The sequence below is a fragment of the Pleurodeles waltl genome, chromosome 12 (genome assembly GCF_031143425.1).
Source record: "Pleurodeles waltl isolate 20211129_DDA chromosome 12, aPleWal1.hap1.20221129, whole genome shotgun sequence".
In the NCBI taxonomy this organism is placed as follows: Eukaryota; Metazoa; Chordata; class Amphibia; order Caudata; family Salamandridae; genus Pleurodeles; species Pleurodeles waltl.
The window spans coordinates 66,721,491-66,792,726 of record NC_090451.1 but is presented as its reverse complement, the minus strand read 5'-3'; the positions used below and the strand labels follow the sequence as shown (position 1 = coordinate 66,792,726).

General features: G+C 47.8%; 1 protein-coding gene and 2 non-coding genes across 3 annotated transcripts; all 3 read right to left on the bottom strand.

The window, feature by feature from the left end:
• Positions 1-31,192: 31,192 nt before the first annotated feature.
• EEF2 (eukaryotic translation elongation factor 2) lies at positions 31,193-50,676 on the bottom strand. Its single transcript, XM_069216469.1, has 15 exons — positions 50,531-50,676; positions 49,431-49,645; positions 48,913-49,094; positions 48,622-48,833; positions 45,804-45,982; positions 45,191-45,296; positions 44,855-44,968; positions 44,597-44,735; positions 44,283-44,478; positions 43,392-43,650; positions 42,629-42,736; positions 42,198-42,551; positions 41,137-41,319; positions 40,923-41,055; positions 31,193-31,923 (listed from the first exon to the last, which is right to left on the bottom strand). Exons 1-15 carry the CDS (start codon positions 50,531-50,533, stop codon positions 31,730-31,732), a joined length of 2,577 nt encoding a protein of 858 aa, XP_069072570.1. The 5' UTR covers positions 50,534-50,676; the 3' UTR covers positions 31,193-31,729.
• Positions 43,995-44,136, bottom strand: LOC138268913 (small nucleolar RNA SNORA79). Its single transcript, XR_011200201.1, has one exon. It is a non-coding gene; the product is annotated as a small nucleolar RNA SNORA79 (small nucleolar RNA).
• Positions 45,046-45,112, bottom strand: LOC138268905 (small nucleolar RNA SNORD37). Its single transcript, XR_011200196.1, has one exon. It is a non-coding gene; the product is annotated as a small nucleolar RNA SNORD37 (small nucleolar RNA).
• Positions 50,677-71,236: the final 20,560 nt, after the last annotated feature.

Below are 71,236 nucleotides of genomic sequence, written 5' to 3'. Positions count from 1 at the left end.
CAAACAGGAGCCAAAATACCGTGGGAGCCTATGGGGACAGGGGATACTCCAGTTCCAGTCTGCTTGCAGGAAAGCACCTGTGTTGTCAGAGGGCAGACCGGGGGGTTTGGAGGAGTACTGGAGGGGCCCCAAGTAGGCACAAAAACCACACCCTCAGCAGCACAGGGGCAGCCGGGTGCAGGGTGCAAACAGGGCGTCGGGTTCCCAATAGAATTTTATGGAGGGACCCAGGGGTCACTTAGGCGCTGCAGGCAGGGCACGGGGGGGCTCTTGGGCATGCCACTGACTGGGCATGGGTGAGGGCCGCCTGCTGGTCATTGCTGCACCAGTGGTTGGTTTCTCACAGGCCTGGTGGCTGCGGGTGCAGTGCTCCTCCAGGCGTCTGATATCTTCGTCCCGGGCAGTTGTGGTCAGGGGGGTCCTCGGTATTCCCTCTGCAGGTGTCGTCGTGGGGGTGCAGAGGTCAGCCCAGGGTGGACATGTCCGAGTCACCTGGGGGTCCTCTTTGGATAGTTTGTTTCTCTGGACAAGGGCCGGGGGCAGAATAGTGGGGACCCCCACTTCTGGAGTGAGGTGAGAGTCCTTTTAAAGATGGACGTCTTTTCTTCTGGTTGGGCAGAGCCACTGCCCACGTGAGTTCTTGGTCCTTTTTGATGCATGCAGTCCCCTGGAGGCTTTTCAGGGGGGTCACTGGTCCTGCAGAACGCGCCACTTTTTGGTTGCAGGGTCTTTGAAGCAGGAGAGGCCTGTAGGGCTGGGGCCAAGTCAGTTGTCTCCTTTTCCGCTCTGCTGGGTTTTCAGCTCAGCAGTCCTTCTGAGGTCAAGAATCTGATGATCTGGGTTGAGGGTCACCCCTAAATACAAAATTTAGGGGTGTGTTCGGGTCAGGGAGGCAATAGCCAATGGCTACTGTCCTCGAGGGTGGCAACACCCTGTTTGTGCCCACTCACTCTTGGGAGGGGGGCACATATCTATTGGTCCTACTCCTCCAAAGCAAGATGGAGGATTTATCAAGAGGGGGGTCACTTCAGGTCACCTTAGGGGTGGACCTGGCTGAGGGGGGTGACTCGCTTGTTTTTCTCATTATCCCTGCGGACTTGCCACCAAAAGTGGGGGCTCATCCAGGGGGCGGGCATCTCCACTGGCTGACTGAGGCTCACCGCCAGGTGTTACAGTTCCTGCAGGGGGGAGGTGAGGCACCTCCATCCAGCGCAGGCTTTGTTTCGGCACCACAGAGCACAAAGGCTCTCACCCCAGGGGGTCAGAAACTCGTCTTTAAGTGGCAGGCTGGCACAGACCAGTCAGTCCTGCACTGAAGGATTGGGTAAGATGCCCTCTGTGTGCATTTGTTAATAAATTCAACACTGGCATCAGTGTGGGTTTATTATTCTGAGAAGTTTGATACCAAACTTCCCAGTATTCAGTGTAGCCATTATGGAACTGTGGAGCTTGTTTTGACAAACTCCAGGACCTTATACTTAATATGGCTACACTGCACTAGGGGCATATTGCTCATGCAGTTATGCCCTCACCTGTGGTATAGCCCACTAGAGGGGTGACTTACCTATGCCACAGGTAGTGTTGTGTGCATGGCACCCTGAGTGGGATGCCTTGTCGACTTTGCCTTTTTTTTCCCACCACCACCACCACACACAATCTGCAAGGTACAGTTTTAGGGAACACTGGTCACTACCTATGTCCAGCTACATAATGGTAACTCCGAACCTGGGCATGGTTGGTATCAAACATGTCAGAATTATACTCTAATACTGTTGCTAGTATTGGAAATATGATTCCATGCACTCTCGGGTTGCTACCAACAGGGTTTTCTGGGCAGCCCAGCTGCTGCCACCCCTCAGACAGGTTCCTGCCCTCCTGCTGCTTGATCGAATCAAGTCCAGGAAGGCAGAACAAAGGATTTCCTTTGGGAGAGGGAGGTAACACCCTCTCCCTTTGGAAATAGGTGTGACTGGCTTGGGAGGGGTAGCCTTCCCAAGCCACTGGTCTGCTTTGAAGGGCACATTTGGTATCCTCTGTGCATAAACAAGTCCACACCGGTTCAGGGACACCCCCTATTCTAGTCCCTGCTCTGGCACGGACAAGAGGGTCAGTGGGTTCTGCCATCTTGATTGTAAGGTTGGCAGGGAACTCTGGAAGCAGCCGATTGGCAGGCAATGACAACAGAGCCCCCTCCTGATAGGTGCTTAGCTGGTTAGGGGACCAATCCCCCTTTCAGGGCTATTGAGGGTCTCTCTTGGGCAAGTCCTCAGATTTGGCTTGCAAGACTTCATCAGGACTCTTCTGGCCTCCGGAACTGCAACTAGACCCTCCAGGAACCTACAAGCTGCAGAACCATGAGGAACACACTTCTGCAACACTGTATCGAGTTCCTGTAAGCTTTGCAGCAGTTTCCTCACTGTAGGAAGTTGGCTCTGTATGCACTATTTCAAAGTAAGGAATAGTATGCACAGAGTCCAAGGGTTCCCCTTAGAGGTAAGATAGTGGCAAAAAGAGATAATACTAATGCTCTATTTTGTGGTAGTGTGGTCGAGCAGTAGGCTTATCAAAGGAGTAGTGTTAAGCATTTGTTGTACATACACACAGGCAATAAATGAGGAACACACACTCAGAGACAATTCCAAGCCAATAGGTTTTTGTTATAGAAAAATATCTTTTCTTAGTTTATTTTAAGAACCACAGGTTCAAATTCTACATGTAATATCTCATTTGAAAGGTATTGCAGGTAAGTACTTTAGGAACTTTGAATAATCACAGTAGCATATATACTTTTTACATAAAACACATTTAGCTGTTTTAAAAGTGGACACTTAGTGCAATTTTCACAGTTCCTGGGGGAGGTAAAGTAATGTTAGTTTTTGCAGGTAAGTAAACCACCTACGGGGTTCAGATTGGGGTCCAAGGTAGCCCACCGTTGGGGGTTCAGAGCAACCCCAAAGTCACCACACCAGCAGCTCAGGGCCGGTCAGGTGCAGAGTTCAAAGTGGTGCCCAAAACGCCTAGGCTTCAATGGAGAGAAGGGGGTGCCCCGGTTCCGGTCTGCCAGCAGGTAAGTACCCGCGCCTTCGGAGGGCAGACCAGGGGGGTTTTGTGGGGCACCGGGGGGGGGGGGGGGGGACACAAGTCCAAACAAAAAGTACACCCTCAGCAGCGCGGGGGCGGCCGGGTGCAGTGTGCAACAAGCGTCGGGTTTCCAATGGGAGTCAATGGGAGACCAAGGGGTCTCTTCAGCGGTGCAGGCAGGCAAGGGGGGGGTCCTCGGGGTAGCCACCACCTGGGCAAGGGAGAGGGCCTCCTGGGGGTCACTCCTGCACTGGAGTTCCGATCCTTCAGGTGCTGGGGGCTGCGGGTGCAGGGTCTTTTCCAGCCGTCGGGATTTTAGAGTCAGGCAGTCGCTGTTAGGGGGAGCCTCGGGATTCCCTCTGCAGGCGTCGCTGTGGGGGCTCAGGGGGGACAACTTTGGTTACTCACGGTCTTGGAGTCGCCGGAGGGTCCTCCCTGAGGTGTTGGTTCTCCACCAGTCGAGTCGGGGTCGCCGGGTGCAGTGTTGCAAGTCTCACGCTTCTTGCGGGGATTTGCAGGGGTCTTTAAATCTGCTCCTCTGAAACAAAGTTGCAGTTCTTTTGGAGCAGTGCCGCTGTCCTCAGGAGTTTCTTGTCTTTCTTGAAGTAGGGCAGTCCTCAGAGGATTCAGAGGTCGCTGGTCCCTTGGAAAGCGTCGCTGGAGCAGGTTTCTTTGGAAGGCAGGAGACAGGCCGGTAAGTCTGGGGCCAAAGCAGTTGGTGTCTTCTGTTCTTCCTCTGCAGGGGTTTTCAGCTAGGCAGTCCTTCTTCTTGTTGTTGCAGGAATCTAATTTTCTAGGGTTCAGGGTAGACCTTAAATACTAAATTTAAGGGCGTGTTTAGGTCTGGGGGGTTAGTAGCCAATGGCTACTAGCCCTGAGGGTGGGTACACCCTCTTTGTGCCTCCTCCCAAGGGGAGGGGGTCACATTACTATCCCTATTGGGGGAATCCTCCATCTGCAAGATGGAGGATTTCTAAAAGTCAGAGTCACCTCAGCTCAGGACACCTTAGGGGCTGTCCTGACTGGCCAGTGACTCCTCCTTGTTTTTCTCATTATATCTCCTGGACTTGCCGCCAAAAGTGGGGTCTGTGTCAAGGGGGCGGGCACCTCCACTAGCTGGAGTGCCCTGGGGCATTGTAACACGAAGCCTGAGCCTTTGAGGCTCACTGCTAGGTGTTACAGTTCCTGCAGGGGGGAGGTGTGAAGCACCTCCACCCAGAGCAGGCTTTTGTTTCTGTCCTCAGAGAGCACAAAGACCCTCACCACATGGGGTCAGAAACTCGTCTCTCAGCAGCAGGCTGGCACAGACCAGTCAGTCCTGCACTGAACAATAGGGTAAAATACAGGGGGCATCTCTAAGATGCCCTCTGTGTGCATTTTTTAATAAATCCAACACTGGCATCAGTGTGGGTTTATTATTCTGAGAAGTTTGATACCAAACTTCCCAGTATTCAGTGTAGCCATTATGGAGCTGTGGAGTTCGTTTTTGACAGACTCCCAGACCATATAATCTTATGGCTACCCTGCTCTTACAATGTCTATGGTTTTGCTTAGACACTGTAGGGGCATAGTGCTCCTGCACCTATGCCCTCACCTGTGGTATAGTGCACCCTGCCTTAGGGCTGTAAGGCCTGCTAGAGGGGTGACTTACCTATGCCACAGGCAGTGGGAGGTGGGCATGGCACCCTGAGGGGAGTGCCATGTCGACTTAGTCATTTTCTCCCCACCAGCACACACAAGCTGGCAAGCAGTGTGTCTGTGCTGAATGAGGGGTCCCTAGGGTGGCATAAGACATGCTGCAGCCCTTAGAGACCTTCCCTGGCATCAGGGCCCGTGGTACCAGGGGTACCAGTTACAAGGGACTTACCTAGGTGCCAGGGTTGTGCCAATTGTGGAAACAATGGTACATTTTAGGTGAAAGAACACTGGTGCTGGGGCCTGTTTAGCAGGGTTCCAGCACACTTCTCAGTCAAGTCAGCATCAGTATCAGGCAAAAAAGTGGGTGGTAACTGCAACAGGGAGCCATTTCTTTACACTCACCATGCATCCTCAGAGACAAACTTCTTCATGCACAAGGAGGAATCTCCCTTGGAGTGAAGGAGTCACTTCCCTGCAACTACAACAAGACCCAACCGGCTCCATGGAGCCCCTGTCCTGCTAAGCTGTGTGGATTCTCCATTGCAGGTGGTGGTCCAGAGTAGTCCTCTTTGCCAGCTGTCCAACTTTGGGGGAGATAAGCCTTTGCCTTCCCACCCAGGTCAGTACCCCAGTGCACTGCGTCACTTGCACCTGCCAAGGCTAGTTTGTCTCTCCAAGGGATCTTCAGGTGACGTGCAGCTCCAGTGACCAGCACTCCTTCCTTCAAATCCCAGCTTCCAGCGTTCTCCTGCAGCGTGGGATCCACTTTTATAGTGCTGCATGGGCTTCTTGTGTGTGACTCCTGTGGGAACTGCCTCTGCCTCAGTGGACTGATGCTGAGTGTCCACTGGAACTCCCCACCTGAGTTGAGTTCTCCTGGGCCTTGCTGGTCCCCGGCAACGCCTCTTCCACTAACCGCAAGTTTGCCTTTGCCAGGGCTTGCTGGTGAAAATCCTGCACCAGTCTGCACCATCGACCAACTCCTGCATCCACAGCTGGGTGGATAGTACCTCCTACTCCTCCTGGACTCCATTGTGACCCTTTGACTTTGTCCCCTCTCTCCACAGGTCTTCTTTCTTTAGGAATCCACAGATGGTTCTCTTGCAGTCTTTTCCTCATCTTGGGCGGTTTGAGGAAAATAGAGTTACTCCTGCATTCTTGGTCGCAATTGGGTGGGGGTACTTACCTTTGTGGTTTTCTAATACCCCCACAGCTCCTCCCTACACATTTTACTTACCTAGGTGGGGGTACCTTGTTCACATTCCATTTTTTCAGCAGACGGTTTGTGCTCCCCGCAGGGTTCACTATTATTACTGTCTGCAATGTCCTATGGGTGGGTTCCCTGTCTAGTATTGTGGTGATTTGTTCCAAAAACAAATTACCTTTATTTTTGTAAAACTGTGTGTTTTCTTGAATGTGTGTAAGTGCTGTGTGACTATAGTGGTATTGCATGATGTAAGAAGTTGGCTCTGTATGCACTATTTCAAAGTAAGAAATAGCATGCACAGAGTCCAAGGGTTCCCCTTAGAGGTAAGACAGTGGCAAAAAGAGAATTCTAATGCTCTATTTTGTGGTAGTGTGGTCGAGCAGTAGGCTTATCAGAGGGTAGTGCTAAGCATTTGTTGTACACACACAGGCAATAAATGGGGAACACACACTCAAAGACAATTCCAGGCCAATAGGTTTTTATATAGAAAAATATATTTTCTTAGTTTATTTTAAGAACCACAGGTTCAAGATTTACAAACAATACTTTAAATGAAAGGTATTTCACTTAGGAACTTTGAATTAGCAAAATAGCATATACAGTTTTCACACAAATGGCAAATAGTTATTTTAAAACTAGAAAGTGCAATTTTCAACAGTTCCTTGGGGAAGTAAGTGTTTGTTAGATTTGCAGGTAAGTAAACCACGTTCAGGGTTCAAAGTTGGGTCCAAGGTAGCCCACCGTTGGGGGTTCAGAGCAGCCCCAAAGTTACCACACCAGCAGCTCAGGGCCGGTCAGGTGCAGAGGTCAAAGTGGTGCCCAAAACGCATAGGCTTCAATGGAGAAGGGGGTGCCCCGGTTCCAGTCTGCCAGCAGGTAAGTACCCGCGTCTTCAGAGGGCAGACCAGGGGGGTTTTGTAGAGCACCGGGGGGGACACAAGTCAGCAAAGAACGTACACCCTCAGCAGCACGGGGCGGCCGGGTGCAGTGTGCAAACAGGCATCGGGTTTGCAATAGGATTCAATGGGAGACCAAGGGGTCTCTTCAGCGATGCAGGCAGGCAAGGGGGGGGGGGGCTCCTCGGGGTAGCCACCACCTGGGCAAGGGAGAGGGCCACCTGGGGGTCGCTCCTGCACTGGAGGTCGGATCCTTCAGGTCCTGGGGGCTGCTGATGCAGTGTCCTTACCAGGCGTCGGGTTCTTAGAAGCAGGCAGTCGCGGTCAGGGGGAGCCTCTGGATTCCCTCTGCAGGCGTCGCTGTGGGGGCTCGGGGGGTCAACTCTGGCTACTCACGGGCTCGCAGTCGCCGGGGAGTCCTCCCTGTAGTGTTGGTTCTCCACAAGTCGAGCCGGGGGCGTCGGGTGCAGAGTGCCAAGTCTCACGCTTCCAGCGGGAAATGTTTTATTTTCAAAAGTTGCTTTTTTGTTGCAAAGTTGTAGTCTTTGTGGAACAGAGCCGCTGTCCTCTGGAGTTCTTGGTCCTTTTAGATGCAGGGTAGTCCTCCGAGGCTTCAGAGGACGCTGGACCCTGTGGAATGGGTCGCTGGAGCAGTTCTTTTAAAGTGGGGAGACAGGCCGGTAGAGCTGAGGCCAAAGCAGTTGGTGTCTCCGTCGTCTCTGTAGGTTTTTCAGCTCAGCAGTCCTTCTTCGTCTTAGGTTGCAGAATCTAGTTTCCTAGGTTCTGGGGAGCCCTTAAACACTGGATTTAGGGGGGTGTTTAGGTCTGGGAGGGCAGTAGCCAATGGCTACTGTCCTTGAGGGTGGCTACACCCTCTTTGTGCCTCCTCCCTGATCCTATTGGGGGAATCCTCCATCTGCAAGATGGAGGATTTCTGAAAGTCAGAGTCACCTCAGCTCAGGACACCTTAGGGGCTGTCCTTACTGGCCAGTGACTCCTCCTTGTTTTTCTCATTATATCTCCTGGACTTGCCGCCAAAAGTGGGGTCTGTGTCAAGGGGGCGGGCACCTCCACTAGCTGGAGTGCCCTGGGGCATTGTAACACGAAGCCTGAGCCTTTGAGGCTCACTGCTAGGTGTTACAGTTCCTGCAGGGGGGAGGTGTGAAGCACCTCCATCCAGAGCAGGCTTTTGTTTCTGTCCTCAGAGAGCACAAAGACCCTCACCACATGGGGTCAGAAACTCATCTCTTAGCAGCAGGCTGGCACAGACCAGTCAGTCCTGCACTGAACAATAGGGTAAAATACAGGGGGCATCTCTAAGATGCCCTCTGTGTGCATTTTTTAATAAATCCAACACTGGCATCAGTGTGGGTTTATTATTCTGAGAAGTTTGATACCAAACTTCCCAGTATTCAGTGTAGCCATTATGGAGCTGTGGAGTTCGTTTTTGACAGACTCCCAGACCATATAATCTTATGGCTACCCTGCACTTACAATGTCTATGGTTTTGCTTAGACACTGTAGGGGCATAGTGCTCCTGCACCTATGCCCTCACCTGTGGTATAGTGCACCCTGCCTTAGGGCTGTAAGGCCTGCTAGAGGGGTGACTTACCTATGCCACAGGCAGTGGGAGGTGGGCATGGCACCCTGAGGGGAGTGCCATGTCGACTTAGTCATTTTCTCCCCACCAGCACACACAAGCTGGCAAGCAGTGTGTCTGTGCTGAGTAAGGGGTCCCTAGGGTGGCATAAGACATGCTGCAGCCCTTAGAGACCTTCCCTGGCATCAGGGCCCTTGGTACCAGGGGTACCAATTACAAGGGACTTACCTGGGTGACAGGGTTGTGCCAATTGTGGAGACAATGGTACATTTTAGGTGAAAGAACACTGGTGCTGGGGCCTGGTTAGCAGGGTCCCAGCACACTTCTCAGTCAAGTCAGTATCAGGCAAAAAGTGGGGGGTAATTGCAACACAGAGCCATTTCCTTACACTTTTGCTTTTGGTTGTTTTTCTATGTCTTGGAAAGCAAGTTTCCTTTTCATCTTAATAGGAGGGAGAGTTCTTATTTTCCCTGTTTCCTTTTGAATATGGAGCCTTCTTTGTGTACTCCCCCACTTCTAGCTCTTGTCCAAATTTATGGCCTTGTAGTTGTGCTGAAAGGCCTTGTTCTTCAGAGTAGGAGCTTGTTTTCAGCTCCAAAGCTGGGTGTTTCAGTACCAAAACTTTTTCAACAGTCTTTTTCGGCTCTGAAGCCACTTTTTTCAGTTTCGGGGTGCCGATCTCTCGGTGCCGACTTTGGTCGGAGCCGGTATCTCGATGTCAAGTTTGGTAAGAGCCAAGTTCTCGGTGTCGAGTATACTCTGTGCCAGGATCTCGACCGGAGTCGGATGACTTTGACATGTGTGTGCCCTTTTTCGGTGCCGATGGTTGTTCACCGATTTTACGGGTTAAGCCATGGCCTGCCGACGGTGGCGTCCCCTGGGCCTTCGTGATTTTGGCATGAGTTTTGGCCGGGGCTGGTTTACTCACGGTTTTCGCCAGCTGCTCCGTTTCGGGCTCGTCAGTCAGCAATGGAGTAAGTCTCCTCTTCTTAGACGTCGTGGTGTCCTGACGGCGCCGATGCCATTTGAAGCCTTTGTGCTCTCCGGTCAGCTACACATGCAATCGAACATATATATGGAAAATGTCACTTACCCAGTGTACATCTGTTCGTGGCATGAGACGCTGCAGATTCACATGCTGTGCATATCCCACCATCTAGTGTTGGGCTCGGAGTGTTATAAGTTGTTTTTCCTTTAAAGAAGTCTTTTCGAGTCACGAGATAGAGGGACTCCTCCCATTTCGGCTTCATTGCGCATGGGCGTCGACTCCATCTTAGATTGTTTTCCCCGCAGAGGGTGAGGTAGGAGTTGTGTATATAGTAATAGTACCCATGCAATGGAGTAAGTATGTATGTACATAATGTGTCTAAAAGTGATATATAAATTTACAAGTTTATTTTTATCAACTTATAACGGCTACAGGCTCCCGGGGAGGTGGGAGGGCATATGTGAATCTGCAGCGTCTCATGCCACAAACAGATGTACACTGGGTAAGTGACATTTTCCATTCGATGGCATGTGTAGCTGCAGATACACATGCTGTGCATAGACTAGTAAGCAGTTATCTCCCCAAAAGCAGTGGATTAGCCTGTAGGAGTTGGAAGTTGTTTGAAATAATGTTCGTAATACTGCCTGTCCTACTGTGGCTTGTGTTGTTAACACATCCACACAGTAATGTTTAGTGAATGTATGAGGCGTAGACCATGTGGCTGCCTTACAGATTTCTGTCATTGGTATATTTCCTAGAAAGGCCATGGTGGCGCCTTTCTTTCTAGTGGAGTGTGCCTTTGGTGTAATAGGCAGTTCTCTCTTTGCTTTAACGTAACAGGTTTGAATACACTTAACTATCCATCTGGCAATGCCTTGCTTGGATATTGGATTCCCTGCATGAGGTTTTTGAAAAGCTACAAACAACAGTTTTGTTTTGCGAAATTGTTTGGTTCTATCAATGTAATACATTAGCGCTCTTTTTATGTCTAATGTATGTAATGCTCTTTCAGCTACAGAGTCTGGTTGTGGAAAAAAAATACTGGGAGTTCCACTGTTTGGTTTAAGTGGAACGGTGATATAACGTTTGGCAAAAACTTTGGGTTTGTGCGCAGAACCACTTTATGTTTGTGTATTTGTATAAAGGGTTCTTGTATGGTAAAGGCTTGTATTTCACTTACTCTCCTAAGAGATGTGATAGCTATTAGAAAGGCTACCTTCCATGTTAAGTATTGCATCTCACAAGAGTGCATGGGTTCAAATGGTGGACCCATGAGTCGTGTTAATACAATATTGAGGTTCCATGACGGAACTGGTGGTGTTCTTGGGGGAATGATCCTTTTTAGCCCCTTCATAAAAGCTTTTATGACAGGGACTCTAAATAACGAGGTTGAATGTGTAGTTTGCAGATAGGCAGAAATTGCTGTGAGATGTATTTTAATGGACGAAAAAGCTAACAGACTTTTGCAAGTGTAGTAGGTAGCTTACAATGTTTGTCGCTGAGGCGTGTAATGGGTGGGTTTGATTATTATGACAGTAATAAACAAATCATTTCCATTTATTAGCGTAGCAATGTCTTGTAGTAGGTTTCCTAGCTTGTCTGATGACCTCCATACATTCTTGTGTAAGGTCTAGATGTCCAAATTATAAGACTTCAGGAGCCAGATTGCTAGATTGAGCGATGCTGGATTCGGGTGTCTGATCTGTTTGTGTTGAGTTAACAGATATGGTCTGTTCAGCAGTTTGATATGAGGCACTACTGACAGGTCTAATAGTGTTGTGTACCAAGGTTGTCGTGCCCAAGTTGGTGCTATTAGTATTAGTTTGAGTTTGTTTTGACTCAATTTGTTTACGAGATACAGAAGGAGAGGGGGGGAGAAGCGTAAGCAAATATCCCTGACCAACTCATCCATAACGCATTGCCCTTGGAGTGAGGCTGTGGGTACCTGGATGCGAAGTTTTGGCATTTTGCGTTTTCTTTTGTTGCGAATAAGTCTATTTGCGGTGTTCCCCAGCTTTGGAAGTAAGTTTGTAGTATCTATGGATGAATTTCCCATTCGTGGATCTGTTGGTGATCCCGACTGAGATAGTCGGCTAACTGGTTTTGAATTCCTGGTATGTATTGCACTATTAGGCGAATGTGATTGTGAATCGCCCAATGCCAAATCTTTTGTGCTAAGAGACACAACTGTGTCCCTCCCTGTTTGTTTAGGTAATACATTGTTGTCATGTTGTCTGTTTTGACAAGAATGTGTTTGTGGGCTATTAGTGGTTGAAATGCTTTCAACGCTAGAAACACTGCTAGTAGTTCTAACTGATTTATATGAAGTTGTTTCTGTTGAGTGTCCCATTGTCCCTGGATGCTGTGTTGGTTGAGGTGTGCTCCCCACCCTACCATGGAAGCATCTGTTGTGATCACGTATTGAGGCACTGGGTCTTGGAAAGGCCGCCCTTGGTTTAAATTTATAGGATTCCACCATTGAAGCGAGGTGTATGTTTGGTGGTCTATCAACACTAGATCTTGAAGTTGACCCTGTGCTTGTGACCATTGGGTTGCTAGGCACTGTTGTAAGGGCCGCATGTGTAATCTTGTGTTTGGGACAATGGCTATGCATGAGGACATCATGCCTAGTAGTTTCATCACTAATTTTACCTGCAAATTTTGGTTTGGGTGCATGCTTTGTACTATGTTTTGGAATGCTTGTACCCTTTGTGGACTTGGAGTGGCAATCCCTTTTTTTGTGTTGATTGTTGCTCCCAAGCATTGTTGTATTTGACACGGCTGTAAATGTGATTTTTGGTAGTTCAGTGAGAACCCTAGTTTGTGAAGGGTTTCTATGACGTATTTGGTGTGTTGAACACACCGTTCCTGCGTATTGGTCTTGATTAACCAATCGTCTAAGATACGAGAATACATGTATGTGCTGTCTTCTGATATGGGCTGCCACCACTGCAAGGCATTTTGTAAATACCCTTGGTGCTGTTATCCGGAATGGTAACACTTTGAATTGGTAATGTACCCCTTGGATTACAAACCTTAAGTATTTCCTGTGCGAAGAATGGATGCGTATATGGAAGTACGCATCCTTGAGATCTAATGTGGACATGTAGTCTTGTTGTTTGAGCAAGGGGATTACGTCTTGAAGTGTCACCATGTGAAAGTGATCTGATTTGATGTAAAGATTTAGTGTTCTGAGATCTAAGATGGGTCTTAGTTTTGTCCTTTTTGGGAATTAGAAAATACAGGGAGTAAACACTTGTTCCTTTCTGATGATTGGGTACTAGTTCTATGGCGTCTTTTTGCAACAACGCTTGGACTTCTAGCTGTAATAGAGCCATGTGTTGTTTGGACATGTGTGTTCTTGGAGGCACATTTGGTGGCAATTGTAGGAATTCTATGCAATAACCATGTTGGACAATGGCTAGGACCCACGAGTCTGTTATTTCTTCCCAGTTTTGGTAAAAATCTGTAAGTCTCCCCCCCCCACTGGTGGTATGTTTTGGGGATTTGTGACACTGAAGTCACTGTTTATTTTGAGGGGTCTTTGGAACTTTCCTCTAGTTTTAGGGAACTGTCCACCTCTGTATTGTCCCCGGAAGCCTCCTCTTTGATACTGGCTCTGGTATGTGGGTCTGGTTTGTGAGGTTGAGAGTCCTGTGCTTTGGGCCCGAAACCCCCCTCTAAATTGTGTCTTCCTAAATGTGCCTCTTCTCTGTGGGGAGTAGAGCACGCCCATGGCCTTGGTCCTTTTTCAGCTTCTCTATAGCAGTGTCCACCTCCGGCCCAAACAACTGCTGTCCATTAAAAGGCATATTAAGCACAGCCTGTTGGATTTCTGGCTTAAATCCGGAGGTGCGTAGCCATGCGTGTCTCCGAATAGTGAACGTTGTATTCACAGTTCTTGCGGCTGTGTCTGCTGCATCCATTGCCGATCGTATTTGGTTATTCAAGATATTTTGGCCCTCTTCCACCACTTGTTATGCACGCTTTTGGAACTCTTTGAGCAGATGTTCTATAAAGTGCTGCATTTCATCCCAATGAGCTCTGTCATATCTTGACAACAAAGCCTGGGAATTGGCAATGCGCCATTGATTGGCTGCAACTCTTTTCCGCGCTGCATCAAACTTTCGACTTTCTTTGTCGGGTGGTGGTGCATCTCCAGAGGTGTGTGAATTAGCCCTTTAACGTGCTGCGCCTACTACTACCGAGTCAGGTGTCAGTTGTTGCGTGATGTACACAGGGTCTGTAGGGGGAGGCTTGTACTTTTTCTCCACCCTAGGTGTGACGGCCCTGCCTTTGACGGGCTCTTGAAATACTTGCTTTGCGTGTTTCAACATTCCTGGTAACATTGGAAGACTCTGGCACTGACTGTGTAGACGACAAAGTATTAAATAAAAAGTCATCCTCAATCGGTTCAGCGTGCAGTGTCACATTGTGAAAAGCAGCTGCTCTGGACACCACCTGCGTGTAAGCAGTGCCGTCTTCAGGTGGTGATGGCCTCGCTGGGTGGCAGTCTGGACTATTGTCTGATACAGGCACATCATAGAGATCCCATGCATCTGGGTCATCCTGGCTCATCCCTGTGTGCGTTGGAAACTGCATCATATGGGGGGGGGGGGGGGATGGGGGGGGGGGTAGCAATTGGTGATGGTTGCAGTGAGTGGTGTGGTGATGGTTGTGGCGAAATCCGTGGTGGAGTTACTTGTTTTGCCACCTTTGCTTTCGGTTGATTTTCTGTGTTTTGGAAAGCAAGTTTCCTTTTCATCCTTATAAGTGGGAGAGTTCTTATTTTCCCTGTTTCCTTTTTAATATGGAGCCTTCTTTGCGTATAATCTGGCTGCCCTGCTTCTAACTTGTCCAAATCTATGGCTTTGTAGTTGTTCTGAAAGGCCTTGCTCTTCGGAATAGGAGCTTGTTTTCGGCTCCGAAGATGGGTGTTTCAGTATTGAAACTTTTTCTACAGTTTTTATTCGGCTCCGAAGCCACTTTTTTAGGTTTTGGTGTGCCGATATCTCGGTGCCGACTTATTTCGGAGCCGGTGTAGGACGTTGGCTCTGTATGTGCTATTTCAAAGTAAGGAATAGCATGCACAGAGTCCAAGGGTTCCCCTTAGAGGTAAAATAGTGATAAAAATAGATAATACTAATGCTCTATTTTGTGGTAGTGTGGTCGAGCAGTAGGCTTATCCAAGGAGTAGTGTTAAGCATTTGTTGTACATACACATAGACAATAAATGAGGTACACACACTCAGAGACAAATCCAGCCAATAGGTTTTGTTATAGAAAAATATCTTTTCTTAGTTTATTTTAAGAACCACAGGTTCAAATTTAACATGTAATATCTTGTTTGAAAGGTATTGCAGGTAAGTACATTAGGAACTTTGAATCATTTCAATTGCATGTATACTTTTCAAGTTATTGACAAATAGCTATTTCAAAAGTGGACACAGTGCAATTTTCACAGTTCCTGGGGGAGGTAAGTTTTTGTTAGTTTTACCAGGTAAGTAAGACACTTACAGGGTTCAGTTCTTGGTCCAAGGTAGCCCACCGTTGGGGGTTCAGAGCAACCCCAAAGTCACCACACCAGCAGCTCAGGGCCGGTCAGGTGCAGAGTTCAAAGTGGTGCCCAAAACGCATAGGCTATAATGGAGAGAAGGGGGTGCCCCGGTTCCGGTCTGCTTGCAGGTAAGTACCCGCGTCTTCGGAGGGCAGACCAGGGGGGTTTTGTAGGGCACCGGGGGGGACACAAGCCCACACAGAAATTTCACCCTCAGCAGCGCGGGGGCGGCCGGGTGCAGTGTAGAAACAAGCGTCGGGTTTTCAATGTTAGTCTATGAGAGATCAAGGGATCTCTTCAGCGCTGCAGGCAGGCAAGGGGGGGCTTCCTCGGGGAAACCTCCACTTGGGCAAGGGGGAGGGACTCCTGGGGGTCACTTCTGCAGTGAAAGTCCGGTCCTTCAGGTCCTGGGGGCTGCGGGTGCAGGGTCTTTTCCAGGCGTCGGGACTTAGGTTTCAGAGAGTCGCGGTCAGGGGAAGCCTCGGGATTCCCTCTGCAGGCGGCGCTGTGGGGGCTCAGGGGGGACAGGTTTTGGTACTCACAGTCGTAGAGTAGTCCGGGGGTCCTCCCTGAGGTGTTGGTTCTCCACCAGCCGAGTCGGGGTCGCCGGGTGCAGTGTTGCAAGTCTCACGCTTCTTGCGGGGAGTTGCAGGGTTCTTTAAAGCTGCTTCTTGAAACAAAGTTGCAGTCTTTTTGGAGCAGGTCCGCTGTCCTCGGGAGTTTCTTGTCGTCGTCGAAGCAGGGCAGTCCTCAGAGGATTCAGAGGTCGCTGGTCCCTTTGGAAGGCGTCGCTGGAGCAGAGTTCTTTGGAAGGCAGGAGACAGGCCGGTGAGTTTCTGGAGCCAAGGCAGTTGTTGTCTTCTGGTCTTCCTCTGCAGGGGTTTTCAGCTGGGCAGTCCTTCTTGTTGTTGCAGGAATCTAATTTTCTAGGGTTCAGGGTAGCCCTTAAATACTAAATTTAAGGGCGTGTTTAGGTCTGGGGGGTTAGTAGCCAATGGCTACTAGCCCTGAGGGTGGGTACACCCTCTTTGTGCCTCCTCCCAAGGGGAGGGGGTCACAATCCTAACCCTATTGGGGGAATCCTCCATCTGCAAGATGGAGGATTTCTAAAAGTTAGTCACCTCAGCTCAGGACACCTTAGGGGCTGTCCTGACTGGCCAGTGACTCCTCCTTGTTGCTTTCTTTGTTCCCTCCAGCCTTGCCGCCAAAAGTGGGGGCCGTGGCCGGAGGGGGCGGGCAACTCCACTAAGCTGGAGTGCCCTGCTGGGCTGTGACAAAGGGGTGAGCCTTTGAGGCTCACCGCCAGGTGTCACAGCTCCTGCCTGGGGGAGGTGTTAGCATCTCCACCCAGTGCAGGCTTTGTTACTGGCCTCAGAGTGACAAAGGCACTCTCCCCATGGGGCCAGCAACATGTCTCTAGTGTGGCAGGCTGCTGGAACTAGTCAGCCTACACAGACAGTCGGTTAAGTTTCAGGGGGCACCTCTAAGGTGCCCTCTGGGGTGTATTTTGCAATAAAATGTACACTGGCATCAGTGTGCATTTATTGTGCTGAGAAGTTTGATACCAAACTTCCCAGTTTTCAGTGTAGCCATTATGGTGCTGTGGAGTTCGTGTTTGACAAACTCCCAGACCATATACTCTTATGGCTACCCTGCACTTACAATGTCTTAAGGTTTTGTTTAGACACTGTAGGGGTACCATGCTCATGCACTGGTACCCTCACCTATGGTATAGTGCACCCTGCCTTAGGGCTGTAAGGCCTGCTAGAGGGGTGACTGACCTATACTTGCATAGGCAGTGAGAGGCTGGCATGGCACCCTGAGGGGAGAGCCATGTCGACTTACTCGTTTTGTTCTCACCAGCACACACAAGCTGGCAAGCAGTGTGTCTGTGCTGAGTGAGAGGTCTCTAGGGTGGCATAAGACATGCTGCAGCCCTTAGAGACCTTCCTTGGCATCAGGGCCCTTGGTACTAGAAGTACCAGTTACAAGGGACTTATCTGGATGCCAGGGTCTGCCAATTGTGGATACAAAAGTACAGGTTAGGGAAAGAACACTGGTGCTGGGGCCTGTTTAGCAGGCCTCAGCACACTTTCAATTGTAAACATAGCATCAGCAAAGGCAAAAAGTCAGGGGGCAACCATGCCAAGGAGGCATTTCCTTACACAACCCCCCCCAAACGAAAGAGGATGAGACTAACCTTTCCCAAGAGAGTCTTCATTTTCTAAGTGGAAGAACCTGGAAAGGCCATCTGCATTGGCATGGGCAGTCCCAGGTCTGTGTTCCACTATAAAGTCCATTCCCTGTAGGGAGATGGACCACCTCAACAGTTTAGGATTTTCACCTTTCATTTGCATCAGCCATTTGCGAGGTCTGTGGTCAGTTTGAACTAGGAAGTGTGTCCCAAAGAGGTATGGTCTCAGCTTCTTCAGGGACCAAACCACAGCAAAGGCCTCCCTCTCAATGGCACTCCAACGCTGCTCCCTGGGGAGTAACCTCCTGCTAATGAAAGCAACAGGCTGGTCAAGGCCATCATCATTTGTTTGGGACAAAACTGCCCCTATCCCATGTTCAGAGGCATCTGTCTGCACAATGAACTGCTTAGAATAATCTGGAGCTTTTAGAACTGGTGCTGAGCACATTGCTTGTTTCAGGGTGTCAAAGGCCTGTTGGCATTCCACAGTCCAGTTCACTTTCTTGGGCATTTTCTTGGAGGTGAGTTCAGTGAGGGCTGTCACAATGGATCCATATCCCTTCACAAACCTCCTGTAGTACCCAGTCAAGCCAAGGAATGCCCGGACTTGAGTCTGGGTTTTTGGAGCTACCCAGTCCAGAATAGTCTGGATCTTGGGTTGGAGTGGCTGAACTTGGCCTCCACCTACAAGGTGTCCCAAGTAAACCACAGTTCCCTGCCCTATCTGGCATTTGGATGCCTTGATAGAGAGGCCTGCAGATTGCAGAGCCTTCAAAACCTTCTTCAGGTGGACCAGGTGATCCTGCCAGGTGGAGCTAAAGACAGCAATATCATCAAGATAAGCTGTGCTAAAGGACTCCAAGCCAGCAAGGACTTGATTCACCAACCTTTGGAAGGTGGCAGGGGCATTCTTTAAACCAAAGGGCACAACAGTAAACTGATAATGCCCATCAGGTGTGGAGAATGCTGTTTTCTCTTTTGCTCCAGGTGCCATTTTTATTTGCCAGTACCCTGCTGTCAAGTCAAAGGTACTTAAGAATTTGGCAGCACCTAATTTATCTATGAGCTCATCAGCTCTAGGAATTGGATGAGCATCTGTCTTGGTGCCAGAATTGAGCCCTCTGTAATCCACACAAAACCTCATCTCTTTCTTTCCATCTTTGGTGTGAGGTTTGGGGACTAAGACCACTGGGCTAGCCCAGGGGCTGTCAGAGCGCTCAATTACTCCCAATTCTAGCATCTTGTGGACTTCCACCTTGATGCTTTCCTTAACATGGTCAGACTGTCTAAAGATTTTGTTTTTGACAGGCATGCTGTCTCCTGTGTCCACATCATGGGTACACAGGGGTGTCTGACCAGGGGTTAAGGAGAAGAGTTCAGGAAACTGTTGTAGGACTCTCCTACAATCAGCTTGCTGTTGGCCAGAGAGGGTGTCTGAGTAGATCACTCCATCTACTGAGCCATCTTTGACCAGGGGTTAAGGAGAAGAGTTCAGGAAACTGTTGTAGGACTCTCCTACAATCAGCTTGCTGTTGGCCAGAGAGGGTGTCTGAGTAGATCACTCCATCTACTGAGCCATCTTTTGGGTCTGATGACAGAAGATCAGGGAGAGGTTCACTCTCTGCCTCCTGATCCTCATCTGTTACCATCAACAGATTCACATCAGCCCTGTCATGGAAGAGCTTAAGGCGGTTCACATGGATCACCCTCTTGGGGCTCCTGCTTGTGCCCAGGTCCACCAGGTAGGTGACCTGACTCTTCCTTTCTAGCACTGGGTAAGGGCCACTCCATTTGTCCTGGAGTGCCCTGGGAGCCACAGGCTCCAGAAACCCAGACTTTCTGTCCTGGTTGGAACTCAACCAGTGCAGCCTTTTGGTCATACCAAAACTTCTGGAGCTGTTGGCTGGCCTCAAGGTTTTTGGTTGCCTTCTCCATGTACTCTGCCATTCTAGAGCGAAGGCCAAGTACATAGTCCACTATGTCTTGTTTAGGCTCATGAAGAGGTCTCTCCCAGCCTTCTTTAACAAGAGCAAGTGGTCCCCTTACAGGGTGGCCAAACAGAAGTTCAAAGGGTGAGAATCCTACTCCCTTCTGTGGCACCTCTCTAAGCGAAAAGCAGACATGGCAAGAGGACATCCCATCTCCTTTTGAGTTTTTCTGGGAGCCCCATGATCATGCCTTTTAATGTCTTGTTGAATCTCTCAACTAAGCCATTAGTTTGTGGATGGTATGGTGTAGTGAATTTGTAAGTCACTCCACACTCATTCCACATGTGTTTTAGGTATGCTGACATGAAGTTGGTACCTCTGTCAGACACCACCTCCTTAGGGAAACCCACTCTGGTAAAGATACCAATGAGGGCCTTGGCTACTGCAGGGGCAGTAGTCGACCTAAGGGGAATAGCTTCAGGATACCTAGTAGCATGATCCACTACTACTAGGATGTACATATTTCCTGAGGCTGTGGGAGGTTCTAGTGGACCAACTATGTCCACACCCACTCTTTCAAAGGGGACCCCCCACCACTGGAAGTGGAATGAGGGGGGCCTTTGGGTGCCCACCTGTCTTACCACTGGATTGACAGGTGGGGCAGGAGAGGCAAAACTCCTTAACCTTCTGGGACATATTGGGCCAGTAGAAGTGGTTGACTAACCTCTCCCACGTCTTGGTTTGTCCCAAATGCCCAGCAAGGGGAATATCATGGGCTAAGGTCAGAATAAACTCTCTGAACGACTGAGGCACTACCACTCTCCTAGTGGCACCAGGTTTGGGGTCTCTGGCCTCAGTGTACAGGAGTCCATCTTCCCAATAGACCCTATGTGTTCCATTTTTCTTGCCCTTGGACTCTTCAGCAGCTTGCTGCCTAAGGCCTTCAAGAGAGGGACAGGTTTCTTGTCCCTTACACAGCTCCTCCCTTGAGGGTCCCCCTGGGCCTAAGAGCTCAACCTGATAAGGTTCAAGCTCCAAAGGCTCAGTTCCCTCCTAGGGCAGAACTTCTTCCTGAGAAGAGAGGTTCTCTTTTTCTGACTGTGTTGCAGTTGGTTTCCCAACTGACTTTCCTTTTCTCTTGGTAGGCTGGGCCATTTTTCCAGACTCCAGCTCTACTTTTTCACCCTGTGCCTTGCATTGTGCTCTTGTTTTTACACACACCAGTTCAGGGATACCCAGCATGGCTGCATGGGTTTTTAGCTCTACCTCAGCCCATGCTGAGGACTCCAGGTCATTTCCAAGCAGACAGTCTACTGGGATGTTTGAGGAGACCACCACCTGTTTCAGGCCATTGACCCCTCCCCATTCTAAAGTTACCATTGCCATGGGATGTGCTTTAGTCTGATTGTCAGCGTTGGTGACTGTATAAGTTTTTCCAGTCAGGTATTGGCCAGGGAAACCAGTTTCTCTGTCACCATGGTGACACTGGCACCTGTATCCCTCAGGCCCTCTACACTTGTCCCATTAATAAAGAGCTGCTGCCTGTATTTTTGCATGTTAGGCGGCCAGGCAGCTAGTGTGGCTAAATCCACCCCACCCTCAGACTAGAGTAGCTTCAGTGTGGACCCTGATTTGCTCTGGGCACACTGTTGATCCCACTTGGAGACTAGCCATTCCAGTGTTACCTGGATTGGAGTTTGGAGTGGAACTTTTCTTGGGACAGGCCTTGTCTCCAGTTTGGTGTCCAGACTGACTACAGTTTCGACACCAGGCCTTTTTGGGATCAAAGTTTTTACCCTTGTACCCAGGATTGTTTTGTGAAGAGGCTCTGGGCCCACCCTCCTGTGCAGGTTTTTGGGGGCCTGTAGAAGACTCTTTACTATTTTTATTTTTGGCTGTCTCACCACCTTTCCCCTGGGGAGGTTTTGTGACCCCTTTCTTTTGGTCACCCCCTGTGGAAGTTTTGGACACCCTAGTCTTGACCCAATGGTCCGCCTTCTTTCCCAATTCTTGGGGAGAAATTGGTCCTAGGTCTACCAGATGCTGATGCAGTTTATCATTGAAACAATTACTTAACAGGTGTTCTTTCACAAATAAATTGTACATCCCATCATAATTACTTACACCACTGCCTTGAATCCAACCATCTAGTGTTTTTACTGAGTAGTCTACAAAGTCAACCCAGGTCTGGCTCGAGGATTTTTGAGCCCCCCTGAATCTAATCCTATACTCCTCAGTGGAGAATCCAAAGCCCTCAATCAGGGTACCCTTCATGAGGTCATAAGATTCTGCATCTTTTCCAGAGAGTGTGAGGAGTCTATCCCTACACTTTCCTGTGAACATTTCCCAAAGGAGAGCACCCCAGTGAGATCTGTTCACTTTTCTGGTTACACAAGCCCTCTCAAAAGCTGTGAACCATTTGGTGATGTCATCACCATCTTCATATTTAGTTACAATCCCTTTAGGGATTTTCAACATGTCAGGAGAATCTCTGACCCTATTTATGTTGCTGCCACCATTGATGGGTCCTAGGCCCATCTCTTGTCTTTCCCTTTCTATGGCTAGGATCTGTCTTTCCAAAGCCAATCTTTTGGCCATCCTGGCTAACTGGATGTCGTCTTCACTGGAGTTATCCTCAGTGATTTCAGAGGTGTTGGTCTCTCCTGTGAGGGAACCAGCATCTCTGACTTATTTTTGGAGTCAGGGTTTGAGAGACCCTGTTCTCCCTAGATAGGACTGGTAGGGGGGAATTTTCCTCCAAGTCACTATCCTCTTCCTCTGAGTTGCCACCCTCAGAGGGGTTGGCCTTTTCAAACTCTGCCAAAAGCTCCTGGAGCTGTATTTTGGTAGGTTTGGGGCCCATTGTTATTTTCTTTATTTTACAGAGTGACCTTAGCTCCCTCATCTTAAGATGGAGGTAAGGTGTGGTGTCGAGTTCCACCACAGTCACATCTGTGCTAGACATTTTGCTTCTAAAAGTTGGAATACTTTTTAAGAATCTACAACTGGTTCTAGAATCTAATTCAAACTTTTACAAACTTTTAAACTCTTAAAAGAAATGCTAAACAGGATCTAACACAAGGCCCTAGCAGGTCTTTTAAGAATTTAGAAAACTTTTCAAATTGCAAAAATCAATTTCTAATGACAATTTTGGAATTTGTCGTGTGATCAGGTATTGGCTGAGTAGTCCAGCAAATGCAAAGTCTTGTACCCCACCGCTGATCCACCAATGTAGGACGTTGGCTCTGTATGTGCTATTTCAAAGTAAGGAATAGCATGCACAGAGTCCAAGGGTTCCCCTTAGAGGTAAAATAGTGGTAAAAATAGATAATACTAATGCTCTATTTTGTGGTAGTGTGGTCGAGCAGTAGGCTTATCCAAGGAGTAGTGTTAAGCATTTGTTGTACATACACATAGACAATAAATGAGGTACACACACTCAGAGACAAATCCAGCCAATAGGTTTTGTTATAGAAAAATATCTTTTCTTAGTTTATTTTAAGAACCACAGGTTCAAATTTAACATGTAATATCTTGTTTGAAAGGTATTGCAGGTAAGTACATTAGGAACTTTGAATCATTTCAATTGCATGTATACTTTTCAAGTTATTGACAAATAGCTATTTCAAAAGTGGACACTTAGTGCAATTTTCACAGTTCCTGGGGGAGGTAAGTTTTTGTTAGTTTTACCAGGTAAGTAAGACACTTACAGGGTTCAGTTCTTGGTCCAAGGTAGCCCATCGTTGGGGGTTCAGAGCAACCCCAAAGTCACCACACCAGCAGCTCAGGGCCGGTCAGGTGCAGAGTTCAAAGTGGTGCCCAAAACGCATAGGCTATAATGGAGAGAAGGGGGTGCCCCGGTTCCGGTCTGCTTGCAGGTAAGTACCCGCGTCTTCGGAGGGCAGACCAGGGGGGTTTTGTAGGGCACCGGGGGGGACACAAGCCCACACAGAAATTTCACCCTCAGCAGCGCGGGGGCGGCCGGGTGCAGTGTAGAAACAAGCGTCGGGTTTTCAATGTTAGTCTATGAGAGATCAAGGGATCTCTTCAGCGCTGCAGGCAGGCAAGGGGGGGGCTTCCTCGGGGAAACCTCCACTTGGGCAAGGGAGAGGGACTCCCGGGGGTCACTTCTCCAGTGAAAGTCCGGTCCTTCAGGTCCTGGGGGCTGCGGGTGCAGGGTCTTTTCCAGGCGTCGGGACTTAGGTTTCAGAGAGTCGCGGTCAGGGGAAGCCTCGGGATTCCCTCTGCAGGCGGCGCTGTGGGGGCTCATGGGGGACAGGTTTTGGTACTCACAGTCGTAGAGTAGTCCGGGGGTCCTCCCTGAGGTGTTGGTTCTCCACCAGCCGAGTCGGGGTCGCCGGGTGCAGTGTTGCAAGTCTCACGCTTCTTGCGGGGAGTTGCAGGGTTCTTTAAAGCTGCTTCTTGAAACAAAGTTGCAGTCTTTTTGGAGCAGGTCCGCTGTCCTCGGGAGTTTCTTGTCGTCGTCGAAGCAGGGCAGTCCTCAGAGGATTCAGAGGTCGCTGGTCCCTTTGGAAGGCGTCGCTGGAGCAGAGTTCTTTGGAAGGCAGGAGACAGGCCGGTGAGTTTCTGGAGCCAAGGCAGTTGTCTTCTGGTCTTCCTCTGCAGGGGTTTTCAGCTGGGCAGTCCTTGTTGTTGCAGGAATCTAATTTTCTAGGGTTCAGGGTAGCCCTTAAATACTAAATTTAAGGGCGTGTTTAGGTCTGGGGGGTTAGTAGCCAATGGCTACTAGCCCTGAGGGTGGGTACACCCTCTTTGTGCCCCCTCCCAAGGGGAGGGGGTCACAATCCTAACCCTATTGGGGGAATCCTCCATCTGCAAGATGGAGGATTTCTAAAAGTTAGAGTCACCTCAGCTCAGGACACCTTAGGGGCTGTCCTGACTGGCCAGTGACTCCTCCTTGTTGCTTTCTTTGTTCCCTCCAGCCTTGCCGCCAAAAGTGGGGGCCGTGGCCGGAGGGGGCGGGCAACTCCACTAAGCTGGAGTGCCCTGCTGGGCTGTGACAAAGGGGTGAGCCTTTGAGGCTCACCGCCAGGTGTCACAGCTCCTGCCTGGGGGAGGTGTTAGCATCTCCACCCAGTGCAGGCTTTGTTACTGGCCTCAGAGTGACAAAGGCACTCTCCCCATGGGGCCAGCAACATGTCTCTAGTGTGGCAGGCTGCTGGAACTAGTCAGCCTACACAGACAGTCGGTTAAGTTTCAGGGGGCACCTCTAAGGTGCCCTCTGGGGTGTATTTTGCAATAAAATTTACACTGGCATCAGTGTGCATTTATTGTGCTGAGAAGTTTGATACCAAACTTCCCAGTTTTCAGTGTAGCCATTATGGTGCTGTGGAGTTCGTGTTTGACAAACTCCCAGACCATATACTCTTATGGCTACCCTGCACTTACAATGTCTTAAGGTTTTGTTTAGACACTGTAGGGGTACCATGCTCATGCACTGGTACCCTCACCTATGGTATAGTGCACCCTGCCTTAGGGCTGTAAGGCCTGCTAGAGGGGTGACTGACCTATACTTGCATAGGCAGTGAGAGGCTGGCATGGCACCGAGGGGAGTGCCATGTCGACTTAGTCATTTTCTCCCCACCAGCACACACAAGCTGGCAAGCAGTGTGTGCTGAGTGAGGAGTCCCTAGGGTGGCATAAGACATGCTGCAGCCCTTCGAGACCTTCCCTGGCATCAGGGCACTTGGTACCAGTTACAAGGGACTTACCTGGGTGCCAGGGTTGTGCCAATTGTGGAGACAATGGTACATTTTAGGTGAAAACACTGGTGCTGGGGCCTGGTTAGCAGGGTCCCAGCACACTTCAGTCAAGTCAGCATCAGGCAAAAAGTGGGGGGTAGTTGCAACAGGGAGCCATTTCCTTACAAATGAGCTTTGTATGTCTCCTAGATAAGCCTTTGGCTACTCAGCCACAGCTACCTCTAGAGAGCCTGGCTTCTAGACACTGCCTACACTTCATTAAGAGGGGATACCTGGACCTAGCATAAGGTGTAAGTACCTACCACACATCATGCCAGCTTCCAAAATTGGCGGTGCGATAAGCACTTGCCTTGCCACTGTCACTTGGTACTTTCCATGGGATAGGCCACTTACTAGCTAGGGATATACACCTAGTATCAGGACAGCCTCTAGGGTTTGTCCAAGAGAGGGGTCTAGGCATAGCCCTTGCTTCAAACTGTTAGAGACTAGAAGTTAGGGACACCCTACATCACTAACATGTCAAGTACGAAGCACCTCAGAACGTGGGTTCTCACTATGAGGACCTTACCTTTCAGGAACTGAGGAAGTGTGTAAGTAGGAAACTGAAGACAGGGAGGAACCCTAGCAAGATCACTCTTGGGACTTCTCTTACAGGATCAGGATGGTAGGCAGAAGAGGGATCAAGTGAGATGAACCATCCAGTGTTAGAGGATCTAGACACTGAGGAGGGTCCCTCAGGTCCGTAGGATCTCTAGAAAGCACCCTAGTGTAGCTGGGAGCACTACAGGTAGTACCAGAGGTGGCTAAGTTAGTAGGCCCACCTTTGTTTCCAGGGGACTAGTTCAGAGGATTACCAAACCTAGGAACAGATCCTCATCCTACCACTCATGTCACCTCTGTATCAGAGGGGAGAAACTGATCACCTCCAGAAGAGGACTCCTCAGATAGGAAACAGAGGCTAGAATAGGCTTAGCTGAGGCTGCAACAGCTATCCCTTGACAGGGAGGCATTTGCAGTGGCGAGGCAGGGTTTGGGGTTAGCACCCTATGGTGGCAGCAGCTTTGGTTTCAGGGAGGACTCTTGATTTCAGAAATCTTAGCAAAGTTGTTCCCCCACACAAGGTGGGGTGGGGGTGACATCCATAAGTGGTTCTCTGCTCTGGAAAGGGCCTGTAAAGTTCAGAGGGCTGTTATCCTTTGGCTCTGCTTCGGACAAGGGTAGGGGATAGGCTTCTTACTGTCAGAGAAGAATGCTGTTACAGTATTAAAGTCTGCTCTGTTAGAAGGATTTAGTCTTACTACGGACCAGTACAGAATTTAGTTCAGGAGACCAGGAAAGCATCTTGCCAAGATTGGATTGATTTTGTGGACTGCTTTGTAAAAGCTTTGGAAGGCTGGTTACATGGTAGCAAAGTCTGACTTTGAGGGTTTGTATAATCTAATTCTGAGAGCACATTCTCAACTGTCGGATTTGATACACCAGTACTTAGTACACTCAGATCGGACCTCTTCCCCAAGAACTGGGAAAGAAGGCGGACAAATGGGGGTGACAAAGATAAGAAAAATGAAACTGTTAAAACTCAGGACAAGGGTGGGGACAAAAGTAAAGACTTATCAGGCCCACAAAACTCCTCTGGTTACCCGGTTAGGGGACCAATCCCCTTTTCAGGGCTAGAGTCTCTTGGGTGGGTCCTCAGATTTGGCTTGCAAGTTTCCAACAAGACTCCTCTGCAACCTTTACTGCGACTTCTGATCTCCAGAAGTCAAACTACACCCTCCAGGACTCTACAAGCTTTGGAACATTTTTCTGGCTGTGCTTCCTCAGAAGAGTGCAACTCTTCATCCTGCAGAAGTAATCTTCCCTTGGAGTGAAGGAGTCACTTCCCTGCATCTGCAGGCACCTTTAACTGGCTGCACTGATCCCGCTCCTGCGGAGCTGCGTGGATCCTGCATCACAGGGGGTGGTCAGAGTAGTCCACTCTGCCAGCTGTCCAACTTGGGTGGAAATAAGCCATTGTCTTCCCACGCAGGACAGTAGCCCTGTGCACCACGTCTCTTGCAGCTGCCAAGGCTTGTTTGCATCTCCAAGGGATCTTCTGGTGGTGTACAGCTCCAGTCGACCGCACTCTTTCCTGCAAATCCCAGCCTACTTGGGTGTTGGATACACTTCGTGCTGCATGGACTGCTTCTGTGTCCCCATCCTGTGGGTGCTACCTCTGCTCCTGTGTCCCTACATGAATCCCCTCAGAGGGGGCGGCAGAGGGGTCCACCCAAGCCTTGCTGGTCCCCAATAGCACCTCTTCCACTAACCAGAGGTTTGCCTCTGCCAAGGCTTGTTTGTGGAAACCTGCACTGACGCCGGTCCGCAATCTTCCTTCCAGCATGGGACAACTTCTGCACCCATCTGGAACTCTTCACCAGCTCCTGGGTTGCAGTGCTGACCTGCTCTTCAGAACCATCGACCAACTCCAGCATCCACAGCTGGACTTTTGACTCATTAAATGGGGGAAAATGAGCGAGATCGTGCAGCGAAAAAGAGAAAAAAGTAATCCACAAACCGGACAGCAAGCTTTGTATGTTTTCAGTACTTAGTCGCTGCACTCGAGGGCTAACAACCGGAAAAAACAGGACTCATGCATGCCTTCCACTAATAAAAAGCAGATTTTAAAAGGCAAGCTCACAAACCAATGAGACACTGACATGACAGGGGCTTGGAGCCCTTTGCTAACTACTACAGCATCTTGAAAGTGCATGCTATGCAGCCTGGACCCTAAAAGGGGGATCTTCCAGAAACCAATTAGGGTGCTTCGTGTGCACCATCTGAGTCCTATGACAGGGTTGATCTGACCCTGCTCATGGCAACTGTTGAGGGACAGGAAGAAGGGTGACCCTCTGCCTGATCTCTTCACTACTGCAGCTGATTGCTCAGTGGATTGAGTGTTCCAAGCAGACTACCTTTGAGAGAGTACTACAGGGACCTCCTAAACCTTTTCTCTGAAAAGTTGACACCTGGTTAGACTGGGTGGTGTGACCACATTGACACAGGGGACAGTTTGTCAAAAGTAAACTTTACAGATATACTGATTATGTTAGGGATTGCATCAAAGCTGAAGTACAAAAGATGCTGGACCTAGGAGTGATTGAGCACCGTGACAGCCTCTGGGCTAGATCAGTGATGCTGGTACCAAAACCTCTCCCAGAATGGGAAAAGGGAGATTAGGTTCTGTGTAGATTACAGAGGGCAGTCAAAGATGGATGCTCACCCTATTTTTAGGGCAGATGGGCTGATCGATACTTGGCAGATGGCCAGTGTATCCAATTGTCAGAGGACGCCGAACCAAAAACTGCATTCTCAACCATGTGAGGGATCCTGCATCACAGGACCCCTGTGCACTGCATCTCTTGCAGCTGCCAAGGCTGGTTTGCATCTCCTCCAAGGGATCTTCAGGCGACGTGTAGCTCCAGCCCCCTGCACTCCATTCTGCAAAGGGGGCCAACACAGAGGGGTGTCATGAGTCTTCTCAGGGCAGTGCAGAGGGAGCCCCCCACTGAAGACCCACTGGTAAGGAGACTAGGAATTGCAGAGATGGCCATGCAGCACACCTGAAGAAAGGTCCCACATCTCAGGGGAAACATGCAGAGGGAGGTTAGTCACAGGAGTACTGGGGCTACACGGAGCCTGAAGAACCCTTGGAAGAGATGCCAACAAGCCTTTGTAGCTGCAAGAGATGTGATGCATGGGTATACTGCCCTGCGTAGCAAGACAAGGGCCTACCTGCTTCAAAGTTGGAAGCTGGCAAGGAGGACCACCACCTGTGATGCAGCTCAGGAAGGGAGATCTATGCAGTCAGTCATTGCTCGAGTTGGTGCCTGCGGATGCAGGGAGTGACCATGCCAAGAGTCCTTCTTGGTGCAGACTTTGGACTTGCTTTCCTCAGGATGCACAGCTGGGGAAATTGCACTCAGATGCTGAGGCTTCTGCCCACCTTGTATTTAAGATGGCAGAATCAAGGTACCCTCTTGAGAACTCTCGGCAGCCCTCCTTGCGCAGTTTTGTGCCAGAGCTGGGACTGAAGGTCTCTGAACCAGTGCAGACTTGTTTATCCAAGGAAGGCACCAAAAGTACCCTCAAAGCATACCAGTGGCTACCCCTCTCAAGCGGTGTAACACTTATTTTCAAATGGAGGTGTTGCCTCCCTCTCCCAAAGGAAATACTTTGTTCTGCCTTCCTGGGCTTGAGCTGCCCAAGCAGCAAGGGGCAGAAACCTGTCTGAGGCATGGCAGCAGCGTGGGCTGCTTGGAGAACGCCAGAAAGCTAGTAAGAGCAATGATTGAGTCTAAGGAGCCCCCCAGAGTGTATGGAATCAAACAGCCAATACTGGCATGCCCAGGTTTGGAGTTACCATTAAGTAGCTGACAGTGGCCTGTGTCCAGTACATGCAAAAAAAATGGCTTCACCACACTCATGAAGTCTAAGAAAACGGAGCAGTTTGTGGGACGCCTCTCCTCTGGGCTAGGAAGGCCTACCATAGGTGTGACTTGGTGCAGTTACCTGTGGTGAAAGGGTGCATTCACCTTTTCACATACTGCAAGGTGAGGCCTGCAGACATTTTACATGGGCTCCCAAGTGTTGCAAAATACATGCTGCAGCCCATGGGGAACCCCTGGAGGTTCAATGCCACAAGTCCCATATACTAGGGACTTTTTAGGGGCACCATAATTGCCAAGTGTGGCATGTGATTCACGCAACCGAATTTACAGGAAGAGCAATAACTGGGGTCTTGGTTAGCAGGGTCTCAGCGCTAAGTCAAAACTTACTGAGAACAGGCAGAGGGGGGGGGGCAAGAGAGCCATTCTAAAGAGGGTACTTTCCTACAGGCATGCAGTCCAACTTGAGGAAACCCCTAGAAGATGTGAACATTTGAGCTTCTCCCAAAAGGAGGCTCGAGTTAACTACCCTTTCAGGCGGAATTTTCCCCTTGAAGTAAAACCAGTCTCTACAGTAAGCAATCTCGAGTCCAAAGCTCTTTCAGGAGAGGACAATCAAGTTAATTTGGAAGCCCCAAGGGTCTTGTCAACAAGTCAGCTGTAAATGAATGTAAGCCTTTGGTTTAAATTGTGCACAAAGTATGCTGTAGTTTGTCCAGTCAGCAATACGGACAAAATACAGAATCATTCCTAGATTCTGATTTAGACCAATTTGATCTTTGTTCACATCTGTTGTGGATCCCTTGGTGTTTTCCTTCTTCTGAAAGGCAGTTGAAGATGTGTTCATTAAATTAAAATGCCAGCTGGTTTATACATGCTTTGTAGTGATCTTCAGCTTCATCCAGTTGTACATAACAGCTATCTAGGCTTTCCTGGTCACTGGGTCTAGTCTAAGTGGACTTAAGAAATAGTGGATGGAGCCTGCCACGTGGGCTTATATGCCTGAAGGTTACAACCATCAACATTCCACAAATAGCTAAGAAGTGGCAGTCATTTAGAAATTAATCTAATGGCACAAAAAGACAATACAAATGGCATAAGCGTACCATTTAAGTAATGTAACAACTTAAGAGCGCAGACAAAGTACAAAGGTATTAAGGTAACCTTGGGTCAACCAAAACCACAGCGAAGTCGAGCTAACGTTGGTCATGTAACTAGAAGCCACAAATGCATGGTTTTATTATTGGGATGTGTCCTAGTGGATAAAGCATGGAGCTATGTGGTGAAACTACTGGTTTTTACAAGCTTGCCCATCAGCTCCAAAGGAAACCACCTACGCAGACCAGCAATTTTTAAACTTCATCTAACCTGCTCAAACATCCAGGGCCGTCAATATAGACCAATGGTAGACATGCCACAGCTCCAGTCACAACAAACTACAATCCAGCTGGCTTTAGGTTTCACCTTTGAAACCTCACAGGAGCTCAAGTGATCTTTGCACACATACAGAGGGGGTCCTACTGGTGAGGCCAGCTTTCTAGAAAGCTACTGTTCAAGAAAACATGCTTTTTATTGAAGAGAAATCCTATAGGTGCACAAAATGTTAGGTCAAAAGTGCCTACCTAGCATGTCATTAGCTCAAAACTTCAGCCAGAGCAAGTTTGTACATTAGTCACAGAAAAACTAGTTTGGTAAATGACTGCTTCAAGTGAACTATCTCTATTTAAAACTAGGTCTTCAGTGGGTTGCCAGACAATTCTTACATTTCCTAGTCTCTGCAGGGCCAGTAAGCCTGTAGACAGTTGACACCTGTTGGCATTTAGCTACTATAGCTAAGCTCTCTAGCCAATGTACACATCACAGCTTCCATCAAAGTGCAGGCTTGTGCTTCCACATACCTAGCAGAGACATGGTCTTGTAAACTTGGTTACATCGGAAAAAATAAACAGAATCGAGAATTCTGATCAGATTTATTGGTTAAATGGCACTAACACATTTGATGTTCATGCTAACCACACTGCACAGATCCTGCCTTCCAACTTTTTGACCCCCCCCCCAACAAACTCTCCCGCCCCAAAGAAACCATGAGTCCCTGCACCCGCAAGCATTCATAGCCAATTGGCATAGCTTTGTGGGCCAACTGACCCAGAACAACTGCCTCATCCCTTCTTAAGTGTTCCTTCCTAAAAGCACCTGTGTTCCTTTGAGTCGCAAATAAATATGAACCAAGCGACTTAGTCGTGTGGTTAAGTGGAAATGTTTTAGTTTACGGCACTGCATGGAGCCCCAAAAATAATGTGCAACACAGATAAACCTATAAGGCTGAATACAAATGTACTCTGGAGATCAAGTTGCTCTGCTTTAAGCGCAAGGCAAAGAGATGTCCCTGCAGTCTAATAACCTGCCAGCTTCTCCCACGTTACCATGGCTACTGTTTCAAGAGTCCAATGACAGTTGGTTTGGTTGGTGCTGGGAGGACTGCTTCTGGTTCTACAATTTGTCCAGGAAGTTGTCCAGTGCTGGGATTCCCTCCTTCAGTCCCTTGCGTTTTCGTGTATCTGCGACAACCTGGGAAGGGCGGGCGGTGGCATCAAATGGGTCACCAGGCAGAATCTGCCAGTGGTCGAACACACACTGGGGGAAAGCTTGACCTCCTGTGTTAGATCTCAAGTCTGCTGTAAAACCTGAAACATGAAACATGAAAATACATTTTAGTATAGTTAACTATGCCTTTACTACAGTTTGGGCCACTGGCATTGTGGCAGGGATAAGTTATGCAGCAGGGTTACGTTAATTATAAAGGGCTCATTAAATCCTGCAGCAAGAAGATTATGCAGCTTAATGCGGCAAACGATAGTCATCGTAGGTTCTGACCTGGTTCCTCGTCTTGCCGCACCCCCCATTCCCATGTTTGACTGTAGTACACTGGGATCCTGCTAACCAGGACATGTGTGTGTTCTTCTCCAAGTTTAGTTGGCAAGTACCTCTACACTCCACTATTGGCACACTGTTGTACCATTTAAGGCCCTAGTGTATGGCACTTCAGTACACCAGGGCCAAGTAGTGTGGTTGAGCAGTAGGCTTACCAGAGGGTAGTGTTAAGCATTTGTTTTACACAGTCAATAAATGATAACTCAAAGACTTAACTCTAGGCCAATAATTTTTATATAGAATTTTAGTTTTTAGAACCACAAGATCCAGAATTCAAGTGAATACATACATTTTAAAGGTACTTGGCATAGGTAAATATGGAACTTTGCATTACAACAGTAATGAACACAGCTTTAGCAAAAATGGCAATAAGATATTTTAAAAGTGCAAAACACAGTTCCTATGGGAGGTAAGTAAAGGTTAGTTTGTCAGGTAAGTAAAGCACTTACAAGTTCAGTCTCTTGGGCATCGGAAGCCCACAGTTGGGGGTTCAAGTCAACCCAAAACACTGGGCCGGCCAGGTGCAGAGGTTGTCTCTCCACTAGCTTGAGTGCCCTGGGGGTGCTGTAACACCAGGCTTGAGCCTTTGAGGCTAACCGCCAGGTGTTACAGTTCCTGCAGGGGGAGATGTGAAGCACCTCCACCCAATATGGCCAGAAACCCATCTGGATGTGGCAGGCTGGCAGAAACTGGTCAACCTAGCACTAGTAATTGGACTGGTATACAGGAGCATCTCCAATATCTTCAGTGCAGCCATTATGGAACTGGCGTTTGACAAACTCGGACCATATATTACTCTTTATGGCTACCCCGCACTTAATGTCTAAGAATTGGCTTAGACACTGTATAGGCATAGTGCTCATGTAGCTATGCCCTTACCTGTGGGAGTGCACCCTGCCTTCTAGTTGTAAGGCCTGCTAGGAGTGACTTTCCTATGCCACAGGCATGTCGACTTATTCTTTCTCCCAACCAGCACACAAGCTGTGAGGCAGTGCGCTGAGTGAGAAGTCCCCAGGGTGGTATACTACATGCTACAGCCCCTAAGAGACCTTCCCTGGCCACATGGCCCTTGGTACCAGGGGTACCATTTACAAGGGACTTGCCTGTATGCCAGGGCTGTGCCAACTAGAGACAAGGGTACAGTTTAGGGAAAGAACATGTGCTGGTGCCTGGTTTGCAGGGTCCCAGCACACTTCCAATCCTAACTAGCATTAACAAAAGGCAAAATGTTAGGGGTAACCATGCCAGAGGCATTTTCCTACACTGTTGCACCAACCAGTGCTGGCTGACTACAGCACCAAGGTATCTTCAGGCTCCAAGTAGCCCCAGCACTTTACCTCTACAAGTCTTCGCCCCTGCTGCTCCAGCAAAGCAAGACTATTGCTGACTAGGCTGACTGGGCCTCAATGCAACTTAATGTTCATGCTGCCTATGGGGGTTCCCACTGGCTCTCCGGTCTTGTTAGCCCAGACTCTAAGGGCGGAGTCCCCAGGACTTTACTGTTTCTCCACAGCTCTGGAAAACCTCCAACGGCTCTTTTTTGAATTTGTGTGGTGGCCATCCTAACCACTGACTCATGTGCAATCTGGTGACCTCCGAGTGACAGCTTGTAGGTAAATTCAGGTAGTCCTCTGCAGCTCCTGGAGCCCACAGCTGGTCTCCATCCATCATCAACCAAGATCTTCAGCTACTGGAGGCACCTGGACACCCCTGAGTTGAGACCTCTGGTCCCTTTAGCATAACTTTCACCTGGAATCTACCCTTCAGTCCCACTGGCCTGGTCCTGCTTCTGCATTTTTTAACCTGGACATTCCTGGGTTAGCATACGGAAATGAAAATGTCACTTACCCAGTGTACATCTGTTCGTGGCATCAGTCGCTGAGATTCACATGGTATGCATGAGCTCGCCATCTGGTGTTGGGTCGGAGTGTTACAAGTTGTTTTTCTTCGAAGAAGTGTTTGAGTCACGGGACCGAGTGACTCCTCCTTCTGTGCTCATTGCGCATGGGCGTCGACTCCATCTTCGATTGTTTTCCCCGCAGAGGGTGAGGTAGGAGTTGTACTATAGTAATAGTGCCCGCGCAATGAAAAATGTAAGTATGTACCTATTAAAGGATTAAATAATATATATACAAATGTACAAAATTGAAGGTAACTTCTGAACTGCTACAGGCTTCCGGGGAGGTGGGGGGGGGACATGTGAATCTCAGCGACTGATGCCACGAACAGATGTACACTGTGTAAGTGACATTTTCAGTCCGATGGCATCTGTCGCTGTAGATACACATGGTATGCATAGACTAGTAAGCAGTTAGTTCCCCATAAGCGGTGGTTTAGCCTGTAGGAGTGGAAGTAGTCTGAAATAATGTCCTTAATACGGCTTGACCTACTGTGGCTTGTTGTGCGGATAACACGTCTACACAGTAGTGCTTGGTGAATGTGTGAGGCGTAGACCAAGTGGCTGCCTTACATATTTCCTGCATTGGGATGTTTCCTAAAAAGGCCATTGAAGCACCTTTTTTCCTTGTTGAATGTGCCCTGGGAGTAATGGGCAGTTGTCTTTTTGCTTTAAGGTAGCAGATTTGGATGCATTTAACTATCCATCTGGCTATACCTTGTTTTGATATTGGGTTACCTGCATGAGGTTTTTGGAATGCAATAAATAGCTGTTTAGTTTTTCTGATGTGTTTTGTTCTGTCAATGTAGTACATTAATGCTCTTTTGACATCTAATGTATGTAGTGCTCTTTCAGCCACAGAATCTGGCTGTGGGAAAAAACTGGTAGTTCTACCGTTTGATTTAGATGGAATGGTGAAATAACTTTGGGTAAAAATTTTGGATTAGGTCGTAGGACGACCTTATTTTTAAGTATTTGTATAAAAGGCTCGTGTTGTGAACGCTTGCATTTCCCTTACTCTTCTTAGAGATGTAATGGCGATGAGAAAGGCAACTTTCCAGGTTAGGAATTGTATTCCGCAAGAGTGCATGGGTTCGAAAGGTGGGCCCATGAGTCTTGTTAGACCCACGTTTAGGTTCCATGAAGGAACAGGTGGTGTTCTTGGTGGTATAATTCTTTTAAGCCCTTCTATGAATGCTTTGATAACTGGTATCCTATACCAGGAAGTTGAATATGTAGTTTGCAGGTATGCAGATATTGCTGCAAGGTGTATTTTAATAGAAGAGAAGGCTAGCTTTGCTTTTTGTAAATGGAGCAAGTAATTTACTATATGTTTTGGAGTTGCGTCTAGTGGTTGTATCTGATTATTATGGCAGTACCAAACAAATCTTTTCCACTTACTTGCGTAGCAGTGTCTAGTGGATGGCCTTCTGGCCTGCTTTATGACTTCCATACACTCTTGGCTAAGTTGTAAGTGTCCGAATTCTAGGATTTCAAGAGCCAGATTGCTAGATTCAGCGATGCTGGGTCCGGGTGTCTGATCTGTTGGTTGTGTTGCGTTAACAGATCTGGTTTGTTGGGCAGTTTGATGTGTGGTACTACAGACAGATCTAGCAGTGTTGTGTACCAGGGTTGTCTTGCCCACGTTGGTGCTATTAAAATGAGTTTGAGTTTGTTTTGACTCAATTTGTTTACTAGGTAAGGAAGGAGAGGGAGAGGAGGAAAAGCGTAAGCAAATATTCCTGACCAGTTCATCCATAGGGCATTGCCTTGGGATTGCTTGTGTGGGTATCTGGACGCGAAGTTTTGGCATTTTGCGTTCTCTTTTGTTGCAAATAAGTCTATTTGTGGTGTTCCCCAGAGTGTGAAGTAGGTGTTCAGAATCTGTGGGTGGATTTCCCATTCGTGGACTTGCTGGTGATCGAGAGAGATTGTCTGCCAGCTGATTCTGGATCCCCGGAATAAACTGTGCTATTAGACCAATTTGATGGTGGATTGCCCACTTCCATATTTTTTGAGCTAACAAGCTTAACTGCGTTGAATGTGTTCCTCCTTGTTTGTTTAGATAATACATCGTTGTCATGTTGTCTGTTTTGACAAGGATGTATTTGTGGGTTATGATTGGTTGGAAAGCTTTTAGTGCTTGAAAAACTGCTAATAATTCTAGATGATTTATATGCAGTTTTGTTTGATGTATGTTCCATTGTCCTCTTATGTTGTGTCGATTGAGATGTGCTCCCCACCCTGTCATGGAAGCATCTGTTATTACGTACTGTGGCACTGGGTCTTGGAAAGGCCGCCCTATGTTTAAATTTATACTGTTCCACCATAGAAGCGAGAGGTAAGTTTGGCGGTCTAGCAACACCAGATCTAGAAGGTGACCCTGTGCTTGAGACCACTGTGAGGCTAGGCACTGTTGTAAGGGCCTCATGTGCAGTCTTGCGTTTGGGACAATGGCTATGCATGAGGACATCATGCCTAGGAGCTGTAGTATTGTTCTTGCTTGTATTGTTTGGTTTGGAGACATGTGTTGAATGACCCTGTTGAAATTGTGGATCCTTTGTGGGGTTGGCGTTGCTACTCCTTTTGTCGTGTCTATTATGGCTCCTAGATATTGCTGTACTTTGCTTGGCAGAATGTTTGATTTTGCAAAGTTGACGGTGAACCCTAGTTTGTAGAGGGTTTGTATGACTTGATTTGTGTGGTTTGAGCGAACTGGTTTTGATTAGCCAGTCGTCTAGATACGGGAACACATGTATTTGCTGCCTTCTGATGTGTGCAGAGACTACTGCTAGGCATTTTGTGAATACTCTTGGAGCGGTTGTTAAACCAAAGGGCAATACTTTGAATTGGTAATGTATTCCTTTGAATACAAACCTTAGATATTTCCTGTGTGATTGATGTATTGGTATATGGAAATATGCGTCCTTGAGGTCTAGGGTTGTCATGTAGTCGTGTTTTTTGAGCAATGGTAACACTTCTTGTAGTGTGACCATGTGAAAGTGGTCTGATTTGATGAATGTGTTTACTACCCTGAGGTCTAGAATTGGTCAGTGTTTCGTCCTTTTTTGGTATCAAGAAGTACAGTGAATAAACTCCTGTGTTTATTTGTGCGCTTGGTACTAATTCTATTGCATTTTTTTGCAGTAGTGCTTGAACTTCTATCTCTAGAAGCTGTGAATGGTATTTTGATAAATTTTGTGATTTTGGTGGTATGTCTGGAGGGAATTGCATGAATTCTATGCAATAACCATGTTGGATAATTGCTAGGACCCATGTGTCTGTAGTTATTTTGTCCCATGCTTCGTAATATTGACGTATCCTCCCCCCCCACTGGTGTTGTGTGGGAGGGGTGAGTGACGTGCGAGTCACTGCTTGTTGGTAGTGGTTTTGGGGCTTTGAAATCTTCCTCTATTCCTAGGGAATTGCCCCCCTCTATACTGGCCCCCGAAAACCTCCCCTGTACTGTCCCTGGTAGGTGGGCGGTGCGGACTGTGAGGTGCTAGCTTGTGTGGCCTGACCCCGAAACCCTCCTCTAAAAGGTGTTTTGCGGAAGGTGTTATAAGATCCTCTGCTCTGCGGGGAGTAGAGTGCGCCCATGGCCTTGGCAGTGTCAGTGTCCTTCTTGAGCTTTTCTATGGCTGTGTCGACCTCCGGACCGAACAGAAGTTTTTCGTTTACTGGCATGTTAAGCACTGCCTGCTGAATTTCTGGCTTGAATCCAGACGTTCTGAGCCATGCGTGCCTACGGATGGTAACCGACGTATTAATGGTCCTTGCGGCCGTGTCTGCTGCATCCATGGAGGAGCGTATTTGATTGTTGGAAATGTTTTGACCCTCCTCAACAACCTGTTTTGCTCTTTTTTGCAGATCTTTGGGGAGATGTTCAATGAGATGCTGCATCTCATCCCAGTGGGCTCTGTCGTATCGCGCTAGCAGCGCTTGTGAATTTGCGATGCGCCACTGGTTTGCTGCTTGGACAGCAACCCTCTTCCCGGCTGCATCGAACTTCCTGCTTTCTTTATCTGGGGGAGGTGCATCCCCAGAAGTGTGTGAATTTGCCCGTTTTCTGGCAGCCCCTACCACCACAGAACCTGGTGGCAGCTGAGAGGTGATGAATACAGGGTCCGTAGGAGGCGCCTTATACTTTTTGTCCACCCTAGGCGTCACTGCCCTACTTTTAACTGGCTCCATGAAAATGTCCTTTGCATGGCGTAGCATGCCTGGGAGCATCGGCAGGCTTTGGTAGGAGCTGTGGGTTGAAGAGAGGGTGTTAAATAAAAAATCATCCTCTACTTGTTCCGAGTGTAGTTCCACATTATGGAATAGTGCTGCTCTAGCCACCACTTGAGTAGGCTGTGCTGTCTTCCGGTGGTGATGGCCTAGTTGGGTATGTGTCTGGGCTGTTAGACACTGGTGCGTCGTACAAGTCCCACGCATCCTGATCTTGGTCATCGTGGCTCATGGCGGTGTGAGCTGGCGAATGTGACGGGGTGTAAGTTGGCGAAGCCGGAGTTACAGGTGGAGGCGAGGGAGGAGGTGTTACCTTTTGTGCTGTTTGTTGCTGAGGAGTAAACTGAAGCGTTCTTTCGTTTGACAGGTGGAAGGGTACTGATCTTCCCAGTCCCCTGCTGAATAAAGATACACTTTTGCGTGTGATCCACGTCAGTGGATTGCAGTTCTTGTTCAAATCTATGTTTCTTCATTTGTGAAGACATAGAATGCTCTTCAGTATAGGAGCCTGAAACAGGGTCTGATGTCGCTTTTTTCGGCTCCGAAAACCCTGTTGATTGTTTTTTCGGCTCCGAGGTAACCTTCCTCTTTTTCTGTGCCGAAAATTCTTGGCCTCTATGGTCTTCGGCGCCACTGTCTCGGCATCGATCCGTGTCGACACCGAACTCTCGGTGTCGATGCTTCTGTTTAGCACTCTCGGTCCCGAGGAGGCTGCGTGCCGGTGTCTCGACCGAAGTCGGACGATCGCGACACTGAATGGGCCTTTTTCGGTGCCGATTGTTGGTCACCGAGAATTTGGGTGGAGCCATGGCCTGTTGGCAGTGGCGTCCCCTGGGCCTTCTTTCCTTTTTTAAGTTCTGATCTCGACGTCTTACACAGTTTTTGTAGAGTCTAGCTCGTCGGAGTCTGAATCCTGGATGGAAAAGGATTCCTCCTGTTCCTCTTCTGTCGCGAACTGTCGACGCTCCTTTGGCGTGGACGCCATCTGCAGTCTTCTCGCTCGACGGTCGCGCAGAGTTTTTCGGGACCGGAACGCCCGACAGGCCTCACAGGATTCTTCGCTGTGCTCGGGTGACAGGCACAGGTTACAGACCGAGTGTAGGTCCGTATAAGGATATTTGTTGTGGCATTCGGGGCAGAATCGAAACGGGGTCCGTTCCATCGGCGTTGTTCTCCACGCGGTCGGGCCGACTAGGCCCCGACGGGGTGCCGAAATCTACCCCGAAGGGCACCGAAGCGCTTCGATGTTCAACGCGTCGTCGTATGTGTCTATCTCGAACCGGATCGCAACGATACCGTCGAAAATCTTCTGGTTTCAGCTATCTTTCCGTTCCGAAACTCGGAGCGACAGGAACACGTCCGAACCCGATGGCGGAAAGAAAACGCCCATGCGCAATGAGCACAGAAGGAGGAGTCACTCGGTCCCGTGACTCGAAAACACTTCTTCGAAGAAAAACAACTTGTAACACTCCGACCCAACACCAGATGGCGAGCTCATGCATACCATGTGTATCTACAGCGACAGATGCCATCGAACACCAGGTAACTTACCTCTTCACCCGACCACTGGGGTAGTCATCTTTTTGGGTGGGGTTCACTCACCCCCCCCCCCCTTAGCACTTATCCAACTACTCCATACACTCTGGTGGGGGACACCTATCTGCAATCCTTTCAAAATATGGTTTGGCCTCCCATGGGGCCCTTGCTAATCTAGCCTTTCCCTAATTACACTACACCTCTGTACATCTAGTTGGTTCATACCTCTAAAGAGGTATACCAATGGTAGTCTAGTGTGCCTATTAAGTACTTTTAGTTTTACAACACTGTTCCTTTCAGGTGTGATGTTACTGTGGTATTGCAAGAGCTTCACATGCTCCCTAGACAAATCTGGACTGATCACAGCAACCTTAGAGCGGTCTGGACACTAACTCACTACTAGGGGTTTGCTTGAACCCAGTATAAGGTACAACACTAAGTATCCACAACATACTGGGCCAGCTACCAACAAAGGTCAGCAAGAAACCCTTTTAGAAGCTCAAGTACAAGGCACTAGTGTTAATCCTGGGAGATGGTGTCCAGATGCGGTAATCAGTCAGAGGCCTGGCAGAAAGTCTACCAGGTGCTGAACACTAAGCCTGTACAAGAACTGGTGCCTAAGCACACTCAACTAAGGAGTCACTATACCTTGCGACTCACCAGAACAAGTTAAACATCCCAGCTTAACACTAGATAGCAGGAGCATACAGAGCATACGTATGCCAAGACAAGCTATAAACAATTTACAATGGCTACCAAGTCAAAAAGTGGAGATAAGCGAGGATGGGTGGAGGATAAAGCTACGATATGTCTACGGCATCTCCCAACTTATTCTTAAACACTTGTGGCCCCCAATCCTGCTAGCACATTCACATTTCAAATACAATTATGCAAACAAGTAGGTATTACCCTGCCATAAGCCATTTACCAGGACAAGGATTGTAGAAAATAGCCAATTGGGGCAGGCTAAAAAATGCTGGCAGACTCTGTGGTTACCTCGCAGCAGGACTTCCATTTATAAACAATGGAGACTGCACCTCAAGCAGCTATTACACAACAGAAAAAGACTAAGTCTCCAGCACTCACCAAAAGACTCGTTTACAGGCAGGTATGCCTTGACCACGAAGATTGGGGTGCCCATGACCTGGGATTCCTCAAAGACATGGCCACGCTTCCTGTTCAAGACACCGTAGATTCCTCCGACCACTTGCTCGGGACACTGCGGGACAGAAGCGAACCGTGGTTAGAGTGCGGACGAACACTGATTGAATCAGAGCCTAAAGCACGCCAGAAAGGTTACCTGAATCTCCACCAGATAGATGGGCTCCATGAGTCTGGGCTGCGCAGTCAGGACGCAGGCGTAGAGGCACCTCCTGGCGGTGGGGATGATCTGGCCACCTCCTCGGTGGATGGCATCAGTGTGCAGGGTCACGTCATGGACATCGAAGCGGACAGCGCGCATGTTCTCCTCGCAGAGAGCACCCTGTAGGCAGAGGGGAGGCGGTGAGACACATGGTCTGCCTTGTGACAGCTGGGATAAGGGACACAACTTGTATGTCCCCAAAGAGACCACAAAACTGAAGCTAAATCTATAAGCCATAAGGTGTCTTAGGAGGACGTGTTCAGTAGAACAATTAACAGGGAACACATTGGAGGTATTCCGGCTCTGCCAATGCCCTTCGTTCATGCTGCACAACAAGATGGCACACTGTTACTGACTATATGTGCATTCGCAACCACATGCGAGAGCGTCAAGAACCATCTATTCACCCACCCGTGCAGTGGTAAATGTGAAGTGTGAAAGCACTTAAAAATTTACTGAACAGGTCAGGAGAAGAGGCAATTGAGTAGGTGGTGTAGAAGGGAAGTGGACGAGGAAGCAGTGAAACATGGGGGAGAAGAGATGATCACGGGGCAAAGTATGACACGAGCAAAAGAAGGGTGTGAGCATCATAGGTGCAGCGAGACCGGTGGATAGGACAAGAGGGAGACCGCTGTAAACCGCACCCCATGAGTGTTCGATAAAAGTCGTTCTCAGAGTGAGCAGTGAAGGGACAAGACAGTGGACGGGACTCTAAACCCTGCAAGTACTTCAGAAGCCAATAGGCCTCTGGCAACTTGAGCGCGAGGCCAGACTGCATAAAAAAAGTACCCGCTTTGAGGGCCCGAGCCGAGGGGCTTTTTCCCTGTTGCCGTTAACTGTAGTTAACGCTCGTCAGCTAAGGGATGCCGCTGATGAACGCATGTGAACAATTACAACTATAAAAGCAGTCCATTTATAGGGCTAGTTTTAGGATTGTCGTCAGAGGGTTAAGTTTGCTCAGCAGCTAACAATGCCAGCAGCACTATGTATGGACCTACCTCCTTGGTGGCCCACTGGAACCCGGCCACAACACTGTCCTTGATTTCATTCAGGTACTGCACTCCTTTAGTGACGTCGGCGAGAATGTTGGGCCCGGTGCCGTCAGGACCAAAGCACCAGATCTTGCGGGCCTCGGTGACATCCCACTCGTACTTCTCTGCCAAGTAGCGGGCACGGATCTTCAGCTCCTGGCGGGCACTCACGTCGCCCTTGTCGATGTCCTCGGCCAGGCCATCGGGGAAGGGGCGCGCCTTCATGTACAGGCGGTTGTGCTTGTTGGGAGACTTGGAGAGGCAGAGGACACTGGATTCTTCGGCCACCGTCTCGCGGTAGGACACAACGGGGTCGGATTTCTGCAAGACAAGCCCACTGGTTGGTCGAGCATTTCACAGATTATACTAATGATTCAAGCAGCATGACGGGGGCTCACCTTGATGGGGATGCATGCGTGATCTTCCTCCAGATCCTTTAGGCAGATCTCCAGATGCAGCTCCCCAGCGCCGGCAATGATGTGCTCCCCGGACTCTTCAATGATGCACTGAAAGATAAGGCATGCGCAGTCAGGCCCCACGCGCATCAATGAGCACCTCATTCAACGCAGCGCTGTCAAGTTTACTGTACCACTGCCTCAAGCGGACTAACGGCTCCTATAAAGTCAGTGTAGACGAGCTCAGGCGCCTATCGATTGAAAACTAACTTAAGCCACCAAAATAGCTGCATGTCTGACCACCCACCAGCCATGGCAGGCTGGCCACATCAGCAACACAAGGTTGATCCTCTAAGAAAATTAGCGGACTGGGTCAAAAATTGTTCAACTAAACAGGCGGTTCCTGGACCAAGATAGGGTGAGCTCAGAACAAACGTGTATAGAAATTGCATTTTGTTAAGTGTCTAACTTGACTATACCAAGGGTTGTGGGTGGTTAACCATCGGAACCCTCCAGTGGATCTTTCATTCTAGTGTACATTCTAAACTAGTCCATTTTAGAAAACAGGTTAAATTCTTGCATTTGTGCTATTTGAATGCTTTATGCTTGTTCCCCCGTAGAGGCATTGTTGCTCAGTGCCACAGCTACCCAGGGCTGAGGGTTTTACAAGAGAAAACTACTGGGGTTGGTATTAGTGATGTCACGAAACCCCACCACATACACAATTCTCACAGAACCCTAGATTAACTGTCAGTGTTGCGCTCACCTGCACCATAGGGTCAGACTTGGCCAGACGCTTCAGCCCTTCTACCAGCTTGGGCAGGTCGGCAGGGTTCTTAGCTTCCACAGCTACACGCACGACAGGGCTGACGCTGAACTTCATCACCCTCAGGTTGTGGGCGTGCTCGAATGTAGTGATTGTGCCAGTCTTCACCAGGAACTGATCCACACCGACCAGACCCACAATGTTTCCGCAAGGCACGTCCTCGATGGGCTCCACGTAACGCCCCATCATCAGAATGGTCCTGAGAGTACGAGATACCATGTTAGGAGGCAAATTATGCACCCGACAGGGACAGAATAAGAAATGGGGTATTTGCATTCATGCCCTTTAAAGAACACTGTACCAATATACAGAATCCAGGGAACACCCTAACCCAAATGAAACTTTAAAAAACCCTAGGCTGCAAGCACACTATGGTAATAAAGCATCCCTGAAAGGATGCTTACTGCTCACCGAAGTACTGAGTGTGCCAACAGAAAGGTGCACATACAAAAGGAGCAGGCCTTTACCACCGGACCTCGACACAGCAGTGTGGAAGCAATCAATCCTGCACGTTTAACTGACAGGTAGTCTAAATGCAGTGATAACTGTGCGGCCCCGCAAAACCCAGGACGCTGGCAGACAGCCACCTGCCTGAGCGCGGCTGGGGTGAAGACAGGCCACGTTACTTTACGACAGCCTAAAATCACAAGGCCCACGTCTCGGGCAGCGTGAGGAACAGCCGTCGAGCACATGATACAAAGCAGCAACTCTTACCGATGGCCATGCATTACCCAGGGCGCGGGCTAACAAGGAGCAGCGTCAGCTCTGCAAGACTACGGGTGTTGTAATCACCAGCACAATCACTTAATACCCATCCTACCCGCCACACACCTCTGGATGGGCTTCAGGTACAAGTCTTCCTTCTTGCCAGGGGTGTAGTTGGGCCCCATGATTCGGACCTTCAGGCCAGTTGACACTACACCGGAGAACACTCGCCCGAAAGCATAGAAGCGACCCTTGTCGGTTGTGGGCACCATCTTTGAGATGTACATCATCAGGGGGGCCTTGGGGTCACAGTTCTTGATACCTTAAAAAAGCGCGAACCAACAGGCTATGAACCCAGAAGCACCATACGCACAAAGGATGCTAAATACTCAAGACGCAGTCGCCCAGGTATTGGAACAAGTGGAATCTACTGTACTCACCCATGGCAGCCTCGTCGTCGGGGGGTCCCTCGTACAAGAGCTCGCAGCGGTACCTTTGCGCAGTGACCGGGGAGGGCAGATGGATGGTGATCATCTGGAGCAGGGCATCCCCAGCCGGCAGCCAGCGCCTCATAACCGCCTGAAAAGAGATCACAGGGATGGATGTAGCCGCGACAATACACCGCTGCAGCGAGGCTGCGCAACTAAAACACGGCAATGCCCATGTGGACGCCATATAAATAAGCCTCCAAAAGGTACCTTCAGCAGCTGCTTGCCGTCTTTGTCCTTGTCGTCGCTGTCCAGCTTGATGTCCAGTTTCTCAATCAGTTTAGCGGTCTCATCTTTCTTGAAGTTCATGATGGCATCAAACACCTTAAGGAGGGGAATAAGCAAGGTTAGCGTAGTCTAGGAGGGCGCCTTACAAGCCCGCGCCAACGGCATACAAATGGTGTCAGACGATAATATTTTCTTCACAAATTATCAGGTCAAAGTGAAGAAGTTTAAGTCATCATTTACATAAGTTGTACCAGAGATTTTTTTTTACTTTATCTAGCTCTCTGCCAGAACCACAATGGATTTCACCCAAATTCTCACCTTGAAAATAGGGTCAAGAACCAGCTGGCAGAACGTCCTTGGAAGTTTCTTTCCATCTGCGTTGGTAGCACTCTTGCTGAACTTGCCGTTTGCAGGATCAAAATACCTGTAAATCATTAAGACGTCAGTGTGAAGTTTACCTGTGGGCCTTAGTAAGGCTGATACCCACAAGAAAGATCAGTCAGTGCAAACCCCAACCTGTGGGGATATATCCAGTCAGATACAAAGGCATGGCCACTGTGGACAAGAGGACACATCACGGTGTGTGGAGCAGCTGGGTGGCCAATGGCTTCACGTGAGACCTCAGATGTGCCTTTTGAATTATTGATAGGTTTTTGGCAGCAACAGGATCACTGACGCATATGCACTTTAACTGACTAAGTGCCACAACCGAGGGTCTTCGATGGAGCACTGAAGAAAATGCACAATGCTGCCGATTTGATTAGTGGCACAGAATACATATTGCCAGCTAAGGGGTAATGCATACTGGCTCAAAGCTGCACCCAAAACTAATACTCGATATAACACGTCATGCACGATTGTCATGTCACAAGCCTTTAGTCCCCAGATGCGACTTGCCTTAAGTGACAGATTTCATAAGCCACCAACTCACCTATCTCCCCAAAGTTTCTTCATCATGTCTTCAACCTTCTTGGCACGCTCTGGGGCTCCAAGCTGAGCATCACCTTTCGCCGCAAACTTTGTGACATACATCTCAGCAAACTGTTTCAAAGTGAAAGCCCAGCCGTGCAGACCAGACCCAAAGCCGACAGTGCCAAGCATTGGATCAATCTAAGATAGAGAGATCCAGTAAGTGAGTGCACCAGTACAATATCGCTTTAAGAACAATCTAACCAGGAATACATTTGACAACTCAGGAAAATTTAAGTATAACCGTTAAATAGAAAACATTTTACCTGCTCAAGTTAGCATAACTAATTCACACGATTAAATGGGGCTTATAAAAACGGTCAACCCTGCCTCAGTTTTTTCCAGTTATACAATTTCAGTTGCCATGCATATAACTAAAGCACGTCCATTTACCTTCCTCTATCTGCAGCAAAAAGTTTAAATGTTTCCATTTAGCATCCCAATTTAAATCTGTTACTTCCAGTAGCACACCACCCCATTATCAGAGTTGCTGGCTGGCTAACAATTCCCCCCAAACACCAAGTGTTCAGTTAGTGTAATAAGGATGTTAAGTTGGCCTAAATTGTGGTTATAATTGTATATGGAGAGACTACTACAAAATACAGTTATTTAAACCTTTCAGAAAAACATTTTGAATTACTTATGCTCAAAACAGCCTCCAGGGGCACCATAACAATCTTCATTTGAAAGAAACATGGTCATGTGGCCATATGGTTAGCCCCTAGAGAACATAACCCCACGAGAATGAGGAAAAAAAAAAAGGGGGAGAAAGTAATGCAGTGTCAGTGTAACCATATATTTTGCACCCACCCTAAAGGGTGGGTAGGGCTAGCAGGTATACTGCAATGATCTTATAAACAAGGCCCTTAAAAACAGAACTTCTAGGCATAAAACTTCTAGCCAAAGGAAAGCTCAAGACATTGAATGGTGGGAGGGGTTATTATGAAGTCCTCACTAACAGTGGGCTATGTACTATGTGGCGTACAACTACTCTTATCAGTTAGAATTCGTATACTCGTTTTGTCTTTTAAAAATCCTTGCTTGCCAGTGGGCAATTTACCTTCCTGGGCCATCCTTTTTTGCAAGAGGTTCACACCCATTGAGTATCACCCCACTTTTCCCTAACCAAACTATCTGCCCAGGAACTTTTAAATTCCAGCTAGTGTTTTCCTGGCTCTGCGTCGCACCTCATAAGTCGTTTTATGCCCCTTTTGATGTGCACCCATTAGATCAGCAATACAGTGACTTGTAAACAAGTCCGCCTGCAGCCCCATTCTGTGAGCGGCCCATGTTAATTTTACTATGAGGTGCACCAACCCTACACCAGCGCATTTGATGAATTACAAGGTCCGCCTGAGCGCGGTGCCCATTTTTTTTGGGGGGGGGGGGGGGGTGGGGGGATAACCAGGGGGCTGGCAACCTGCTCCCAGCAGGAGTTGTGGTCCTGTTGTGCAACACTCACGAGCGCTGTTGACATTGGTACACAGCAGTTATCAACCCACTTAATCCACTCTACTCGCCATGACACTAGTGCTGCAAGCACTAAGCAACTTTGGCATTGTTCACCACCATATCCTGTAAAAAAGGAAGACAAACACTATTAAGTCTTCCTGCTCAAGAAATACTTCTGCTTCATTCTGGTCCCCTCCAAAAGGAAAGGTGACCAGTGGTTTGAGTTGAGAATTTGCGCAACTCCTTTACTTAAAGGGAGCAGCTGCCTCTTCGTAACATCTTGTTTTCCAGCACATTTACTGGAACTGGCAAATCACTGTATACTCTAAAGGAGATCAATTTTTCACCAAGGCCGTAGCTGTGAGATCAACTTCCACTTACCCTTCCCACTTCCTCTGCTCTAGACCACATTGAGGTGGCCCGTTACCACTTCAGTCTGCCTCTTTAGTGTTTCTCCCTGTCTGATGGTGAAGGCTTTCCTGGAGACCCATACCACAGAGACACAAAGGGCAGGCCTCAACCCAGTGATGCAAACATGGCTGTCTGTAGCTTAGTGGGCAGCTCTTCGGACAATCAGCAAAATGAGCAGTTGTGGGAGTGCTGGTTCTATCAGCTAAGCAGTCAACCAGTGTTAATTCTACCACAAAAGATAGTTACTCTGCCAGGTACTGCACAAAATATTTGAATCAGGCACCCTCGGCATTACAAGGGCAGCAACTTAATAGTGGTACATTAACCTGAATGTGCTCAAAAGTCCGGTTCTGTCTCCCAAGGGACTTGAGTATATTTATTCCACCCTTTAACCAAAACTCCCCCATACCCACCATAATGCTAAAGCCAATAATAGCTCACCCACAGGCGAGACCTATTGGCATGAACAATGCTGTTTTGTTTTTATACTGTATCAATATAGTTGGCTTAGGAGAAAGTGCTGTTCTTTTGTCTAGATAAAAGAAGGCTGTAGATGCCACACAAATGTGCTATTCATTTCAGAGTAATAGTTTAGTTGCTTCGATAGAGTAATTTCTCTTGTTTTTAGGGTAAAAGGGGAACAACAACAAATCCTTAATATGTAGGCAGTCCCTAAAGTAACTGGACTTATGTAGCACAATGTTTATGTAACTAGTACAGTCCTTTAAAACTTCCCCGTCAGGGATGTTTTCCAGTTCTCCTAAACGGGAGAACGTCTATTTTCTGGGATATGCCCAAAACGTTCCTTCGGTTTGCTGGAAATGTCGGCCAACATTCAGCAGATTTGACAACAAGACACTTGACTACAACACGTGATTGAGAAGGCTGAGGGACCTGCACAGGTAAGGAAGACCTACCATGATGTTGCCCATGGGGCCAGTCTCCCCTTCGCCATAAGTGGAAATGATAACGTTGACATTCTCCACAATGCGCTGGAATGTCTGGTACAGTTCCTCGGCTTCCAGCTGCAGCTCCAGCAGAGCACGGTCCATTTTGTTCATCATCAGTACAGGTCGGATTCTCTCCGCGATGGCCTGGCGAAGGACGGTCTCGGTCTGTACACACACTCCTGACAAGGAAAAGACAGGATCAGCACCAAAGAGCTAAAGGCAGACCGAGGCATCCTGGTATTCAGCTCCAATCCTTACCAGAGACGCAGTCCACAACTACCAGAGCTCCGTCTGTGACACGAAGGGCAGCTGTGACTTCCGATGAGAAATCAACGTGCCCCGGAGAGTCGATCAGGTTAATGAGGAACCCAGTACCATCTTTAGACTGCTTGATGAAAGCCAAGTCGTTTTCTGACAGGGCATAAAACAGGGATATGGCGCTGCAAATAGAAGTGGATTACGAGAACTGAGAAAGGGCACAAAAACAGGCAGAAGTTCAGTGTTCTCACCCAAAAACATGATCGTAAACTTGAACAAAAAAAAAACAACAAAAAAAAAAAACACCACAAATGACATGTCATTATGGCGGCATAAGCGTCAGCAAAAAAAGATTAGGCCACTTAATTACGAGGCTCAGATAAGACTACTGGTGGGATATTAAAGTCTGATAAAAACTAGTACCACTTGCATTGGGAAGGAACGATCAATTGATTATTAAACACCAGATAAAAGCTCAGCCCCACACCCCTGCAGAGATGTCAGTTTCCTGCACTTACGTTGACTTGATAGTGATGCATCTCTCTTGCTCGTCCTTTCGGGTGTCGGTGAAACGAGTCTCGCCTGCCCTGGCGGAAGCGATGATTCCAGCTTTGCTGACAAGGGAGTCAGTGAGGGTGGATTTCCCATGGTCCACGTGTGCAATCACTGACATGTTTCGGATGTTAGCCTTCTTGTCCATGATGGCCCGGATCTGGTCTACGGTGAAGTTCACCTAAAAAAACAAAAAACAAAGAGGGCGTGATATAGACAAACATTTATTAAGAGACAGCCAGCCCTCACACAAAAATAACAAACCTCATGACAGACGATGTGCATAGTATCTTGGATGCCTAAATGGCATCAATCTTAACAGGGAAGTCGCACGACAATAGACAATCTCCGTAAGATGCATTTTGATTAAAAAAAGTTCTATAGAGCGAGAAAATCTAGCAAGGGATCGAGGACAGGGGTGAACGCTCACGACAGGACGCCGACGGACCAGTGCAGCTCCAGCTGAGTCTTCCCGCCCTCCCCCGCCAGGGATCAGGTGCAGCAGCCGCTGACGAACAAGAGAGCCGCCGCCGGTCGGTCAGCGATCCCGCCCTCCTCCTCCGCAGCAGCGCCGGCTCCCGCCCCTGCAGCAGGTCACTGCCCGATGACGCAGCAGCAGCGCACTAGGCGGAAAACCTGCGACCATTACCGGCAAAACATCCGAGAGAGTATCCTTACAAAAACCCGAACAACACCGGCCGGCAAATACAGGAAGAAACCAAGGCCTAAGACCGAGACCGCCAGGGAACTGAAGCGGTGTAAAAACCCAGCATTTCTCCTCAGGCATCCCCACCGCTTCCACTGGAGGCCCCACTGCATCCTGTGCCTTTCCTAGACTACTGCCCGGAGCCAGCGCTGCTCCCGTACGGTTAAGCGTTACGGCGGGACCCCGCGCTCGGCGAGGGACTCGGTTCTAACGGGCACCATCCTTTTTGTCTTCACCCTCTCGCCGGCCTCACGCTCAGTCGCAGGAAAACCGCCAGCGGTCCGCGGTAATATCACCAGCGAAGGGTGTCAGGGAGCGCAGAGACGGGCCGGGTAACGGCGGCAGCTCGTCCGCACTCACCATTTTGGCGGATGGCGGTGGATTCTCCTCAGATCGGGAACGGAGAAGGGAGGCGGGTTGGTCTGCCTGCCTCGCTCGCGGGACAGACAGGCGGAAGAGAACGCTGACGTCAACACGCTCTGAATATATAGTGGTACGCCGGGTAGGTCACGTGAGGCGCCGCGCACCTGGGGCGCAGGCGCGGTTTGCGCTTTCGGGAGGCACTCTGCACCCGCTGCCGCTTTATCTATGGTACTGTGAGACATTTTCTTAAAGAGACAGTACCTCCAGTGCTGAGGCATACGTGTTGTACTTGGTTATTGGCTCCAGCTCTGTGCAAAGTCCCATCCCACGGTTACATCACAGGCTGTGGTTGCAGAGCTCCAGGGTGCATCAGTGTCCCCAGCATCTGCCTCTGCTCAAGTATAAGGAGCTGTGCTCTTGGCCTTTAACTATAGCTGATGGGTGGTGCTGTTTAACAATTTAACACTGTGAACAGACCTTCAAGGGGGTCGTGGGTTCTATGATACGGTAGCACCAAATATGTCAAGATTTCGTCAGTCTCTACAGACATTTTGGAATATTTTTACTTTGTTTTTAAAACAAATATAAGTCCATGAGGAGCAATATGGCAATGATTCTAGTTCAGACTGTAACCACAGCCTAGGTAGTTTGGTCTGGTTCCGAAGTCCCGTGGTCCTGTAAAACATTGACTATGTCAGTCTTCTGTGTGATAGTCGAATATTTGCTCTTGGTGAGGCCTGCTCTATGTATCAACAATAAGTTTACGTAAGTGTATCAGCTGATTCCAATATGCTAGCCAACCTCACCTGGCAATTATTGCCCAATTACTGTTTGGAAGCAAATAAGCTTCTGAATCCATCTCAATCAGGGTTCCGGCCATTCCGTAGCACTGAGACAACCTTAGTGACCGTCACACACTACTTGAGGTGTTCCCTTGATGCCAACAGTCCAACATTGCTAATGCTGCTTCACCTGTCGCAGCTTTCATCACTGTGACGCATTTTAGATTGCTCCAAAGGTTAAGTGAGTTTGGCATTCGTGGTACAGCCTTACAATGGTTTGGGAATTTTCTAATAGAACTCAGACCACCACCTTAAGTTCTTTTAGATCTCCTACCTTGGTGCACAACAAAGGGGTGCCCCAGGACTCCTGTCTTAGCCATGCGTTGTTTAACATCTATGTGGCACCCCATTGCCAAGCTGGCTAAAGCTTATTGCTTTGAACTTTATTCCTTTGCGGAAGACACACAGGTTTTACTGCCTTTTGACAATGACCCAAGTATTGTTAAAAAACGCTTTATGTTTGGCTTGAGAGCTCTATCCGTCTGAATGACTGACAATGGTCTCCTGCTAAATGCTGGCAAAACAGAGATTATGCTATTTAGGAATGCCCAAAAGGTATGGGTTCCCGATTGGTGGCCATCTGAACTCAGTATAACTCCTAGCCCTAAAACAGCAGTTAAAAATCTAGGTGTGCATCTGGACCAATCCCTTACTATGAAAGAACAGGTTCTCAACACTACTGGGATTTGTTTTAACATATTGCGATTGCTCAGAAGGGTCTTTCCGCTCCTTCCACTCCCAGCAAGGAAAACATTAGTCCAAGCTCTGGTTATGAGCCGCATGGACTATGGAAACACCTTACTGGCCTCCATTAATGAGACTTTACTATCTAGATTACAGGTTCTGCAAAACACAGTTTCATGCCTTATATGCTACGTCCCTGCGAGGGCATCATCTGCCCCTCTCTTATCCTTTCTGCATTGGTTGCCAATATGGAAGAGGAGTATTTTTAAAATTTGCTGTACCACTCATAAGTCACTTACTGGTAAAGGACTTATTTATCTATCGTCTAAGCATCCCATCTACTGACCAGTAAGAACATTACCTTCCTGTGATAAAATGTTGCTTAATGTTCCGCGGATCACAAAATCCCGATCCGGGGGCAGATCCATTAGCTACCTGGCCTCCTCTTACTCATCAGCATGGTGTGGGGTTGGCAGATGATGAAGCATGTCACATTACATGAGTGAGACCACCTTATCCAATTCTTGGAATTGCCCAAGACTGAAGTAGGGCGAGGACATTGGTAGACAGTGAAAACTTTCAGAATAGGTACTAATTGAGAAGAAACAGTACCAATCCATTCAACTACTGCAAATCTGTGTGTTTGGATATACTACTAGAGGCAGACACTGGGTCTATTATAGCCTCTTTTTCTCTCCATGTGTTAAAGAAAGTAGTTATTAGAACAATGTCTATTCTGGAGCATCATGCGTGGAACTCATCAACAGGAGGCTGGTGCGTTATCTGGGAAAGGGATAACAACAGCTAGCGCTTTAAGTGGCATGAAAAAAGTAGGATGGTCTTTAAAATGGGAGAACCATAAAATGTATAGCTAGCAATCTTTTCCAAGAGGATTGACCTACAAATGTATGGACATGGTTTAAAACAGGCAAACTAAAATTATGTACTTCCCATAGCCAGTATTTGGTGCCTCTCTTTGAGCTTTCTGCTATTGCATTCAGACATATACAATAATGGACATGAACCTAAAAGAAGCCAGGTTTATTGGCTTTGCCAATGCTTATTAGCAGTTTAAAATAATTAAGTAGCAACAATTTTGTTGAAAATAAACAAAATTGAAAATATTTAAATTTAGAAAATGTGGGACTGTTAATTAAAACGTAGTAAGGTCTGTGGTAGGACAGTGGTCTTCTGTGAGTCTTAATCAATTATATTATTCCATTCACACCACATTCCTCTACAGACTCTTACTCTGCCAGACACTACTGCCCATTTCTCTCTACATCTTTCTGAAACCTTCCATCTGCATAACTCACACCATATCTCTTTCCTCTTCAGCACCTTTTTGGTCTTTAAGTAATTCCTTGCATCATCTTCACTTCAAACCCCCCAACACACACAACACACCCATTCAACTGTAAGCAATGCTTTTTCTTTTAATTTTGCCCTATCAGTATTTGAACATCTGTATACCTCCTTCATACTTTTTCACACACATTCAAAATTACGATTGGCACAAGTAACTATTGCTCTGTCTGCTCTGCAGAAAGGTAAAGGATTGGAAGACCCACTGACAAGTACTGCGAGAAGCTTGCACTAACTTCAACCTGAGCTTCAGAAGTCTCAATCAGAAACTATTATAAACACTCACCCTGGACCTGAACTCACAGAGACAGATACTGTAGAGGGCACTCAGCTTACAATACACACTTTATGAGAGTAATATGCTGCAAGAAAAAACATATTAAAACAAAATATTCTACAAAAAGTAGACACTATTATGCAAAACAAGATAAGGTGACTCAGTTCCGAGTATGCACTAGACAGAGCTAATATCTGCATGTAAAAATGAGAAACACAACGTGCTTGAAAAAGCGAGTACCCTGATGGGATGCACGATTCAGTAAACTATATAAAAGTTGCACCGGAACTACATTGCTTATATGGACTACCTTATCAGGTTTTAAAGTCATTGTTCATACATCGATCAGTGTTTTTTTCCTATAAAGCTATTCTGAGTTTTCATACTGGTACAGCAGCGGGCTCCAGCCTATTTCCTCCCACTTTGTGTACTGAGCCTCCCCTTCTCAGAATGCATTTAATTGAAAGTTTTAGCGCAGCACATATGAGGTGACATTCTTCTCCTTGGACAACACTACACATGCCATATCAGTAGAGGCAGAAACAATTACACAAAAGTACAACACACATATTTTAGCTCCTTCCCCTATGAAATTTCCTCCAATGCATGCTAATAAAAGCATTTAATTACCCATCTCAGTATTTGAATCAGATCCTATTGTAACTTCTGCAACCACCCTACTGACCAAGTGTGCTGTTTCATTCTCTTCTGGCATTCCAGGATCCTCTCCTCTGCCATTCTGCTCCAGTCTCGATTTCTAGGAGGGCTGGGGCTAATCATTGTATGTCCTCACCGAGTGAGAGGTAACCTATGAAGGTCTTTGTTCACTGTTTGTTGATTTACCGAGTTTCACACTGTTTCTTTAGCTCTCATTTAACGATGTCTGAGCATTGGCTCTGAGATCCTAGGCTGTTGTTGGCAATATTCTTATAAATAAAGGTAAGGAAAGCTTGGTTGGTGCATTTGAAACGGGTCATTTTCGACAAGTTAAACAAACATTTCTGTGCAATGTAGTAATGCCTGGCTGCTAACTGGTAAGTGAGATAATGCTTGTAAGTGCATCTCCTACCCCTCTCCGACACTGTATACATAAGCTGGTCATGCTAATGGCCCTGTCAGTTGACAAGAAACCTCCAAGAGGTCGCAGAACAAAGCCATGTCCACCAGTCTTGGTCTAGACTCTCGACTTGCAACAAAATGGCCTCAGATTTTATAAGGAGAGTGCCTATTATTTATGGAAGAGAGTTATTCCTCAAACTAGCTGTGGCTTATGTGCTGATTAAACAATGCAGTTGGATAATTTAGAAAGTTATTGGGAATAGCAGGCCCAACTCTACCTAGGATCCATTTTTGTCTTTCAAACTGCAGTCATGAAAACAGGCTCAGAACAACTGTTGGTGTTTGGTGATTTTCTCCAGCTTATAGTTTGTCCAATCAGATGTGCAGTACATCAGAGCAAGCTGCACAGCACATTGTAAATACCTTTCATGTAATTTTTACTTTCCAGTAGAAGGTGATCATAAATATTTTACAGGGGTAAAGTTTATTCTTTGCAGGTTCTGCCTCATTTTTTTGTGTTGCAATGTTGATTTGTGCTGAATGTTACTGGATCAATGGTCAGGCATTGTCCCCTCTCTTGCATGGATCCTGTCCAGAATCACTTTGACACGGCGAAGCCTAAAGCCAGTGCTTAAATTGAACCAGTGGTTGTCAGTAGGGCCACCAGAACTTATTTTTGGAGACCACCACATATATTTCCTCATTGGACATTTCCAGAGAGCAAGAAAAAGAGAAAAACACACGAAGGGGGGGAGAAGAAAAAGGAGAAAGATGGAAAAACGTCACAAAGAGAGAAAGCTGAGACCCGTAGGAGTGAAATAAAGGGCCATTTAGTATCTAGTAGTTGATTAAAGAGGCGTGAGGTGGATTCAAGACTACACTGCCTTGGTATTCGGCGTGCCAATATGTAATGGCACCAGCCACTGACGTCTAAGCAGAGTTTTGGACACTGGCACACATTGTTTTAGAATTTAAACACTGCCTGAAGCTGCAGGTCTTATCTATTGCCCATTCTGTTTTTCCCTAGCCAAGTTCCTGTGTCCTTTTTTCACATCACAGACCCTGATCCTTTAGATCACCCCACTAGGAGTTTTGCTGTTCATCCTCATAGTGGTAGTTGGGTTATGCTTTTTCTTAATCCAGCCTGGGGCAGGTTTGTCTACTGATACCATCTCAAATGAAAAACAATGTAGTCACTTCTGTTGCAACCTTTAATCAATGCAGATGTGTGTGCTGTAGCTTTCATGCTCTGTTTACCATCCAGTCGACTGGTCCCTAACGCAGGCAAGTCCTGAAATCGTACAAATATCTGCTTACATCTGCAAGTGCCTAGGCTGTGGAGGCAATCAATTTCCTCTGTACCCTCTAACGCCCCCAAAACATTACAAGTGTATGTGCACTTGTACTCAAAGCTTGATACCAGTTTAACAGGTATGTATGTGTGTTTGTGTGTGCTTGCATGTGTATCTTAAATGAGCCATTACATTTCCCGCTTGTAGGATCACTGGCTCACATAAATTAACCCATATAATTCTGGAGGGCTCCTCATGTATCATTGACCCTCCCTCCGCAGGGTGTGGGGTAGAAACTTGATTTGCAACTATCTAGCTACATAGGCAATAACTAAACACCAGTGTGGGCCAATTCCACCATTCCTGTATGGGAGAAAGTCAGTTAATGATTCCTGTCTCTTAAGTGGATGTGTGCCAGTAGCTTAAATAAAACTTCTGACTAGATTGATGCTGGAGCCTATTCAGAACCCCAAAAACTAAATAGGTACCTATCCCTTGGGCTAGTGCTGGAAAGCCATTTTGACATGGACAAAGGCATGTTATGGTTTTGCACTTATGCATACAGGAATTGAAATTTATGTCTGTCTCTATTATCCTGGAACAAAGCCAGAATAGATTTTATAGGGATGCTTCTGCTGTGCTTGCCTGTCTAACATACCAGAATGTTGAAGTGCATTCCAACAGTCAGGACACCCAAGGACCCCCTCACACCTGCAACCTCAGTGATTGCCACAGCATGATTCAGTGGGGAACCTTATTATAAGGAATGAAGTAAAAGTCCAGGAGAACAACTCTGGGTGGTGGCCTTGCCTAGCAGGCCCTCTACCTTTCTCCATAAACCTTCTTTTAGTTGGGGTCATCCAATATATTAGTTCTCGCTCCCTCTGCCAGGTGTGGCATCGAGCACCAGCTGTTTCTCATCTTCAATCTGAGTACAGTGAAAGTGTTTGAGTCACACTTTTGAGCCCTCCCTTGACTCTCGACTGGGTTGTGCATTGCTCTGCTTAAATGGCTGAATTTCATTCGAAGAAGTCAACAATTGGGGTAAAGGGTGAACAGGATCCCTGGTGTCACACTTTTGAGCCCTCCCTTGACTCTCGACTGGGTTGTGCATTGCTCTGCTTAAATGGCTGAATTTCATTCGAGGAAGTCAACAATTGGGGTAAAGGGTGAACAGGATCCCTGGTGTGATGGGTCACTGCTGTTACAGTTTTGCAAAGAAAATGAGTGATGAATTAAAGGGATAAAATAAAGGTATCAGCAAAGGAAATAAGTAAGGTAAGAAACGAAATGTTATTATTCCCAATGGTTAAAATAATACATCATGGTCCAAAACTTCACAAAAAATGCATGTTTTGTAGGCTTCAGATATCCTATTTCAACTCAAAGATGTGTTAGTAGGTACAGGAATACAGTGACATATTTAGAGGGAACCAACTAATTCACCAGCATCCTCATTTTGCTGTCCAGGTGCTAGGTGTCGAGGACCCCGTAACACTGAAATGAACACTCAACTACTGTGTATGACATTGTATACATTTTCGGAAACTCGTCAAATATATTTATGGGTAATTTACCTTCAAAACATTTAAATAATTTTGTTAACACATTTATTTATGACTAATATTACCTTTATTCAGTCCTCTTTTGTATCACATCCTTTCTGCTATTTTATTATATATTGCAAGTTAAACTCTTAAATTATTTTTCTTAAAAAAACAGTTGTATAAGTGAACAAGTAACATCTTGTGGACTGAAAAACTATATGTATGCCTGTGAACGCTCTGTTTTTTCTCAGGAGCACAATAATGCCTCTAAATACCAGTGTTACCTGTCATAGATACCGTCCCAAACCATAAAGTCTGTTATCATTTTCTGTGATAGTTCGAAGGTGATTTCTGCATATCTGTTCTCCACTACTGATAACAAACCATTCTTATTATTTTAATAATTATATAAAGTTCACAGCTTAAGTCCCATCTCTAGTTGAGCATGTAGGGGATAAAATATTAGAGTAATAATCCAATACCTTCTCAAACTGTGGCTGCCCATGAAAAACACAATGTGGAACAAGTGGTGTCTGGTCTTGAGTAGACTACCTCTCTCGATAATGAGGAGTGCGGCTGTAGCCAAGATGGTATTTTTGCCGAGTTGTCTTTATCTGGTCCAGAACTCACTGTTTCTGCTGCCTGCTTGACTTTTCAATCGACTGGTTAGCTTGCTGATAGCGTTGGTGTGGGCTGGGTGCCGTAGTAGGGGGGCATTGTTGACACTGCAGAGGGAGATGGAGGAGGGAGGATTGGCAATCCCTAACATTAGATATTACTACTATGCAGCACACCTACAGCATGCTGCAAGGTGGATGACTGATTCAGACAACTGGGAGAAGAGATTGTTTGTAGGATTGTGGGGCGGGAAGACGCTTACTATTCTACTGATGTCAGGTGGCCAGTCTGAGTCCAGTGTACCATTTCTGGTTAGGAATACTGCCTAGATATGGGAGCAAGTGGCCAAGAAGGTTCTCAAACGTGCCCTGTTTGATAGAGAGTTAAAGATCTGGGACTTGGCCCCCTTCAGGGGTATGGATACCTTAATGTCAATGGGAGGATGTGAAGTGGTAGGAGACTTGCACCCCAATGGAGAGTTTATCTCCTTCCCGGATGCTAGGGATGCGTTCGGACTAGGCCCAGGTCAGTTCTTGCAATATGCCAAGATGGAAAGTGTAGCCAAGGAGATCTGGTGTGGGTTTCCGCTGGCCCCTAAGGCATCGTAGGTATTGAATGGACTATTGAATTAGGGTGATGAGACCCATCTGATTACTCAGTTTTATAAAGCCCTTTGGGAGGACCAAACGGGTCCTACGAGTGTTGCGCGCAGGGCATGGGGGCGTGTTTTTGGAGAACCTCTGGAGGACGCGGACTGGGCAGTGGCATTATTGCTGGTGCGTGCAGTGTCCTGCAATCACAGGTGCAAACTATTACATTTTAACTTTGTGCACAGAACATACATCACACCTGCTCGGCTCAATAAGAGTGACTCAGCAAGGGGGGCGAGTTGTCCTAGGTGTGGCCTATTGGATGCCTCTTTTCTTCATTTGGCCTGGTCCTGTCAGGTGGTGCACCAATTCTGGAGGGAGGTAGTAGGTAGAGTGGAGGAGGCAACGGGACTAGGGCTAGACGTATCACCTGTGACATGTCTTCTAGAAGTGGTGAGGAGGCCGTGGGGTAGGAATATCCCATACAAGCTTACTCAACTGGCCTTAGTGATGGCCAAACACAGGGTGGCCATTAGATGGATGAGCTCCCAGGGTCCTTCTATCTCTTGCTGGATTCAAGACTTGCTGGAATGGGGTGCTGCCAAAGAACAACATATGCACATGTTGCAGAAGGGGGAGGGGGCACTTATGGATGTGATTACGTGGGGGACATTACTGGATTGGTTCTCCGGTGTGGAGGAGTTAAGTGCAGATGGGAGCACGGATGAGGATGACTGATGGAATTCTCCTTGTCTTGTTTAAAGGAGCGACGACTGTGGTGAGGCTGTGTCTATGTGATTCTTAAGACATGAAAGATTTGGTCTCATGTAGATTTTTTTTTTTCTTGGATGGGCGGGTGGAGTGTAATTTCTATTGTAGTAGGTATTACAGATTCTTATACCTAACTGTGAGTCTGCCTCGTCCTATAAGAATCCGATTAACAGGTACATAAGATGAAGATTTTGTTATCCTTTGTCTTGATATGCACTGCACTGCACTGCACTGTAATGTTTTTGACGATTATGCTTTTTTTAAATCAATAAAAACAGAGTTATTAAAAAAAAGAATAGAATACCTTACACATTTTGCTAAAAGATTATTTCCGTCAACTCCTTCATCCAACTTATCAGTGACATTAATAACGGAAAATTATACTTGAACCAAATTATCTAGAGCAGTAACAAAATAGTTTCTCACCACAGATTTCACATTCCGTGTTGTGATATTGCTTTTATGACCTCTTAAACATTTTTTTTATTTTTCCATTCTGTTTTGATGACTTTTTCAACACATTTTTTCATTTTTCCATTCTGTCTTGATCGTGTGTATACGGTTACAATTGACATGTAAATAGCTACAAGGGTAATTTAGTGCCTATATTTCGAAATATAATTTGCATGCAGAGTAATGTCTTAATGAAATATTTTTACCAGCACTTGGGGGAAAAGGCCCTTCTCCATTTTGTTACAATGTGTAAGGAAATGCCTCTATTTGTATGGTAGCCTACTAGTTTTTCGGCTGATGCCTCTGGTTTTTCAACTCTGAGAGTACACTGAAGCCTACTAACCAAACCTCAGAGCCAGTGCCCTGACCCCAAAGTGTATGTTGAGTTGGCTGTACTCAACTGGAAATAGCTAATTTATCTGTGAGTCCCTAGTAGATGGTACCCAGGGGATGTAAGTTAGAGGGGCACCCCAGGCTTGCAGCACTGGTTGCGTGTGGGAGACTGGGTTGGAAATAAGGTTTTGGAGGCTTGATATGGTGTGAAATTTTGGCTGTTTTTGTTTCTTTCAAGTTGTGCAAAAATAATGGACAAGTATACTGCAGGATTTTCTTTACAGAGATACTGGTAGTGACAGTGATGTAAGATGCTGGAGTTGTTCTGATCCTTGAAGCTCTAATCTTTCTCTTCTTTCTTTTTCCCTGTTAGGTGTACCAGTGGAGGCCAAGAGCGGTGACTACCACCGGAGCATTGTCACATGGGAACCAAGAGAGAAAAGGAAGAAAAAATACCGTGGTATGTATAACAGGAAAGATTATGGGCATTCCCTTTTCACCAAGACACCATAAGTGAATACCTTAGTGAGTAGAAGTGATCCTATAGTCTCATACAACAGATGGGAGTTGGAAAAAACCTCCCATAGTAGAAGAGGTGCTTGTGGCATCCCTCAAAGAACCTTAACAAATAAAGGACTGTTCGCTCACCTGCCCACCATAACAAACTATTCTCAAGGTGGGTAAGCCTTGCGCTTTGCTTCTCTTCACTAGAGAAACTAGAGAGATTTCAGTCTACACATTCATACGGAGGGAAATATGTACCAAATTTAACTGAGACCAGAGCCCACCCTCCTTGCTGTTCTTTATCCATATTGTGCACAAAATACCTTGTTAAGTTAGTGCTCTTTTGTCTTCATTCCCCCCCTTTCCCTTTTCCAGCCCAGATAATTCACTACGAGTGCCACGATTCTCCAGAACCGTGACAGGGCGCCGTGGCTTCTCCGGCAGAGTCCCACGACTTTGCTTTGAACCACTCTTCTCACTCATTGTCCTCTTCCTTCACTCTACTCTGGCCATCTGCTTCTTATCCTGGTATCACTCTACTCGCATCTGCTTCTCGTCCTCGCCATTTTACGCATGTATTGGACATAGGTCACTGTAAGGAAATGCCTCCTTGGCATGGTCACCCCCTGACTTTTTGCCTTTGCTGGTGCCAAGTTATGATTTGAAAGTGTGCTGAGGCCTGCTAACCAGACCCCAGCACCAGTGTTCTTTCCCTAACCTGTACCTTTGTCTCCACAATTGGCACACCCTGGCATCCAGGTAAGTCCCTTGTAACTGGTACCCCTGGTGCCAAGGGCCCTGATGCCAGGGAACGTCTCTAAGGGCTGCAGCATGTCTTATGCCACCCTGGGGACCCCTCACTCTGCACATGCACACTGCTTGCCAGCTTTGTGTGCTGGTGGGGAGAAAATGACTAAGTCGACATGGCACGCCCCTCAGGGTGCCATGCCAACCTCACACTGCCTATGGCATAGATAAGTCACCCCTCTAGCAGGCCTACAGCACTAAGGTAGGGTGTACTATACCACAGGTGAGGGCATGGGTGCATGAGCACTATGCCCCTACAGTGTCTAAGCAAAACCTTAGACATTGTAAGTGCAGGGTAGCCATAAGTGTATATGGTCTGGGAGTCTGTCATACACGAACTCCACAGCACCATAATGGCTACACTGAAAACTGGGAAGTTTGGTATCAAACTTCTCAGCACAATAAATGCACACTGATGCCAGTATACATTTTATTGTGAAATACACCCAAAGGACATCTTAGAGATGCCCCCTGAAAACATACCCGACTTCCAGTGTGGGCTGACTAGTTTTTGCCAGCCTGCCACACACCAGACATGTTGTTGGCCACATGGGGAGAGTGCCTTTGTCACTCTGTGGCCAGGAACAAAGCCTGTACTGGGTGGAGGTGCTTCTCACCTCCCCCTGCAGGAACTGTAACACCTGGCGGTGAGCCTCAAAGGCTCACCCCCTTTGTTACAGCGCCACAGGACATCCCAGCTAGTGGAGATGCCTGCCCCTCCGGCCACTGCCCCCTATTTTGGCGGCAAGGCTGGAGGAGATAATGAGAAAAACAAGGAGGAGTCACTGGCCAGTCAGGACAGCCCCTAAGGTGTCCTGAGCTGAGGTGATTCTGACTTTTAGAAATCCTCCATCTTGATTCCCCCAATAGGATTAGGGATGTGCCCCCTCCCCACCGGGAGGAGGCACAAAGAGGGTGTAGCCACCCTCAGGGCTAGTAGCCATTGGCTACTAACCTCCCAGACCTAAACACACCCCTAAATTGAGTATTTAGGTGCCCCCAGAACCTAGGAAAATCGATTCCTGCAACCTGAAGACGAAGAAGGACTGCTGACCTGAAGCCCTGCAAAGAAGACGGAGACACCAACTGCTTTGGCCCCAGCCCTACCGTCCTGTCTCCCCACTTCGAGAAAAACTGCAACAGCGACGCGCCCTCCAGGGTCCAGCGACCTCTGAAGCCTCAGAGGACTACCCTGCATCTAAAAGGACCAAGAAACTCCCGAGGACAGCGGCCCTGTTCCACAAAGACTGCAACTTTGCAACAAAGAAGCAACTTTTAAAGACCGCACGTTTCCTGCCGGAAGTGTGAGACTTTCCACTCTGCACCCGACGCCCCCGGCTCGACCTGCGGAAAACTAACTCTACAGGGAGGACTCCCCGGCGACTGCGAGCCCGTGCGTAGCCAGAGTTGAGCCCCCACAGCGACGCCTGCAGAGGGAATCCAGAGGCTCCCCCTGACCGCGACTGCCTGCTTCAAAGAACCCGACGCCTGGGAAACACACTGCACCCGCAGCCCCCAGGACCTGAAGGATCCGAACTCCAGTGCAGGAGCGACCCCCAGGCGGCCCTCTTCCTAGTCCAGGTGGTGGCTACCCCGAGGAGCCCCCCCTTTGCCTGCCTGCATCGCTGAAGAGACCCCTGGGTCTCCCATTGAATCCTATTGTAAACCTGACGCCTGTTTGCACTCTGCACCCGGCCGCCCCTGTGCCGCTGAGGGTGTACTTTCTGTTCCTGCTTGTGTCCCCCCCGGTGCCCTACAAAACCTCCCTAGTCTGCCCTCCGAAGTCACGGGTACTTACCTGCTGGCAGACTGGAACCGGGGCACCCCTATCTCCATTGAAGCCTATGTGTTTTGGGCACCACTTTGACCTCTGCACCTGACCGGCCCTGAGCTGCTGGTGTGGTAACTTTGGGGTTGCCTTGAACCCCCAACGGTGGGCTACCTTGGACCCAACTTTGAAACCTGTAAGTGCTTTACTTACCTGTGAACCTAACAAATACTTACCTCCCCCAGGAACTGCTGATTTTTGCAGTGTCCATTTTTAAAATAGCTTATTGCCATTTGTGCCAAAACTGTACATGCTATTGTGATGATTCAAAGTTCCTAAGATACCTGAGTGAAATACCTTTCATTTAAAGTATTGTTTGTAAATCTTGAACCTGTGGTTCTTAAAATAAACTAAGAAAATATATTTTTCTATATAAAAACCTATTGGCCTGGAATTGTCTTTTGAGTGTGTGTTCCTCATTTATTGCCTGTGTGTGTACAACAAATGCTTAACACTACCCTCTGATAAGCCTACTGCTCGACCACACTACCACAAAATAGAGCATTAGAAGTATCTCTTTTTGCCACTATATTACCTCTAAGGGGAACCCTTGGACTCTGCATGCTATTTCTTACTTTGAAATAGTACAAACAGAGCCAACTTCCTACAGTCACTACCTATGTCCACCTACATAATGGTAACTCTGAACCTTGGCATGTTTGGTATCAAACATGTTGGAATCATACCCCAAAACTATTGCAAGTATTGGAAGTATGATTCCATGCACTCTGGAGGCTCCTTAGAGGACCCCCAGCATTGTTACCACCAGTCTTACAGGGTTTTCCGGGCAGCCCTGCTGCTGCCACCCCTCAGACAGGTTTCTGCCCTCCTGCTGCTTGATCTGATCAAGACCAAGAAGGCAGAATAAAGGATTTCCTTTATGAGAGGGAGGTAACACCCTTTCCCTTTGGAAATAAGTGTGACTGGCTTGGGAAGGGTAGCCTCCCAAAGCCACTGGTTTGCTCTGAAGAGCACATTTGGTGCCCTCCATGCATAAACCAGTCCACACCAGTTCATCAGTTCATGGACACCCAGTCCCTGCTCTGGCGCGAAACTGGACAATGGAAAGGGGAGTGACCACTCCCCTATCCATCACCACTCCAGGAGGTGTGCCCAGAACTCCTCCAGAGGTTCCCTGGGTTCTGCCATCTTGTTTTCAAGGTTGGCAGGGAACTCTGGGAGCATCTGAGTGGCCAGGCCAGGCAGGTGACGTCAGAGCCCCCTCCTGACAGGTGCTTACCTGGTTAGGTCTCTTTCTTGGGTGGGTCCCCAGATGCGGCTTGCAAGATTCCAGCAGGGCTCCTTTGCAACCTCTGCTTTGAATTCTGGCTACTGGAACCGCAACTGGACCCTTCAGGAACTGAAAAACGCTGCTACAATGAAGCAGACGCTTTTGCAACTTTGTCTCCCAGCTTTGCAAAATTTCCACACCCATGCATCCTCAGAAGACTGCAACTCTTCAGCCTTCACAAGAAGAAGAAGTAATCTCCCTTGAAGTGAAGGAGTCACTTCCCTGCAACGGCAGGCACCTACAGCAAGCGATGACTGGCTGCGTGGATCTCCTCTCATTTTGAGCTGTGTGGATCCTGCATCATGGTTGGTGGTCCAGAGTAGTCCTCTTGGTCTTCTCTGACAGCTGTCCAAATTTGGTGAAGGTAAGCCTTTGCCTTCCCACGCAGGACAGTACCCCCGTGTACCGCATCTCTTGCAGCTCCCAAGGCTTATCTGCATCTCCTCCAAGGGATCTTCAGGTGACATATAGATCCAGCCCCCAGCACTTCATCCTGCAAAGCACATCTTCCTGAGCGGTTCTCCTGCGGCGTGGGATCCTCTTTTGTGCCACTGCGTGGGCTTCTTCTGTGACTCCTGTGTCCCTGTCCTGTGGGACTCCTGTGGGTGCTGCCTCTGCTCTTGTGGACTCTCTGCAACGCTTAGGGTCCCCTGTTACTCTCCCTCCTGGGTTGAGTCCTCTTGGGCCTTGCTGGTCCCTGGCAGCACCTCTTTTCCACTAACCGTGAGTTTGCCCTTGCCAAGGCTTGTTGGTGGAATTCCTACATCGACACCCATCGCAATCTTCCTTCCAGCGTGGGACTTCATCTGCATCCATCAGGAACTCTTGTCCGGCTGCAGGGCTGCAGTGCTGACCTGTTCTTCATCACAGTCGACCAACTCCTGCATCCGCTGCTGGGTGGGTAGTAGCTCCTACTCCTCCTGGACTCCACTGTGACTCTTAAACTTGGTCCCCTCTCTCCACAGGTCTTATTTCTTCATGAATCCACCACTGATTTTCTTGCAGTCTTGTTGTCTTCTTTTTCTTCTGTTCCTCCTGTTGGGTGGTTTGTGGAAAATCCAGTATTTTACTCCTGTATTCCTGGTCGCTGGGGGGTACTGTGTTACTTACCACTGTGTATTTTTGTAGTACTCGCAGCTCCCCTCTACATATTTTACTTACCTAGGTGGGGTACCTTATTTGCATTCCATGGTTTGTGCTCCCCCTAGGGTCAATATTGGTTATTGCTATTTGCACTGCTTTCTAACCTTTTTTATGTCAGTTTCTGATCACTAGTGTATACATTTAGTGTATTAGTTACCTCCTAAGGGTGGGTTACCTGTCCAGTATTTTGTGGTGATTTGTTCCAAAAATAAAGTACCTTTATTTTTGTACAACTGAGTGTTTTCTTACATGTGTTTAAGTGCTGTATAACTACAGTGGTATTGCATGAGCTTTGCATGTCTCCTAGATAAGCCTTGGCTGCTCATCCACAGCTACCTCTAGAGAGCCTGGCTTCTAGACACTGCCTACACTTCATTAAGAGGGGATACCTGGACCCGTTATGAGGTGTTAGGACCTTAGGTACCCACTACACACCAGGCCATCTTCCTACACCTCCTTTGTCTGCCTTAAACATATTCGGTATGTCTCGCTGTCTACCCCATACGTTCTAGAATGCTTTTCTTGATATCCTCAAAGTGGGTTGTTCCACAATGATTTACCACCTCGTATGCTGCTTGCAGGTCCCCTGATAGGAGGGGCCCTAAATACTGCTCCCATCTCTCTTGGGGCCAGGCTGCAGCTTTTGCCATCCTCTCAAAATTATAAAAGAAATATTCTGGGTCCTCTCCCACCACATATTTCTGCAAAATGACTGAGGCTAATCCCGTGGGCCCTCGTTGCTGGATCAGAGTCTCAGCGACCCTTCTTATGGTAGTTTCTTGAGTCTGAGCTAGCTAATCGAGTCTTTCTGCTTGGCCAGTAATAGCTGTCTGGATGGACTTACACTCTTCTTCTGCGGCTGTTAGAAAGCGTTCCATCGCTCTTTCTAGCTTCTGTTGGCCTTCTGCCATTTTTGTTACATAAGCCTCCATTTCCTCCAATCCCACTTCTGACACCACGTGTGGGAGAATGGGTCGGAAATAAGGTGGAGGCTTGATATGGTGTGAAACTTTGGCTGTTTTTATTTCTTTCAAGTTGTGCAAAAATAATGGACAAGTATACTGCAGGAGTTTCTACGCAGGGATACTGGTAGTGACAGTGATGTAAGCTTCTGGAGTTGTTCTGATCCTTGAAGTTCTAATCTTTCTCTTTTCTCTTGTAGGACGCTAGATGAGATATAGTGTGCACAGTCAAGGAGTTTCCCAAAGGCTTAACAGAGGCTAAAGTAGATAATACTAATGCTCTCTTTTGTGGTAGTGTGATTGTGCAGTTAGGCTTAACAGAGGGTAGTGCAAAGCATTTGTTGTACATATTCAGGCAAGAAAGGAAGCACACACACAATGACTAACTCCAGACCAATTGTTTTTATATAGCAAATGTGAGAGGAGGCCTCTTTTTGCATGGTTAGCCCCCACTTTCTGCCTGATGTTGATGTGTCCTAGATGTTGGTAGTGCTCAGGGCCCCTGTTAACCAGGTTCCCTTGGCCATAACTCTTTCCCTAAACCTGTTATGATGCTTTGAACAATTGGGTACACTCTTACCTATCACTGTAAGACCCTAGTAAAATGGTGCCCCACTACCCATGGCAAGGGATAGTATGATTAAGCCCCTGAGGGCAGCAGCACTGATTGTACCACCCTCTAGGGCCCTGCACCCAGATGCATTCAGCACTGCCAGTGCAGGCTGAGTGTACAGGGGCAACCCTAAAAAGACAAACCCAGCATGGCACACCCCCTGTGTGACTGTCCACCCTACACTACATGTGTTATGGATAAGTCACCCCTCTGTTAGGTCTTACAGCCCTAAGGTAGGGTGTACCATCTATATGTGATGGGATAGTTGCATCAGCAATATGCCCCCACTGTGTCCTTGCCAAACCTGGGACATAGTGAGTGACCAGAGCAGCCATTTTAAGTACTTGTACTGGACACTGGTCAAACACAACTTCCCCAGTTACATAATGGCCACTCTGTACCCTGGGTTGTTTGGTATCAAACAACTCAGCATATTAAATCCAAACTGGTACCAGTATTGGATGTAACCCCAAAAGTACCCAGGGGTCACCTTAGAGGTACCCCCTGCAAAAGCTAACCTAACTGGCATAGTTGCTGACTGGCTCCATCCAGCCTGCCACTTCCAGACAGCCAATATGCAAACCTGGGGGAGAGCCATGGCTCTCTGGTTTGTAAAGCAATGCCCTTCCTGGGTGGAGGAGCTAACACCCTCTCCCTCAGGAATGTGCACTCTCCTAGTGGTGAGCTTCAAACCTTGAGCCCCCAGGCCTGCTGCTAGCAGCAGATGGCTTACCCCTTTGTCAACCCCTAATTTTGGCAGGAGCAAAGGCAGGAAACCACACAAAGGGTAGGAGGAGGGGTCTCAGTGAGCATGCACCCCCACTAAGGGATTGCAGGCAAAGTGGATCCCCCAGTTCATTTTCCTCCATGTTGGATGGCAGGAAAATATCCAGTGAGGTTTAAGGAAGTGACCCTTCCCACAGGAAGTGGTCACTGTAGCCTTCCAAGGGTAAGTGTCCTATTGGACAGGTTCCCCCTAAAACACCCACAAAATTCAGTATTTAGTGAGCTCCCCTAGACCAAGAATTCAGATTCATCTAGAAGAAAAGAAGACAGCACTAAAGAACCTGACATGACGAGAACAGAGGACCTCCTGCACCAGAAGAGGCTTCAAGACCCCTGCTTGCTGCACCAGAGTCCAGACAATCGCCGCTGTGGATGAGCTGACCACTGGATGACCTCAAAAGACCCTGAGGACCTACAGGCTTCGCAAATAGCCTGAAATCTCCCTCCTGAGTGGAGGCACCACTCAAGAAACCAAAGGAACCTGCAAGGAACCATAAAAACGGTGAGGGTCACGTCACTGACTGGATGATATCTCCATAACCGGAAGTCACAGCCAGAGCCGACAACACACCAACAACAGCCCTGACGAGACCTGCAAGTGTGCTAACTTTGGTGGCACAGTGCCCTTCTGTGGCCGAGTTGTGCCAATACCCCTGGTACTGGTCAGTGCATGTCGGACAACCCCAAAAGCAGCTCCCCCAGAGCTACAACTGGACCAGGAGGAATCCCTAGTCCAGGGCTTTCAGTGACACCCTGGAACTCCCACCAGAGCGCCCATGACATCCTGCAAGGCCCACAGAAGAAGACTCACCTCCAGCTCCAAAGGATCCCGTTGCGCACAGCATCCAAGACCTTCAAATCACCCTGCACCTGGCCGCCCTGAATCTTGCATCATGGGGTCCGCTGTGTGCCCTGGCTCCCCAACCCCTTGCGACCTCAACAGCCCAAGGGGACCCCCAGGCACCATCTTTAAATCTGCAAACCAGCTCCATTTCCAAGTGGCCCCTCCAGGTGGCCCTGTGCCAAGAGACTTTCCAATGCTGATCCCGCTGGAACCGAGAGCTGCCTGAGGCTCTCCAGCTGGCACATCTGGAAACCAACGTGTGGTTGCCTGGACCCCTCGTACAGTGTGCCTAGTTTTGCACCCTACATAGAGGACCAGCCTCCTACATTTGGAGTATCAGCAGTAGGATAAAGACTTTGAATTTGCTGATACCGCTTTTTCAATTGTGTGAACACATGAATAAGTCTCTAAATTGTCTTTAGATAATTGTTTTTTATTTTTCTAATTGACTAACCATTTTTACAAATTTCTAAAAGTAACTGTTAGGGCCCTGGTTAGGTCCCTACAATTTAGAAAATGTTTTAAAAGTCTTTGCTTTAGTTGGTTATCCAAAAAGGGGATTTCTAAATTTAAAAAATGTCCCAACTTAAGTAAGATAAAAATGTCAGAAGCAGAGTCCAGAAACCAGGAGCTCAACATGGAACCTTATGAGGTGTATACCTATGACCAATTAAGGAAGTTCTGCAGGCTGTACAAACTTCAAACTGGGAAAGGCCCCAAAATAGAGAAACTTAGTTTTCCCCACACAAGCTCTAGAGCACCCATAGATACAGACATGGATATTGCCAGGCAGACCAAAAGACTGGCTTTAGAAAGTCAGCTTTTGGAGATAGAAAAACAAAGGAAAAAGTTGGGCTTGGCACCCATTTCTGGTGGCAGCATACAAGTGTTGAAAGAAAAAGCTTTCAACATCAAACTCCCAAAGGGAGTTGTCCCTTCCTTCACTGAAGGGGATGATATAGTGAAATGGTTTTCTGCTTTTGAAAGAGCCCGTATTGGGTGGGAAATTGAAAAGAAACACTGGGGCACACTTATGTGGGAGTTATTCTCAGGAAAGTGCAGGGATAGGCTCCTGACACTGAATGAGGCGGATTCTAAATCCTATGACCTCATGAAAGGTACCCTGAGGGCTTTGGATTTACAACTTAAGAGTACAGGATAAAGTTCAGGGAGGCTCAAAAAACCCAGAGCCAGACCTGGATTGACTTTGTGGACTATTCAGTAAAAATGCTGGGTATTTGGTTAGCTGGGAACAAGGTACAAGATTATGATGGGCTGTACAATTTGTTTGTGAAAGAGCGTCTGTTGAGTAATTGTTCAAATGATAGGCTATATCAACATCTGGTAGACCTGGGTCCACTTCCCCCTCAAGAGTTGGGGAGGAAGGCAGACCATTGGGTCAAAACAAGGGTGACCAAAACTACCACTGGTGAGGGAGACCAAAAGAAAAAAAACAAAAAAAGCCCCCCACAAGGGAAAGGTGGGAGCCAAGGTAAAAACAACAAAGAGTCTTCGCAAGGCCCCCAAAAATTTGCACAGGAGGGTGGGCCTAGAGACTACTCATAGTCCAGGGGAGGGTACAAAGGGAAACACTTTGACCCCAGCAAGGCTTGGTGCCAAGATTGTAGAACCAAAGGGCACCAAACTGGAGACTCTGGCTCTAAGAACAAAAAGGATGCCTTTAGTCAATCTGCAGTAAATGCAGTTGCCAATATCCAGATGGGGTCAGAGGCGTGGCCTGACCATGTCAGTGTCCCAAGAGAGGCAACATTAGTCACTGAGGGTGGGGCAGATGTGTCCTGTGCTGCCTGGCCAAGTAACATGAACAAATACAGGCAGCACCCCGTGATTAATGGGGTAAAAAACAGAAGCTTTGAGGGATACAGGAGCTAGTACCACTATGGTATCTCAGCACCTGGCCCCCTCATTTCCGTTCCTAATAGGGAGGTCTTATCCTGTCTCCAATGCTGACAATGAGACCAAGTTCCACCCCATGGCCATGGTAAACTTTGAATGGGGAGGAGTAGCAGGGTAAAAAGAAGTGGTTGTGTCCTCATTCATCCCTGTAGATTGCTTACTTAGTAATGACCTTGA

Excerpts from the sequence above, each read along its gene's own strand:
- EEF2 (XM_069216469.1), bottom strand. Across the intron at positions 49,095-49,430 it reads TGCATCACTATCAAGTCAAC|CGCCATATCCCTGTTTTATG; the intron begins GTAAGTGCAGGA and ends TTCTATTTGCAG. Across the intron at positions 45,983-48,621 it reads GCCCCATGGGCAACATCATG|ATTGATCCAATGCTTGGCAC; the intron begins GTAGGTCTTCCT and ends TCTCTATCTTAG.